At 44.8% G+C, this 69,681-nt stretch overlaps 5 protein-coding genes and 1 non-coding gene across 9 annotated transcripts; 5 read left to right on the forward strand and 1 right to left on the reverse strand.

The window, feature by feature from the left end:
• The first annotated feature begins 26,726 nt into the window (after positions 1–26,726).
• Positions 26,727–32,008, forward strand: SPRR4 (small proline rich protein 4). Of its 3 annotated transcripts, none has more exons than XM_036343540.1 (2): positions 26,727–26,866; positions 31,322–32,008. In XM_036343540.1, the coding sequence occupies exon 2, from the start codon at positions 31,342–31,344 to the stop codon at positions 31,573–31,575; it is 234 nt and encodes a 77-aa protein (XP_036199433.1). In that variant the 5' UTR covers positions 26,727–26,866; positions 31,322–31,341; the 3' UTR covers positions 31,576–32,008. The 3 variants fall into 3 exon arrangements, with proteins under 3 accessions (XP_036199433.1, XP_036199432.1, XP_036199431.1); XM_036343539.1 differs by having other exon boundaries at positions 26,757–26,847; XM_036343538.1 differs by lacking the exon at positions 26,727–26,866 and adding an exon at positions 29,885–30,037.
• Positions 32,009–38,563: 6,555 nt separating this feature from the next.
• Positions 38,564–40,443, forward strand: SPRR1A (small proline rich protein 1A). The gene is made up of 2 exons (XM_036344638.1): positions 38,564–38,720; positions 39,755–40,443. Exon 2 carries the CDS (start codon positions 39,774–39,776, stop codon positions 40,182–40,184), a length of 411 nt encoding a protein of 136 aa, XP_036200531.1. The 5' UTR covers positions 38,564–38,720; positions 39,755–39,773; the 3' UTR covers positions 40,185–40,443.
• A 3,928-nt stretch (positions 40,444–44,371) lies between these two features.
• On the forward strand, positions 44,372–47,334 carry SPRR3 (small proline rich protein 3). 2 transcript variants are annotated; one of them, XM_036342220.1, is made up of 2 exons: positions 44,372–44,554; positions 46,453–47,334. In XM_036342220.1, exon 2 carries the CDS (start codon positions 46,472–46,474, stop codon positions 47,003–47,005), a length of 534 nt encoding a protein of 177 aa, XP_036198113.1. In that variant the 5' UTR covers positions 44,372–44,554; positions 46,453–46,471; the 3' UTR covers positions 47,006–47,334. The 2 variants fall into 2 exon arrangements, with proteins under 2 accessions (XP_036198113.1, XP_036198112.1); XM_036342219.1 differs by lacking the exon at positions 44,372–44,554 and adding an exon at positions 44,786–45,454.
• A 6,519-nt stretch (positions 47,335–53,853) lies between these two features.
• On the forward strand, positions 53,854–56,117 carry LOC118673615 (cornifin alpha-like). Its single transcript, XM_036344649.1, has 2 exons — positions 53,854–54,010; positions 55,063–56,117. Exon 2 carries the CDS (start codon positions 55,082–55,084, stop codon positions 55,826–55,828), a length of 747 nt encoding a protein of 248 aa, XP_036200542.1. The 5' UTR covers positions 53,854–54,010; positions 55,063–55,081; the 3' UTR covers positions 55,829–56,117.
• A 3,922-nt stretch (positions 56,118–60,039) lies between these two features.
• LOC118673684 (small proline-rich protein 2H) lies at positions 60,040–61,623 on the reverse strand. Its single transcript, XM_036344833.1, has 2 exons — positions 61,570–61,623; positions 60,040–60,849 (listed from the first exon to the last, which is right to left on the reverse strand). The coding sequence occupies exon 2, from the start codon at positions 60,828–60,830 to the stop codon at positions 60,453–60,455; it is 378 nt and encodes a 125-aa protein (XP_036200726.1). The 5' UTR covers positions 60,831–60,849; positions 61,570–61,623; the 3' UTR covers positions 60,040–60,452.
• Positions 61,624–67,075: 5,452 nt separating this feature from the next.
• On the forward strand, positions 67,076–67,266 carry LOC118673848. Its single transcript, XR_004973514.1, has one exon. It is a non-coding gene; the product is annotated as a U2 spliceosomal RNA (small nuclear RNA).
• Positions 67,267–69,681: the final 2,415 nt, after the last annotated feature.

A 69,681-nucleotide genomic window follows, 5' to 3' on the forward strand; every position in this document is an offset into this window, starting at 1 on the left:
TAAAAGATCAACGTTTCTTCAAGTTAACCAAATGTATAATTAGAAGACAGTCTATGCAACATTGCTTAACCAATACCCACATATATACCAACAATATTTGACCAAAATCACAGTTCCCTTTTTTCTTCAGTTGGGGATTCTCCTGGCCTATTTACCCACTACCAGCCTTTTTATTTTCATTTCCTACATTTATGGGGGACTGAAGTAGCCAGATAATTCATACACGCAAGTAATCCAAACTTCTTGTTTCTTATGGCTTCTACAACCCCCCAACTCACCTCACCCCTCTTAAAAAATAGTCAAACCTTTCTCTTAAAAAATAGTCTACAAATTAGGGCATCTGAACCTCCTCTCCTACACTTGTCTCCCCTTTCATGGCTCCCCTGGAGCTACTGAGAAGCAGCAGAAGAACCCAAAAGGAGCCAGCAGGGAAAATAACAAACAAAATGACTGGTTTATCCCCAACATATATTACAGGCCCTGGAGAATGTAGCATTAGCTAAAAACCAACGCTTTTTATCATTACTTCCCTGGCTGACTAGGTTCTTCTTCCTCCGCCAGACCTTCTTCAATGCCTTTGAGTTAGGCTCCATCCATCCATCCATCCATCCATCTGTCTACCCATCCATCCATCCATCTATCCATCCACCCATTCACCCATCCACCCATCCACCCATCCACCCATCCACCCATCCATCCATTAATGAGTCCATCTATTCTATCCATCAACACATCAGTGCACCCTTCGTAGCACCTTCCCCTCCCATTTGCTCAGAATATGGTAGGTGCTATGGATGGACCCAGAGGGTAGTATGCCAAGTGAAATGTTAGAGGAAAACAAATACTGTATGATTTTACTTAGATGTGGAATCTAAAGAAGAAAACAAATGAACAAGGAAAACAAAACAGACTCATAGATACAGAGAACAAACCAATGGGTGCTAGAGCAGAGGTATTGGAAGGATGGGTAAAAAAGAGGAAAGGGATTAAGAAGCACAGAAACACAGCACAAGGCTCTGAGCCTCTTGGTTTAAGCATACCCATAAGAAGATTTAACTGAGACTCCCAAGATAAGAATTAGACAAGGTGGCATCCAATTGAGGGATGACTGGGCAGGACGGGTCCCTCGTTCCTGCTCTCAGAGTTCAAAGGAGACAGAGAGGGAACAATGAGGGCTGTTGAGGGGAGGAAGGAGAACTTGGCCATCTCTGTCATCATGACATCAACTACAGGGCTCCCAGAAATATCTTTCCATAGGAATGCCTGGAGAAGGTGGGATTTAGAATAGAATGACAATGGGATTTGCCAGTCAGGGAGGAGTGCATTCCACAACGGGGCACAGCATGAGCCACTGCCTTGAGTGCCCAGTGTGCCCAGGAGAGCCAGCCCTGCAGTATCTAAGTCCTGGTCCTTGGTGGTTAGAGGGTGTGGCCACTGTAGCCACCTACACCAGCTGGATACCACAGAAGATGGCTCCAATCTTGTGACCTATGGCTCATAATCATGTCCCCCGGAGTGTGACATTCAACAGAAAGTCAAGTATGACATATAAAACGCATTGACAAGTTATGTAAACCTTACCTGAACTCCCTGAAAATGAGAAGTTTTAAACTTCCCCACTTTTAGACATCACCTTCAGCACACTATCCAAATGTCTTTCTTCTTGCCCCCACCCCCCTTATATAAACTTTCCTTTCTCATTTGGATTCTCACTCCCTTTTTCCTTACCCTCCCTCACTCAGCAGCTAAACATCAGGTTTAATTTTGCCTCTCTGGGCTTCATTTTGTTTTCTCTTCTACCATATGTGCACAAGTGCTTGTGTGTGGACCATCTGTTGATCTTTCTCTTATGTCCATTATGCTGGATCTGGATCCCAGAACCACCTCCCTTGTGCTGTGTGACCTGAGATGAGTTACATAACTTCTTAGGTCTTACTTTTCTCATCTGTATTGAGGGGAGAAGAACATCTCTTGGGTTTAAAGGGGAGGGGTGCATTTCAATGAGACATGTAAATAAATAACAAGCATAGCATGATCCATAATAAGTGTTTGACCAATGTTAGCAATTGTCTTGACTGGTATTCTCCAAGTCCTGTAGGCAGCAAGCCCACAGGCAGCACCCTCTGTTTATTCCCACCAGCCTGAGGACAGGAGCTCTAGACCTTTAGTGACACAAAGGTATGAGGAACAGAGCCCATATTAGGGGCAAGGGCAAGAACCAGTTAAGGAAAACAAAGGGTCTGAGTGGGTGTCACAGAGAGAAACAAGGTCCCATGTGCAAGTCCCAGCCGGGTTATTATGTATCTTCTTTAATAAGGACAAAAACAATCACAGTTAATAGAGTATGATTAGTATTTCTTCAATTATATTTGGTCCCCAATATTCTATTTCTGTCCCTATCACACTCATAATTTTTGCCCAGCTCAGGGATACACACTCATATATGTTCACACATTCACAAAAATCACACATATAGGGTTGTTAGTCAAAGTAAAATCTACAGCTTTGGAGACTGGCATTGGGCATGAGAGCAGAAGCTGGAACAGCATTCCAGAGGCCCCTGCTGTGATAGGCACTGCTCCCAGTTTCCTGAGGGCATTGGAGAATGAGCTGGTCATCCAGGGTGGTGGCAGGACCACTGGTGGGCAGGGGAGTGGGTATAGTGGCTATTTGCCATCTGTTGCTGAGGCAAATCAATTGTAATTCAGAAGTAGTTTTCATGGTTGAAGCATGCATTCAGCAACACCTGTGCATACCTTTGCGAACCTGCTGAATGTCAGCCCTGTGCACACTCACTCTTGCACACCCATGCATGCACCCACTCTCACATTCATATTCCCACACATATACATTCATGAACTCTCACATGAGGTCACAACTCACCACACACTACACATAATCACATACACTCAATCATATTCAAACACATGTTCACACACACTCAGACACCTGAACACATAAACACAGACACTGTCATTGTCCCTGAAGTGCATGGCCCCTGAGCAGAGTCCAGCCCCTGTTCTCAAGTTCAGTGGCCTGGCCTGTCACCTTTCCCCAGGTGCCAGATTTCAGTGGGGATATCTAATCATCAACCTTGAGTGTATTTCCACAGGACAAAGTTCCAAGGTTGAAGGGTGTGGTGCTAAGGGCTTGGAAGGAGGGGTGCCTTCCTCCAAGAAGAATAGAGCTACAGGACATATGTAATACTTTCAAAAATGAAGAAATGTTTATAAAAAGAATAGAGCTATATATTCTGAGTAAAGAAAGACCGTGGAAGGGTGTGTGTGTAGGAAAAGAATACCCACTCGTCTTGGAGCCTCGCAGACCTGGGTTCAATCCCCTCTTCCTTATCTTAATTGAGTAACCTTGGCCAACTTAGCTTCTCTAAGCTGTAAAATATGAATAATCAAGCTTCACAATCAGAATTAGAAGCTCAAGGAGGCAGACAGTGGTGGTCTGCCCATCCCTCGTCTCCTCCTTCACAAGTCCCCTGGGAAAGTGAAGGCATCTCTGTCACTGGTGGGGGCACCCACCCTGTTCTGCCTCAGGGGGATCCCCAGCTGGTGATGACTTTCACAGAGAGGCCCCAGCTCTAGCCACCAGGAATCCGGTGGATGGGGCCTGGCCTGTTGATGTTAATGAATAATTGTCTAGCTCATAGGATACTCTTCTTAGGGGTGCCTATACAGCAATCTCTTTGGTTTTATACTATTAGTTCCATGTTCCCAGATGGGCTTTCTTTGCTCTACTAAATCGGGCCCTGTTTTCCAAAGTTACCCACCAGCCAGCTAACCCAGTGTGGCCCAGTTTTCTTGGTTTGTTTTAAATGTGGCATGGCTGCCTGATGCTCCTGGCGGGGGACGGGGGGATCATGGACACATGCCTGGCGCTGAGACAGCCGCCTTGGCCTGTGCCCAGGTCTCCTCCCGACTCACAGTGGTGCCACCTGTGTCCCTTTGTGCATGTGAGGACTGCTGTTGTTGGGGGTTCTCTCCAGAGCAGAGAACAGTCATTATTGACAGCGACTCCTGGCTCCTTGGAATTTATCATAGTCCCCTGTCTTCTGGAATGTTCACCCCAGCTATTAGGTATTAGACTATGGCTACTTCCACCTCACTCTTGAATGAAAGCAAAAGAAAACCATTCTCTCTGTCCTCAGCTCTCCAGGCAGCCCTTTGGCTGGAGTCTCCTTGGTCTCCAAGGGCTGAAGGAACAAGGTCACCTTTAATGGGTTAGAAGGCATTATAGCCCTGAATAAAGTCCACTAGACAGAGAGGTTCTGCCTCCCTCGTGATCCTTTCCCTGGGTTCCATCTCCTGACCTGCAGGAGACAATGTGGCGCCTGATGGTTCTTTATCAGCTTCCTTCATCTCCTGTACCAGTCTGAGGTGGCTCACTGCAATCTTTATTGAATCTCTTCTGCAAACAAGTCACAGTCATGCAAAAACCCTTAAAGAGATAAGGATACAATGGGGACAACCTGGTCCCAGACATTTTGTATGGCTTCCTTGAAAAGGCCAGAGGAAGCCTAGCTAAAATCAACATCTGTATTTTAATATTCTTCAGTCTTAGCACTAACTTGCTTCCCTACACAGAACCCAAACACACACATAGTCTACAGCTAGAGTTATTTATAAATAAATAACTAAATAAATATACAAACAAATATTTACACACATATACTAGGTGTACTGGTTAATAATGCGGATTTTTTTCAATAGATGGAGTTACACATATGTTGATATATATGCAATTTGATATGTATGCTATATTGTTTTATTGACAACAAGCTTTAAAACTTCATATGTCAAATTTTCTAAAAGTGTTAACATCATAAATATTTTTATGCTTAAAAAATGTCGATTTTCGTGCCAAAAAAGACCATTTGCGGGAAGTTTTATTTCATTACTTTATTTTGAAGAAAAGTGCTGTTGAACACTTCAGGAAGCTTATGGTGAACACGCTCCATCTCAAGATACTTGTGAATGCTGGTTTAAATGCTTTAAAAATGATGATTTCGATGTGAAAGACAAAGAACGTCCAGGTGACCCAAAAAAGCTTGAAGACCAACAATTACAAGCATTATTGGATGAAAATGCATGTCAAACTCAAAAACAACTTGCAGAAAGATTAAACGTTGTTCAGCAAACAATTTCCGATCATTTACAAGCAATGGGAAAGATTTTAAAGGAAGGAAAATGGATGTCACTACAACTGAACGAAAGACAAATGGAAAACCGAAAAGTCATCAGTAAAATGTTGCTTCAACGGCACGAAAGAAAGTCTTTTTTGCATCGAATTGTGACTGGTGATGAAAAGTGGATTTATTTTGACAATCCCAAACACGCAAAATCATGGGTTAATCCAGGTCGACCATCAACATCTACTGCAAGGCCAAATCACTTTGGAAAGAAGACAATGCTCTGCGTTTGGTGGGATCAGGAAGGTGTGGTGTACAGTGGGGCCTTGACTTATGAGTTTCCCGTCTAACGAGTTTTTTGAGATACCAGCTGTCTCTGGGCTGATTTTTTGCATTGAGTTGGTAGAGTAATTTGAGTTAACGAGCTCCTTAACGAGCTCCTCAAGGCCCCACTGTATTATGAGCTTCTAAAACCAGATGAAACCGTTAATAGTAATTGCTACTGACAACAAGTTATCAATTTGAACCACACTTTGATCATAAAACGACCAGAATGGGCCAGAAGACACAGCAAAGTAATTTTGCTTCATGATGACACACCATCACACACTTCAAAAACAGTTAAAGACATGTTAAAAGATCTTGCCTGGGACGTGTTAACCCACCCACTGTATTCACCAGACCTTGCTCCTTCAGATGACCACTTGTTCTGGTCGATGGCACACGCACTTTCTGAGCAGCACTTTAAAATGTACAAAGAAGTGGAAAATTGGGTCTCTGAATGGTCTGCCTAAAACAAGAAAAGTTCTATTGGGACGGTATCCACAAATTACCTGAAAGATGGGGGAATGTGTCGCTAGCGATGGACATTACTTTGAACAAAGCACTTTTGATGTTTCTCCTGAAATTACCGTGTTTTCTTTTATTACAAAATCCACATTATTATCCAACTGGTTAATAGTGCAGATTAACTACCAACTGGTTAAAAGTGGATTGACTATTAACCGGTTAATAATTTGGATTAACTATCAACCTGTTAAAAGTGAGAATTTTGTAATCAAAGAAAACATGGTAATTTCAAGAGAAACATCAAAATGCTTTATTCAAAGTAATGCCCATCACTAGCAACCCAGGCATATGCTCTGACCAGGAATCAAACAGTGATCTCCTGGTTCTTAAGTCAATGCTCAACCACCGAGCCACACCAGTTGGGCTAGAATAGTGATTCTTCAAGGGAAGAGAGGCAGGGGCCTAGCTTCGGGGGTCCAGAAGCTTTTTGTGAACCCCCAGGGGAGATTTCAATGTCCTGTGGTTCCTTAGTGGTTACACTCAGCTGCCTGGACATGACCACCTGGTCACTTGTTTTATACCCCATTCACTGCCAGTTTGTTTAGCAGACACAGGGCTTGGCCCAGGTGGGTCCTCCATAGCTATATTGCAGAAGGACCTGCATGTTCAGACTCCCCTGGGCTCTGAGGAAGTGGTTTCATACTCCCTTGCTGCAGACAGTCTCCAGCAGAGGCCTGCTCCCTGAAGACACCCTTTGTCTGCTCAGCAATCCCTCATCTTGCAGTCTGCTGACTTGCTGAAAGAATCTCGTTCTGTAGCCCTTATGTCTGAGCCCTGCGTGTGCACATGCCCCAGGGGTGGGCAAACTTTTTGACTCAAGGGCCACAATGGGTTCTTAAACTGGACCGGAGGGCCGGAACAAAAGCATGGATGGAGTGTTTGTGTGAACTAATATAAATTCAAAGTAAACATCATTAACATAAAAGGGTATGGTCTTTTTATTTTTTATTTTTATTCATTTATCCGGCCTGCGGCCTTAGTTTGCCCAAGGCTGAGTCATGTCCAGTGCTGGCAGGATGCAGTGAGCACAGGAAGCATGCAGTTTGTTTAGAGGCCACAGGAGGCAGCACAGAGTTCTGTCTTAGAACCCAGCTGATGGGGGCTTGAATTCTGGCCCAACCACTTACCAACTATAGGACTTTGGCCAGGCACTTAACCTCTCTGGGTTTCTGTTTCCTCATTTGCTTAAACGGAGGTGGTGCTCCCCCTCCTGGAGGGATGAGGGCCACAACGCAAAGGACTGGTAAGGCCCTGAGTAGGAGTAACAACCCCAGGAAAATAAGGAAGAAAAGCATAGAATGCAAAAAAAAGCACACAGAGGCCCTGTGTGACTGGGGCCAACAGAGACCAAGGACATGCACCAGGAAGGGGGCATTACTGTGGAGGCACTATGCTGGCCTCCGGCAGAGGGTGTGGGTGCCCCTGATGCCACACATTGGGAGATGTCCCACATTGACCACATGCTGGGTTTGTCTGCACTGGCACCCATTGCATATCTGTGACACACTAGCGTCAGAGTATTGGTCTTCATATTGTTCTAACAGTTCTTTTTTTATTTGCTTGTAAAGAAGTGGTTTAAATAAATAATGTCCATAAAATAAGCTATAAAACAATGATTAAAAACCATATCATAATTGTTTTTTTACACACATGAACACACAGATAACACTACCTTCTTTGATAGTAGTTATCTCCCCGTGGTAAGAGTCACAGTCCATTCCTTCCTTCACGTAACATTTGTAGAGCACTGGGTCCATGCTGTGGTTATGATGGGTTCTGGGGATATGTTTGAACACACTCCAGGCAAAGCAACCCCTACCTTATAAAGATTATTTTCCAATTGTAGAGAGAGGAAATGGACAAGTGACCAAATACAAACAAAGGCCCTCAATTGTTATTGCTGATATGAAGTGAGCCAGAAGATAACCCTATAGATGGGATAGTCTGTGCCAGTGGTTCTCAACCTTGGCTGCACATTAGAATCACCTGGGAATCTTTTTAAAATCCTGATTTCTGGGCCTCGTCCTCCGGAAATTCTGTTTCTTTGTTACTATTGTTGTGGCCCCACCCCATAACAAAGAAAGAGAATTTCCGGAGGACGAGGCCCAGAAATCAGGATTTTAAAAAGATTCCCAGGTGATTGTAATGTGCAGCCAAGGTTGAGAACCACTGGTCTGTGCCTTCATGCTGATGTTGAGGCACAAAGATCCAGGGGCCCAGGAGTGGCAAGCCCCAAGATGGGGAGCACTGGACTTCTCCTGGGAACTGACACCCCTTAGCAGGGGTCTCTGACACCAGGGCAGTGAGTTTGGACTTTATTCTGGATGTGCTGAGTCACCACCAAAATTGGGGAGGGACCTGCTGCGATACCTAAACTGTAACATGACTTAAGCTCTTTTGAGAGAATCATGTGGAGAAAGTAATAGATGATTTGTTTTCGCTTCATGCCTTTATGCATTTCCACAAAAATTCTAGAAAGTGGTTGATTTAGCATCATAAAAAAACAGTCTTCATTTGATATATTGTGTATTGAATGCCTGTTTTCTTGCCTTAAGTGGCCCATCTTCTGGAGTTTCTATGAGTTTTTACTCTTGGGAGGTTCTGAACTATAGTCTTGGACATGGGGCCTGGAGAGCTAAGGCACGTAGCAGGAAACCCCTAGAAGAATTCCATTTGTCCCTGTTGGCCTAAAGTCCTCTCCTCTGAAGACGGGGTTTATTTCCTGACAGCACAGAGCTGGAGCTAGGTCCTGAGTGTAGATAGGTCGTGGCCTAATGGCCAAGAGAACCCCCAGGAACCCCATCTCTTCATAAGAAGTGATTCTCCTCATCTTTACACCACATACCCTGTCTGGATATTCCAGAGGAAAACATAACTTTCCATTTCTTGTCCTTAGAAATGAATCTCAGTCTAATATGAGGATAAACCCAGTCTACAGGTGGAGAAATTGAGATTCAGAGATGCTTGGCTGAGGACACAAAACAATAGGAAAAGGGGACCTGGTTGCTGAGCTGCCTCCCTCACCTCCCTGTGCCCAGGTCATGAGTGGGGCAATGGTGCCTGAGCCCTCAGAGCCCTCTGGTCAGGCAGGAGCTATCTATGTCTGTCTGTGAATAGGGGCCATGAAGGTTTGCTTTTTTACTTCAGGTGCCTGTGATAAGTCAGGGAGCGGCTGGAGGACTTTGACCAACTTCAGTGGTGGAATGAGTCCATCACCTTCAACCTAGGAAGTCAGCTAGTCTGGGACTGGTATAAAGGGTGCCCTTGCCCCTGCTCAGCTCAACATTCCACTAGAAGCCTGTCCAGCCATCCTTCCTGTGGGCCTGGTAAGTGTGAGCCAACCAGGGTTGGAACTGGGGGCCTCTAACAGGCAGAGCATGATGGAGGGACAGCCAGGCTGGGTGCAGGTATCTCTCATAGGCTGGATTCAGCTGCAGTGTGCTTCTAGAAAGGCTCCAGTCACAGTGCTGAGGGACAGGTGTCATGGGGTGGAGACAGAACAGACCCCTTGCACTGCCATGCTTCAGAAGTTCTGGTGAACTGGGGTAAGTCTGGCAAAATAGCGCTGCTCCTCATAGCCTTGCTCCAAAGGCTCCAAACTCTGACTGGGAGCTGAGGCTGGAGCTCTGGGTAATTCAGCATCACTCTTCTTTGTATCCTTTGGGACCAATCTGGCTCAGATTGAAAGTCGGGTGAGGGGTGTGGGAAGGTGGGCTGAGATGGGGAGGGGGTCTGCTCAGAGGCCTGAGTCCTGAGATTCCTGCTGGTGTGCTGTGAGTGTTGAATATTCCCAGATTCAAGACAGACTCAGTAGAAGGAGAAGGGGGCACCAGCTATGGGGGCAGAGGAACTTTCAGAACTGCCCTTTAAGGGAGAGGTGAATTCTGGGAGGGAGGATAGCAGGCTGCCTCAGGGAGTGGAAGTATAGAGGCCCTAGGAGGACAGAGCAGCAGGGACAAGAGGTTGTGGCACAGTGATGAGGTCCCACTCCTGGAATCAAGGATCACTGTTTCCACCTGCCCCACAGGTGCTGTGTGCCTAGAGATCAATTACTTCCCTCTCTGACATTGGCTTTCCTCACTGTAATTAAGATTGGAAAAGTTAATTTCATCTCTAGATGCCTATCCTATATAATATGCAAATCAACTGAATGGTGAAACCATCCATCTCTATGATGCACACTAACCACCAGGGGACAGACACTCAATGCAGAAGCTTTCCCCTGGTGGTCAGTGCATGCCCACAGGGGGAGTGCCACTCAGCCAGAAACCAGGCTCACAGGTAGTGAGCGAAGTGGCAGAGGTGGGAGCCTCTTCTGCCTCCTGTCAGTCAGACATCCCCCAAGGATTCCTGGACTGTGAGAGGGCACAGGCCAGGCTGAGGGACCCCCCACTTCCCTGAGTGCATGAATTTTGTGCATCAGGCCTCTAGTTTTCTATAAATTCTCTTAGAGTGTAGTTAAAATGTTCCTTGCCATTCTTTTTGAATTTTTAGAAATTTGTTTAATAAATCGGAATACTTACACAGTGCTTATCATGAGCTAGTTACCATGTGTGAACAAATCCATATAAACCTGCATACATTTACATATGTATGTATGCACCTTCATATGTATGTATCTTTATATAGTTGTTAACCCTTCCAATAGCCCTGAGAGAAGTGAGTGCAGAAAGTGAAGTAACTTGCTCAGTCACAAGGCTAGTTAATGGTTTACCAGGACTCCTATTCCAGGTGACCCTGGTCCAGAGTTCAAAGTTTTTGCCATAACAGTGTATTACTTTAGTTCTCTTTCTCCCCGTCCTGTCTTACCTCTACTGGTGTATTTTTTGTTTGCTTCCCCTTCTTTCCCCTTCCTTCCTTCCTTCCTTCCTTCCTTCCTTCCTTCCTTCCTTCCTTCCTTCCTTCCTTCCTTCCTTCCTTTCTTCTATTCTTTACTTGTCTCAGAAAGAGCTAAAATGCTTTACAAACATTTAGCTACAAATTATACACACACACACACACACACACACACACACACACACATGCACCTTAAATTAGGAAGGTGATCAGGGGGCAAAGGAAAAGCAGAGCAGGACATGAACTTAGCAGGAGGTTTACCTGGACCAGGAGGGTTTTAGGGGTCCTCATTTTTGTGTCTTTCTTCTTCCAGTTGGAATTCCAGCTCAGAATGTCTCAGCAGAAGCAGTGCTGCCCCCCACCCCAGCAGTGCTACCCCGTACCCATGCAGTGCTGCCCCCCACCCCAGCAGTGCTATCCCGCACCCATGCAGTGCTGCCCCCCACCCCAGCAGTGCTATCCGGCACCCATGCAGTGCTGCCCCCCACCCCAGCAGTGCTATCCGGCACCCATGCAGTGCTGCCCCCCTCCCCTGCAGTGCTATCTTGTACCCCAGCAGTGCTACTCTGCACCCATGCAGTGCTACACCCCACCCCAGAAAAACTGAGGTTGGACATGTGACCAGAAGCCAAGCTCCCAGGAAAAGCAGAGAAGAAGAAATCAACCACCTCCCTCCAACAGCCAGATGTCATCTGCACTCACCTACAACCAAGCTCTGAAAAAGGCAGCACCAGGCTGACAGCTTCCTCGATTTCTACCACTTCTTAACTGGCAGCTGCAATTTCCATCCCAGACAAGGATCTTGTCCTCACCTGTCGAATCGTCTTTGCTGACATGTACCTACATCGCCCTGTCGGCCTTTGGAAACCTGGCTAGCCTGCCCGGACACCCTACCCTCTCACTGTTCCCTTCTGCTCCTGTTTTCCAAACAATTAAATGTAATTCCTCTGGCACTGATGTCTGATTATTTTGCCGTTTGACAATTTTACATTCCTGCCAATGTGGTATTTTGCTCCTCAAACCTGAATCTCCAGCCAAGGGCTACATAGAGGAGGAGAAAGACTGAAGCAAATCATTGTAATTAGAGAACACACTTCAAGGGCTTATGAGTCAAAAGGAATTGAGCATAGGGGCTTAAACATTCACCCACAAGTAAAAGATCAATGTTTCTTCAAGTTAACCAAATGTATAATTAGAAGACAGTCTATGTAACATTGCTTAACCAATACCCACATATATACCAACAATATTTGACCAAAATCACAGTTCCCATTTTTCTTCAGTTGGGGATTCTCCTGGCCTATTTACCCACTACCAGCCTTTTTATTTTCATTTCCTACATTTATGGGGGACTGAAGTAGCCAGATAATTCATACACGCAAGTAATCCAAACTTCTTGTTTCTTATGGCTTCTACAACCCCCCAACTCACCTCACCCCTCTTAAAAAATAGTCAAACCTTTCTCTTAAAAAATAGTCTACAAATTAGGGCATCTGAACCTCCTCTCCTACACTTGTCTCCCCTTTCATGGCTCCCCTGGAGCTACTGAGAAGCAGCAGAAGAACCCAAAAGGAGCCAGCAGGGAAAATAACAAACAAAATGACTGGTTTATCCCCAACATATATTACAGGCCCTGGAGAATGTAGCATTAGCTAAAAACCAACGCTTTTTATCATTACTTCCCTGGCTGACTAGGTTCTTCTTCCTCCGCCAGACCTTCTTCAATGCCTTTGAGTTAGGCTCCATCCATCCATCCATCCATCTGTCTACCCATCCATCCATCCATCCATCCATCCACCCATTCACCCATCCACCCATCCACCCATCCATCCATTAATGAGTCCATCTATTCTATCCATCAACACATCAGTGCACCCTTCGTAGCACCTTCCCCTCCCATTTGCTCAGAATATGGTAGGTGCTATGGATGGACCCAGAGGGTAGTATGCCAAGTGAAATGTTAGAGGAAAACAAATACTGTATGATTTTACTTAGATGTGGAATCTAAAGAAGAAAACAAATGAACAAGGAAAACAAAACAGACTCATAGATACAGAGAACAAACCAATGGGTGCTAGAGCAGAGGTATTGGAAGGATGGGTGAAAAAGAGGAAAGGGATTAAGAAGCACAGAAACACAGCACAAGGCCCCTAGCCTCTTGGTTTAAGCATACCCATAAGAAGATTTAACTGAGACTCCCAAGATAAGAATTAGACAAGGTGGCATCCAATTGAGGGATGACTGGGCAGGACGGGTCCCTCGTTCCTGCTCTCAGAGTTCAAAGGAGACAGAGAGGGAACAATGAGGGCTGTTGAGGGGAGGAAGGAGAACTTGGCCATCTCTGTCATCATGACATCAACTACAGGGCTCCCAGAAATATCTTTCCGTAGGAATGCCTGGAGAAGGTGGGATTTAGAATAGAATGACAATGGGATTTGCCAGTCAGGGAGGAGTGCATTCCACAACGGGGCACAGCATGAGCCACTGCCATGAGTGCCCTGTGTGCTCAGGAGAGCCAGACCTCCAGCATCTAAGCCCTGGTCCATGGTGGTTAGAGAGTGTGGCCTCTGTAGTCACCTACACCAGCTGGATACCCAGAAGATGGCTCCAATCTTGTGACCTATGGCTCATAATCATGTCCCCCGGAGTGTGACATTCAACAGAAACTCAAGTAAAACATATAAAACGCATTGACAAGTTATGTAAACCTTACCTGAACTCCCTGAAAATGATAAGAAGTTCTAAACTTCCCCACTTTTAGACATCACCTACAGCACACTATCCAAATGTCTTTCTTCTTGCCCCCACCCCCCTTACATAAACTTTCCTTTCTCATTTGGATTCTCACTCCCTTTTTCCTTCCCCTCCCTCACTCAGCAGCTAAACATCAGGTTTAATTTTGCCTCTCTGGGCTTCATTTTATTTTCTCCTCTACCATATGTGCACAGGTGCTTGTGTGTGGACCATCCTGTTGATTTTTCTCTTATGTCCATTATACTGGGTCTGGGTCCCAGAACCACCCATCTTGTGCTGTGTGACCTGAGATGAGTTACATAACTTCTTAGGTCTTACTTTTCTCATCTGTATTGAGGGGAGAAGAACATCTCTTGGGGTTAAAGGGGAGGGGTGCATTTCAATGAGACACATAAATAAATAACAAGCATAGCATGATCCATAATAAGTGTTTGATCAATGTTAGCTATTGTCTTGATTAGTATTCTCCATGTCCTTTAGGCAGCAAGCCCACAGGCAGCACCTTCTGTTTATTCCCACCAGCCTGAGGACAGGAGCTCTAGACCTTTAGTGACACAAAGGTATGAGGAACAGGGCCCATTTTAGGGGCAAAGGCAAGAACTAGTTAAGGAAAACAAAGGGTCTGAGTGGGTGTCACAGAGAGAAACAAGGTCCCATGTGCAAGTCCCAGCCGGGTTATTATGTATCTTCTTTAATAAGGACAAAAACAATCATAGTTAATAGAGTATGATTAGTATTTCTTCAATTATATTTGGTCCCCAATATTCTATTTCTGCCCCTATCACACTCATAATTTTTGCCCAGCTCAGGGATACACACTCATATATGTTCACACATTCACAAAAATCACACATATAGGGTTGTTAGTCAAAGTAAAATCTACAGCTTTGGAGACTGGCATTGGGCATGAGAGCAGAAGCTGGAACAGCATTCCAGAGGCCCCTGCTGTGATAGGCACTGCTCCCAGTTTCCTGAGGGCATTGGAGAATGAGCTGGTCATCCAGGGTGGTGGCAGGACCACTGGTGGGCAGGGGAGTGGGTATAGTGGCTATTTGCCATCTGTTGCTGAGGCAAATCAATTGTAATTCAGAAGTAGTTTTCATGGTTGAAGCATGCATTCAGCAACACCTGTGCATACCTTTGCGAACCTGCTGAATGTCAGCCCTGTGCACACTCACTCTTGCACACCCATGCATGCACCCACTCTCACATTCATATTCCCACACATATACATTCATGAACTCTCACATGAGGTCACAACTCACCACACACTACACATAATCACATACACTCAATCATATTCAAACACATGTTCACACACACTCAGACACCTGAACACATAAACACAGACACTGTCATTGTCCCTGAAGTGCATGGCCCCTGAGCAGAGTCCAGCCCCTGTTCTCAAGTTCAGTGGCCTGGCCTGTCACCTTTCCCCAGGTGCCAGATTTCAGTGGGGATATCTAATCATCAACCTTGAGTGTATTTCCACAGGACAAAGTTCCAAGGTTGAAGGGTGTGGTGCTAAGGGCTTGGAAGGAGGGGTGCCTTCCTCCAAGAAGAATAGAGCTACAGGACATATGTAATACTTTCAAAAATGAAGAAATGTTTATAAAAAGAATAGAGCTATATATTCTGAGTAAAGAAAGACCGTGGAAGGGTGTGTGTGTAGGAAAAGAATACCCACCCGTCTTGGAGCCTCGCAGACCTGGGTTCAATCCCCTCTTCCTTATCTTAATTGAGTAACCTTGGCCAACTTAGCTTCTCTAAGCTGTAAAATATGAATAATCAAGCTTCACAATCAGAATTAGAAGCTCAGGGAGGCAGACAGTGGTGGTCTGCCCATCCCTCGTCTGCTCCTTCACAAGTCCCCTGGGAAAGTGAGGACACCTCTGTCACTGGGTGGGCCACCTACCCTGCTCTGCCTCAGGGGGGATTCCCAAATGGTGATGGCTTTCACAGGGAGGCCCCAGCTCTAGCCACCAGGAATCCGGTGGATGGGGCCTGGCCTGTTGATGTTAATGAATAATTGTCTAGCTCATAGGATACTCTTCTTAGGGGTGCCTATACAGCAATCTCTTTGGTTTTATACTATTAGTTCCATGTTCCCAGATGGGCTTTCTTTGCTCTACTAAATCAGGCCCTGCTTTCCAAAGTTACCCACCAGCCAGCTAACCCAGTGTGGCCCAGTTTTCTTGGCTTGTTTTAAATGTGGCATGGCTGCCTGATGCTCCTGGCGGGGGGCGGGGGGATCATGGACAGATGCCTGGCGCTGAGACAGCCGCCTTGGCCTGTGCCCAGGTCTCCTCCCGACTCACAGTGGTGCCACCTGTGTCCCTTTGTGCATGTCAGGGCTGCTGTTGTTGGGGGTTCTCTCCAGGGCAGAGAACAGTCATTATTGACAGCAACTCCTGGCTCCTTGGAATTTATCATAGTCCCCTGTCTTCTGGAATGTTCACCCCAGCTATTAGGTATTAGACTATGGCTACTTCCACCTCACTCTTGAATGAAAACAAAAGGAAACCATTCTCTCTGTCCTCAGCTCTCCAGGTAGCCCTTTGGCTGGAGTCTCCTTAGTCCCCAAGGGCTGAGGGAACAAGGTCACCTTCAATGGGCTAGAAGGCATCATAGCTCCGAATAAAGTGCACTAGACAGAGAGGTTCTGCCTCCCTCGTGATCCTTTCCCTGGGTTCCATCTCCTGACCTGCAGGAGATAATGTGGCGCCTGCTGGTTCTTTATCAGCTTCCTTCATCTCCTGTCTCAGTCTGAGGTGACTCACTGTGATCTTTATTTAATCTCTTCTTCAAACTAGTTACAGTCATGCAAAAGCCTTAAAGAGGTAAGGCTGGAATGGGGACTCTCAGGTACCAGACATTTTGTATGGCTTCCTTGAAAAGGCACAGAGCAAGCGTAGCTAAAATAAACATCTATATTTTAATATTCCTCAATCTTAGCACTAACCTGCTTCCCTACACAGAACCCAAACACACACATAGTCTACAGCTAGTGTTATTTATAAGTAAATAACTAAATAAATATACAAACAAATATTTACACACATATACTAGGTGTACTGGTTAATAATGCGGATTTTTTTCAATAGATGGAGTTACACATATGTTGATATATATGCAATTTGATATGTATGCTATATTGTTTTATTGACAACAAGCTTTAAAACTTCATATGTCAAATTTTCTAAAAGTGTTAACATCATAAATATTTTTATGCTTAAAAAATGTCGATTTTCGTGCCAAAAAAGACCATTTGCGGGAAGTTTTATTTCATTACTTTATTTTGAAGAAAAGTGCTGTTGAACACTTCAGGAAGCTTATGGTGAACACGCTCCATCTCAAGATACTTGTGAATGCTGGTTTAAATGCTTTAAAAATGATGATTTCGATGTGAAAGACAAAGAACGTCCAGGTGACCCAAAAAAGCTTGAAGACCAACAATTACAAGCATTATTGGATGAAAATGCATGTCAAACTCAAAAACAACTTGCAGAAAGATTAAACGTTGTTCAGCAAACAATTTCCGATCATTTACAAGCAATGGGAAAGATTTTAAAGGAAGGAAAATGGATGTCACTACAACTGAACGAAAGACAAATGGAAAACCGAAAAGTCATCAGTAAAATGTTGCTTCAACGGCACGAAAGAAAGTCTTTTTTGCATCGAATTGTGACTGGTGATGAAAAGTGGATTTATTTTGACAATCCCAAACACGCAAAATCATGGGTTAATCCAGGTCGACCATCAACATCTACTGCAAGGCCAAATCACTTTGGAAAGAAGACAATGCTCTGCGTTTGGTGGGATCAGGAAGGTGTGGTGTACAGTGGGGCCTTGACTTATGAGTTTCCCGTCTAACGAGTTTTTTGAGATACCAGCTGTCTCTGGGCTGATTTTTTGCATTGAGTTGGTAGAGTAATTTGAGTTAACGAGCTCCTTAACGAGCTCCTCAAGGCCCCACTGTATTATGAGCTTCTAAAACCAGATGAAACCGTTAATAGTAATTGCTACTGACAACAAGTTATCAATTTGAACCACACTTTGATCATAAAACGACCAGAATGGGCCAGAAGACACAGCAAAGTAATTTTGCTTCATGATGACACACCATCACACACTTCAAAAACAGTTAAAGACATGTTAAAAGATCTTGCCTGGGACGTGTTAACCCACCCACTGTATTCACCAGACCTTGCTCCTTCAGATGACCACTTGTTCTGGTCGATGGCACACGCACTTTCTGAGCAGCACTTTAAAATGTACAAAGAAGTGGAAAATTGGGTCTCTGAATGGTCTGCCTAAAACAAGAAAAGTTCTATTGGGACGGTATCCACAAATTACCTGAAAGATGGGGGAATGTGTCGCTAGCGATGGACATTACTTTGAACAAAGCACTTTTGATGTTTCTCCTGAAATTACCGTGTTTTCTTTTATTACAAAATCCACATTATTATCCAACTGGTTAATAGTGCAGATTAACTACCAACTGGTTAAAAGTGGATTGACTATTAACCGGTTAATAATTTGGATTAACTATCAACCTGTTAAAAGTGAGAATTTTGTAATCAAAGAAAACATGGTAATTTCAAGAGAAACATCAAAATGCTTTATTCAAAGTAATGCCCATCACTAGCAACCCAGGCATATGCTCTGACCAGGAATCAAACAGTGATCTCCTGGTTCTTAAGTCAATGCTAAACCACCGAGCCACACCAGTTGGGCTAGAATAGTGATTCTTCAAGGGAAGAGAGGCAGGGGCCTAGCTTCGGGGGTCCAGAAGCTTTTTGTGAACCCCCAGGGGAGATTTCAATGTCCTGTGGTTCCTTAGTGGTTACACTCAGCTGCCTGGACATGACCACCTGGTCACTTGTTTTATGCCCCATTCACTGCCAGTTTGTTTAGCAGACACAGGGCTTGGCCCAGGTGGGTCCTCCATAGCTATATTGCAGAAGGACCTGCATGTTCAGACTCCCCTGGGCTCTGAGGAAGTGGTTTCATACTCCCTTGCTGAAGACAGTCTCCAGCAGAGGCCTGCTCCCTGAAGACACCCTTTGTCTGCTCAGCAATCCCTCATCTTGCAGTCTGCTGACTTGCTGAAAGAATCTCGTTCTGTAGCCCTTATGTCTGAGCCCTGCGTGTGCACATGCCCCAGGGGTGGGCAAACTTTTTGACTCAAGGGCCACAATGGGTTCTTAAACTGGACCGGAGGGCCGGAACAAAAGCATGGATGGAGTGTTTGTGTGAACTAATATAAATTCAAAGTAAACATCATTAACATAAAAGGGTATGGTCTTTTTTTTTTTTTTTTTTTTTTATTCATTTATCCGGCCTGCGGCCTTAGTTTGCCCAAGGCTGAGTCATGTCCAGTGCTGGCAGGATGCAGTGAGCACAGAAAGCATGCAGTTTGTTTAGAGGCCACAGGAGGCAGCACAGAGTTCTGTCTTAGAACCCAGCTGATGGGGGCTTGAATTCTGGCCCAACCACTTACCAACTACAGGACTTTGGACAGGGCACTTAACCTCTCTGGGTTTCAGTTTCCCCATTTGCTAAATGGAGGTGGTGCTCCCCCTCCTGCAGGGATGGGGGCAACAATGCAGAGACTTGCATTTTATGTCTTAGCTATTCAGTAAATGGAGGCCATGCAGCGAGAGCTTCTACTGCTCCCAGTCCAGGTCGGCTCGCCTGAATGCCACTGTGTCCTTTCCCACTGCCCACCCTATGTATGCACTGACTCAAACCACTGAATCTACATGGAACCCTATTGCCAAGTATTACTGTCAAGGGGACCTTGGGAAGGCACTGGCTCCAATAGAGAAGCAGCGGGTCCCTCCCTCCAGGTTAGGTGTCGTCCAGCTCGAGATGCCATCGGAATGAGAACAGTACGGGCTGAGGCCCTTAAATCCTCTGCCTGTGAAGTGAGGTGAGGGATCACTGGGGTGTCCTGTGGCCTTGGGTTGGTACCAGCCTCTGAGGCAGGGACTCTGCTGCAATTGAAAACTGCTGCACTAGCTTGGCAGGCCCAGCAGGTGGCACTCTGCCCCAACTACCCAGGGGCTGTTGTGGGTTGTGGTTTGGCTCAAGGTCCAGTGGCCAGAGTGAAAACAAGAGATGGTTTATTTAGCTTCCCAACCACAGACAGAACGTCATTTGTAGGAAAATATCGGTTGCCTGCAAACAGATGGTCCTTGTTGGGTGCTGGGTAGGCCCTCATTGCCTTCTCCATTTCCCTTCCCCTCCCCTCCTCCTATATCCTACCTCTGGGTATAGGCACACACACCCGCACAAGCCCATACACAGGGGCACGTACACACACCTGAGTCACTCTCTTGGCTACCAGTTAATAGACAAGAGACTTAAGCAGTTCTTTCCCCTTTGGCCAGAATCAAGCAGAACTAAGAGTGGAATCTTTTTGGGAGAAGGAAGTCGGGGGCGGGAGGCGGGGGGAGGGGGGCTAAGTTATGCCTCAGTAACCAGTAAGTCCCACATCTCAGTGACATCAAACAATAAAGGTTTGTTTCCTGCTTCCCTTACCTGTACCAAGGGTCAGCTGCAGTCCTGCTGCACGTTAATTTAAATTCAGGACGCTGGGTGTCAGTGCAGCCCAACCTGGAACAGGGCCCGTCTCATGGCAGAGAGGAAAAAGAGCATGCTGAACCAGGGCTCTTCACATTTACATTTTATGGGCAAAGCACGTCATAGGCCAGGGCTGCCATCATCAACGGGGCAGGGAAGGGTACTCTCTGGGGGAGAGGGTCACAGGCAGCAAAGGCTTTATGAACGTCGCACAATCTGCCTCACCCGCCTAAGAGAGTCTTGGAAAGCCACCCCCTGGAATTATTGATCCCAGTGTTGTCTTCTTTTGAACTGTGAGTCTCATCCCAGAAAACCCAACCAAGCTTTACCAAGTTCTATATGCGAAGGACCGCTAAGGCCCGCCGTAGGAGGAACAACCACAGGAAGAACGGGCTGCAAACAAAGCACACAGAGGCCCTATTTGACTGAGGCCAACAGAGAGCAAGGAAACCCACCAGGAAGGGGGAGCCCAGTGATGTGGAGGCACCTGGGCTCAGCTTCAGCAGAGGATGTGAGTGCCCCTGACTGCCACACATTGGGAGATGCCCTGCACTGACCATATGCTTGGTTTGTCTGCTCTCGCACTCATTGCATAGCTGTGATGGACAAGGTACAACACTACTACATACAGGCATCAAGGAAAGGCAGGGGATGCCCTGCCCTCAAGGAGCTCCCGGTTAACAGAGGGACAGACGGTGGATATCTAGCTCGCATCAGCAGATTCAGTCCTAGGACAGGGGTTTCCTACGCAGGCATGAATGCTGCCTCGTGACACCAAATGAGGGCTGTTCAGAAAAGAAATGAGCTAGTTCCCAAAGTTCTAAGACTTGTCAGGCACAGCTGAGGGGCAGATCACTTCTCAGAGGGAGTAGCTTGTTGGCAGGAGAATGAGAAAAACAGCCCATTATTTTAAAAAACAAACACTGTGAATAGTCATCATGGCTTATGGTTGGAGCAGTACAGGATGGTGGGATTACTGGGAAGAGACTAGAAGCTTTCTCAGAGAGGGGCAGAGTGTGGAGGGCCTTTAAAACCCTGTCAGCAATCTTGGACTTGATCCGGAGGCCTGTGGAGAATCACAGAAGGGTTTGGACATGGAATGGCTTGGTTACGATGGATACAAGGCATTGTCTGGCCCCTTCTCATCCAACTCAGGCGATGGCTGTGGCCGGGTGATGTATTTGTATGTCAGTCTGTTGAGAGTAGATAGAGGCCAATCACAGCACTGAGCCCTAGGAGCCTTGGTCCAACGTGGGGGTCTCAGTCATCACCTGCATAGTCTGAGGCTGGGTCTCACAGCCCTTGCCTGCAGCCTCTGCAGCCACTTCCCCAAGGAAGATCTTCATGGTCAGAGAACAGAGCATTGACTGAACAAACTGGACCAACTAGTGGTATCTGCTAATTTATCTGTTTGCTTTAGTTCCCTATCTCAGCCACCATCACAGAGGCCCCTTTCTCTGACCTGAGGGACAGCTATGAGTCCCAGTTCACCATCCCTAGGGCCCAAGGTCCAGTGAACAACCAAGCTCCCCAGTGGGTAGTGACATAAGTGAAATGTTCTCTTTCCCCAACCATCTTCTTCTAGGAAGAGAGCTACTGTTTCACCGTGGCTATCTCTGGCTGGACTTTGCTTGAGGTTACCTCTACTGAGCTCAGTAAACCAGGAATGGTGATCACAGAGGACTCCTAGAAGAAGAAAGAAAGTTAGTGAATACTTGTCCAGCTCAAAGATACTCTTCTTAGGGGTGCTTATACAGAGCAATCTCTGGTTTCATACCATGAGTCCTAGGTCCCCAATTGGGCTTTCTTTGCTCTACTAAACCAGATCCTGCTTCCCAAAATCAGCCAGCCAGCTAACCAGTCAGTCAGTCAGTTGGTCAACCACTAAACTAGTCAGTCAGTCATTTAGAACACTAGCCAATCAGTCAGCTTGTTTGTTAGCTCATTTCTTATTTATACACTCACTTACTCCTTCCTTCTTTCACTCACTCTCTGACTCACTCACTCAGCAACATCCTTTAGTAATTGGACCACCCACTCACTGATTAGCTAGTCTATCAGCTGGCCAAACACCAATTTTTACCAGAGTGTAAGTTATATCCTGAACATCCTTCCTGCCCTTAGGAATCTAGCAGTTTGGGTACAAAGACACATACACACATTCACACACCCAGGTACCAAGGCCTCCTCTATGGGTAATGGTTGATTTCAACACATGTCTTCAAGTTTGAGAGATATAAAGACAGTGGGTGTGGTTGGGATAAACTGGAAGAGCTAATTGGAGAGGGCAAGCATCAACCTGAACTTGAAAAGATGGATTAGCCCAGAAAAAATCTTGGTACTTCATTGGTTCTGATTGTAAAGCCAAAATGTCTAACAATAGGTTTACCATTCAATTCAACTCATTCATTTATAAATCATTTACCATTTGTTTTGTTTGTTTGTTTTTACTTTTTTATTGTTTAAAGTATTACATATGTCTCCTTTTTCCCCAGTTGACACCCCCCCCAACCAACCACCACTCTCAACCCCCAGGACAAGCCCCCACCGCCCCAGTGTCTGTGTCTAATGGTTATGCTAATATGGATGCATATAAGTCCTTTGGTTGATTTCTAACTGCCCCCCCTCCACCTCCCCTGCCTCTCTCCCAGGTTGGACAGTCTGTTCAGTGTTACCTGGTCTCTGGATCTATTTTTGTTCATCAGTTTATGTTGTTCATTATATCCCACATATGAGTGAGATCATGTGATATTTATCTTTCTCAGACTGGCTTATTTCGCTTAGCATAATGCTCTCCAGTCCCATCCATGCTGCTGCAAATGGTAAAAGTTCCTTCTTTTTTATAGCGGCATAGCATTCCATTGTATAGATGTACCACAGTTTTTTTAATTCACTCATCTGCTGACGGGCACTTAGGCTGTTTCCAAATCTTAGCTATTATAAATTGTGCTGCCATGAACATAAGCTAGGGTGCATATATCCTTTCTGATAGGTGTTTTTGGTTTCTTGGGATATAGTCCTAGAAGTGGGATTACTGGGTCAAATGGGAGTTCCATTTTTAACTTTTTGAGGAAACTCCGTACTGTTTTCCACAGTGGCTGCACCAGTCTGCATTTCCACTAACAGTGCACAAGGGTTCCTTTTTCTCCACATCCTCCTCAGCAATTGTCATTTGTTGATTTGTTGATGATAGCCTTTCTGACAGGTGTGAGATGGTACTTCATTGTTGTTTTGATTTGCATCTCTTGGATGATTACTGACTTTGAACATGTTTTCATATGTCTCTTAGCCTTCTGTATGTCCTCTTTGGAAAAGTGTCTATTTAGGTCCTTTGCCCATTTTTTGATTGGATTGTTTATCTTCCTTTTGTTAAGTTGTATGAGTTCCCTGTAGATTTTGGAGATTAAACCCCTATCTGAGATAGCATTGGCAAATATGTTCTTCCATGCAGTGGGCTTTCTTGTTGTTTTGTTGATGGTTTCTTTTGCTGTGCAGAAGATTTTTATTTTGATGTAATCCCATTTGTTTATTTTCTCCTTAGTTTCCATTGCTCTAGGACAGCGGTTCTCAACCTGTGGGTAGCGACCCCTTTGGGGGTCGAACGACCCTTTCACAAGGGTCGCCTAAGACTATCGGAAAACACATATATAATTACATATTGTTTTTGTTATTAATCACTATGCTTTAATTATGTTCAATTTGTAACAATGAAAATACATCCTGCATATCAGATATTTACATTATGATTCATAACAGTAGCAAAATTACAGTTACGAAGTAGCAACAAAAATAATTTTATGGTTGGGGGTCACCACAACATGAGGAACTGTATTAAAGGGTCGCGGCATTAGGAAGGTTGAGAACCACTGCTCTAGGAGCTATATCAGTAAAGATATTGCTAAGACATATGTCTGATATTTTGCTGCCTATGGAGTCTTCTAAGATTTTTATGGTTTCCCATCTTACATTTAAGTCCTTTAACCACTTTGAGTTTATTTTTCTGTATGGTGTAAGTTGGTGATCTAGTTTCATTTTTTTTGCATGTATCTGACCAGTTTTCCCATCAACATTTATTGAAGAGACTGTCTTGACTTCCTTGTATGCTCTTGCCTCCTTTGTGAAATATTAATTGAGCATAATGGCTTGGGTCTATTTCTGAGTTCTCTTTTCTGTTCCATTGGTCTATATGTCTGTTCTTGTGCCAGTACCAGACAGTCTTGAGAACCATGGCTTTGTAATATAGCTTGATATCTGGTATTGTGATCCCTCCAACTTTGTTTCACCCATTTGTTTTTGCATTCATTTGTTCATATTGAATGAATACAATATATCTTTGGCTACAATGGCTGGATAAATGGTAAGCACATGAATATATATAATGAAGGTTTAACAGCTCCTACCATCATGAAACTTACATTTAATGCTAAAATAAATAAGTAAATAGATATTTTATTATTTATATGTATATCAAGTCAAAAAATTATATGAAAAGTTCTTTAAATAGGTATAAATAAAAAACTGTGGGTGTTCTGCAGAAGAGAACAGTCTATTGGGAAAGACCAACAAAAGAGATCATGGAGAAAGTAACATTTAAAATGATTCCTAAAGATTACTTTGAGCCTTGGCTGTTGTTGTTCAGTGGGTAGAGGGTAGGCCCTTGCACTAAAGAATTGTAGGTTCCATTCCTGATCATGGGAAAGTACCTGGGTTACAGGTTCAATTCCCAGTCTTGGTCAGGGAATCGAACACACACAGCACATGTTGCGGAGGCAAATAATTGATGTGTTTCTCTTCTCTTCTCTTCTCTTCTCTTCTCTTCTCTTCTCTTCTCTTCTCTTCTCTTCTCTTCTCTTCTCTTCTCTCTCTCTCCCCTATTCCACTCTTTCTTAAAAAAATCAATGGAAAAAATATCCTTGGGTGAGGATTAATGACAACAAAAAATATTACCTTGCATTTCACTGGGAAATTTGGGAGTAGAGGGCCATCATTGATGGAATGATTTGAGGAAAGAAAGCACGAGGTGAGTTTTGGAAACAGTTTATACTCTCTGTACTTCTTCAAGTGCTTCATCATTATTCTCACACGAAACCCCAGCACATCACTCCCTGCTTTAGGCTAAACCAGAGAAGGTGACTATCTACACACCTTTGGCCACGCAGCCCTCCCATCGCAGATGTCTCTAATCTATTATAGTGCTCTCTCTGATTGAGCTTGAACTCAACCTCAGTGCTCTCAGCTCACTGTGAATACCACTCAAACAAAACTCGGCTGCCTTTCAAGACCTAATCATACATTTACAGAATGTTAGCGCTTAATGGGACCTTACAGAAAATTTTAGCCAATCTCCTCATATCAGAGAAGAGGAATATTGAGGCCCAGAAAAGTTAAGGGTTGTGCTCAAGATCTGACAGCCAGTGAGGGCCGAGTATCAGGCGAGCTATTTCTTTATGCCCCTGGCTCCTTCCCTATGTCTCTAACTGTACTTGTCATGTAGAGGGAAGGGTGACTATGCTTCAATGCCTCTTGGCTTCCAAGAGGATGACCTTGGCTATCTTCCCAGAAAGGGATGCTTTGCCCACACACCCCCTCTCCTTCCATAGCCAGTTTTCAACTTCCACTGGTGACAATCTATGGATGTCCTGTTGGAGCTAGCCTCTCACCAGGTTCAGGACTTTATCTCCCCCTTTATAAAACTCCTAGGACTGTTGAGCGTCTTCTAAAAACATATCACAGAGGGACAGGGGGTGAAGAAGGGGATAAATTAATCACATATTTCTGGAGACTCATCATCTCACTCCTCTCTCCATGGGTCTGCTTTTAATGCCATTATACAAACTACCTAACATTAGCATCTGAACATCTTGTTTACAAACAGCTAAATTACAGGGTGAAGTGATTCATGTTGCAAATGGATTTCCCAAACTAAGAAAAGGTCACAAGTTCTCTTTAATGTAGCGTCCTCTGAAATGTTTGCTGATAGAATAAGTAATTGGTGAAGGGAGAAACTCGAAACTAAAATGTACTAAGTCATGTCTGCTGGTTATGCTCAACCAGAAATGAAGCAAAGCTGACATGATTGTGATTTTTAAAACGAGATGTAATTTGGCCAGATTTAAATTTTTTATTTTACTGGGTGAGCAGCTCAAATACAGGAATTTTGGCAGGCCCGACCCTCCGTAGTTCTCTTTGCTATGCACCATCCTCCCATCCTAAAAGCCTCTCACGAGTAACTCAGAGCTCTCCTTTTTGTCTTTTCTTGTATCATTCTTGAAAATAGCATCATGAACATGTTCCATGTGTCTCCAGATGGAGCCATCAACAACCCTTTTCCCCTACCCTCAAAGCCCAGAGAAAAGGTGCTCTGGTGGGGATGTGTCCAGATGGGGAGATAGATGATTCTTCCCATTGTCTCTGGCAGGGTCCCCTCCCAATGTCAGGTCTCTGTTGCCCAGTCACCCCATTGTTTGTATGTAGGGTGGGGCTGGGATTTCTCAAGCTTTGATTCACCCTCAGAAATGAGTCTTGCCTGTTCCCTCCCTTCCCTGATGGAGTCACAGGAACACACCTGTTCTCAGGTGTCTGCTTCCTAGGGAGGGACGATGCAGAGCCTGGCCTTCTGGTTTTAATACACCATGGCCCTTTGAGGATGAGAGAGCAGATGCAAGACTCAAGATGGCCAGGTGACAGTCCCGAGGCCAGGCTAGGTGGTGGGGGTGGGAGCAGGGACTAGAGTCACCATTCCATACCCGCAGGAGTTGTTTACGTGTCGTGATTGATTCCAGGAGTGCCAGGAAGTCTCCCCTCCTTCATCCTTCTTTTAAAGAATAGTCCACTCTGTCTGGAAATCAATCATTACAGATTTAAGAGACTTGGATCCGCCTTCTCTTCTGGATTCTGGACCCAGCCATCACCAGAGCCAGTTTTTTCTTCCATAAAACATATGGAAGAAACAATTAGCTTTCTTCATAAAGTATTGTGAAAACTGTATATGGAGGTGTTTATGAGGTTTAATGACTAATAAAAATGCACCTGTGCCTGGCAGTGTGAGGACCAGGGATCCGTTCGGGGCTCTCAGAGCAGGGAGGGAAGACAGGCTTGGTAGGAAAGAGAGCACCTTAGTGCCAGGGAGGAGGGAAGGAGGGAGACTTGTACCAGAGATGGGAACCACCAGAACCAACTCCTTAATTTTGTCATTAACTTAACCTCTGCTAAGAGGCAGTCCAGTGGTTCAGTCACTTCAGCTAACTGAAAATAGCTGTGAAGTCAGGAGACCAATGAGCCAACCCTGGCTTTGACATTAGCCTCTCTGTGACCTTGAGCAGAGCGTATCTCCATTCCACGTCTCAGTTTCCCCTCTATAAAATGGGGATAATGTGGCCAACAGGAAAGCTGAGTGACAGCTTTAAAAAGTTGAATGTATTGGATGCAGACCAACTTGATGTTGTCTTAGATATTTATGACCTAGAGGACACTGGCCCTTCAAGGCCAGCCATGTTTAGGTCTCTATCCCAGCCACCCCTGGAGTATCCTCTGAGATAATGTGTTATAAGCCAAGTTGTATCACTAGCTAGAATTCTTAAAATTAGACAGGGGTTGTTTACTGATCAAGCAAGAGGTCAATGAGCAGATTGGGAAGAATAAAGATTCGAGTGTATTCCAGAGAAGCTATGAGGTGACTGAGATATGAGGGGACGGCACCATCTATTCACTCATACCCAGCACATCTACACTCACGCATTCTAGAGGCCAGGCACATGAAAATGCCTTGATTTATGTCCACACCAGATCTGTCTTGCTTCATATTTCCCTTTGGAGAGTCTGCATCAGGATGAACATAATGGTGTGGGAGCATGGAAGCAAGGGGCACAGGCAGAGAGGGTGTTCATCTCCAAGACTGAATGGAGAGCCTGGAATCTGAAACCATTCTTAAACTGTAAAATCTAATTTAAGCTACCTAACAGAACTGCCATGAAAATTAAATAAGGGATTTGGAAATGGTTTAAAAATTACTTTTAGGTATTTCTATCATTTCTCGGGCAGCCTTCCACTCAACAATGATGGAAAAGAGCACATTGACCTCTCATCAAGCAGGATCCTGAGGTTCTGGGCAGTGGTCCAAAGGGGATCAGCCTCCAAGAGCACAGGGACTAGGAGGTCAACTGGAGGATCAGAGCCCTTTCCTCCCAAAGGCCTGGGAGTAGGTAGAAGAGGAGGCATGGCCTGGAAGGGGAATGAAGGCTTAACGTTAAAGGTTTAACTGACCCTGAAAAATGAGCAATATCCGGTCTGTATATGACAGAAAGCACAGGCAAGATCATTAGTCACGGTCCCCACCCAGTGACAGTCTCTTGTCCACCAAGGAGATGCTAGCCACTGTGATACTGTGGAAACAATCTTTGGGCAAAGGTCCCCACCCAACTTCACCCCACTGGTTACAAGTTGTTGAGCAGCCAGTTAACTTTCCTGGGTCTACTTTTTTCAACTGTAAAATCTAATTTAAGCTACCTAACAGAACTGCCATGAACATTAAATAAGGGATTTGGAAATGGTTTAAAAATTACTTTTACATTGACCTCTCGTCGAGCAGGATCCTGAGGTTCTGGGCAGTGGTCCAAAGGGGATCAGCCTCCTAGAGCACAGGGACTAGGAGGTCAACTGGAGGTACAGAGCGCTTTCCTTCCATCTGAACACGGTTGCCAGATTTAGCAGGTAAAAATACAATCTGCCCTGTTACAGTTGAATTTCAGATAAACAAGTGCTTTTGTCATATATTTCATGCAATATTTGGGACATACTTACACTAAAAAAATCTGTTGTTTATCTGAAATTGAACTTGGGTACTCTGTATTTTATCTGGCAGCCCTAACATAAAGGTCAAACTCTATCCCACCTTCCTTGACCAACACTAATAATACCCATCATTGCGGGCACATCCCCAGTAAGAGATGTGCAAGAGGCAGCTGATCGATGTTTCTCTCTCATCGATGTTTCTAACTCTCTATCTCTCTCCCTTCCTCTCTGTAAAAAATCAATAAAAATATATTTTTTTAAAAAATAATACCCATCAGTCCCTGACTCCTGGTGGGCAGGTCGGGGACACAGCACCACGATGATGAAGTTTAGGGGCACCACTCACATTCTTCTGCTTGTGCTCAATGAGAAGATGAATAGAATCCTGTGTAAAAGGTCCTTGATAGATTGGGAAACCCACAACATTGTGTAGTGGGGCAGGGCTGGGGGACTTCTCCCTCTATAATGTTTAAAACTATAGGTTCTTTGAATCCTTCCCATCTGAGTTCAAATCCCACCTCTGCTGCTTACCACCTAAGGCATCCTTCCCAGCCTCACTTTTCTCATCTGTAAAATGGGAACAATGGCATTTGCCTTATAAGGGCTATAAAGAGAAACTGAAGCAATGGCATGAGGGGTGATCTCAGCACTAGGAGCCAGTGAATGCTCAATAAATGGCAGCAAAGACGATGTTCATATTTTAGTTGAAAGTGCCCCAAGGCCATACTCCTCTTCTTTCTCCTTCCTTAATGTTTCTTATAAATCCTCACATTTGTTCTATTTTCAAAAGATCTTGAGTCCTTGAGTTTGAGCAAAGGCCTTTGGGTGACGTCAGCTCTGGTAGACAGGGACCCATAATGCTAAAATATCTGGTGGGTGTTTTCCGTCAAAACAGTCTAGTCTAGTAAAGCAAGTCCCTAGAGGAAGTGCAGGTGGGAGAAGTGGGTGAAGAATTGCCTGAGAGGTGGTGATCAGGGCCACACCAAGTGCCTGGGGCAGGTTGGGGGCCTTTATAAGGTTGCCAGGAGTGGCTGGCCATGAACCTCAGCCTCCTCTCCCAGGATCCAGCTTGCAGCTCCGGTAAGTGGGAACGCATTTATCCTCCCTGGATCTTCAGGGTCCTTTCCTCCTTCTTGAACTATCTTGAGCCGTTAGGCCACTCTCCTCTTCTTTCTCAGGTAGTCAGAGAAGTGGAATAAGCCTTGTGACAGCTACGGAAATGTCACTCTAATTAGGAAATTCAGTCTCCATTCTCCATTCTATGCCACTGCTAGGTGCGACTAATTTCCTGATTCTGGGTTTTAATTCCCTGGCAAGAGGATTTTTCTTACTGAGGGGATATATTTAGAGCTATAGCATTTTGTGCCAATTCTGGTTCTTCTTCGAAGCTTTCTCATGCCCTTTTGGCATTATCAAACTTTGATTTTGCCTTTACAGAAATCACATTTTATATATCATATTTTATACTATGCAGCTCCCATGTCTCACTATCATGATTGCCCCCTGGGACCTATAGTTCCCATTTCTCACTAATCTCAAATTCAGAAGGTGAGGAATGCTGTCTACAGAGGAAACCAGAGATGCATGTCAGCACCAGGAAAGCCTCAGAGGCCTTTCTGGTCAGCATCCTCCAGGTAAATTCATCGGGTCCAGGTTGCCCAGAGGTGTACCTGGCCAATGAGGAGCCAGTGTTCTTTTCCTCTGAACCAGCTGCCTCTTGGTGAAACATCTTCCTTTTAAGTCTCTTATCTCCAGTGATCTATTTGGCCTTAAATAACCACGTTCTCCATGTAGGGCTAGAACCACTATCCCACAGCCAAGTTAAGTGGGGAGGGAGGGATGGAGCTAGGATTAGAACTCAGTCCTCTGAGTACCTGGAACAGGGTTTGTCCAGACCATCATTTACACACACTTCCCTCTGAGACCAAGGCTACCTTTTCTTTATGCCCATCTGTCTTGCTCACATTCATTGCACTACCCAAGGCAACCAGCTGACATTACCGACACATCAGCTAAGAGTTCATGCCTTGAGCTTATAAAATGTCTAGGCTACCTTTTAATCATCAATTCAGCACCCCAACATATTTTCTGGTAAGACTTAGAAATATACTATGTATTCCGTTAAGTCAAGAACCCATGGGGAGATGAAGGAAGATAAGATATCAGAACAACATAGAAGAGAAAGAAAAGGAAAGGGGTCGATGGCAACAATGGGTGCATAGGAATCAATCCATTAACCAATTTGAGGCCATTAATCACTTATCACATTCTTGGCTGGTGGAGAAAACACTCTTCTCAGTGTCAGAAGGGAGAAGAGATGGAGGGAGTTCTTCTCATGGCACCCCCTTCCTGGCTTTCTTTCAGGCTCACCTCTTCCTGCAGCAATGTCTTCCCAGCAGCAGCAACAGCAGCAGCAGCTGCCCCAGAAGACCCAGCAGCACCAGGTGAAACAGCCCTGTCAGCCACCGCCTGTCAAATGTCAAGAGACATGTGCTCCCCAAACCAAGGATCCATGTGCTCCACAGGCCAAGAAGCAATGCCCACCTAAGGGCACAGCCATCCCTGCCCAGCAGAAGTGCCCCATGGCTCAGCAAGTCCCCCAGAGTAAACAGAAGTAAGGATCATCTGGAATATCACCTGCTTGACATCTAGGCTACCAGAAAGAGCCTTTCTTCTTCCTGCTCCTCCCCCCAGTTCCAGGATTTCCCCTTCTCTCCCACTTCCTCCTACCCAGGGTCAAATGAAGCACTGTTGGAAGTTCTTCCCACTGAGACCTACACACATCTCATCGTTGCCTCCAAGTCTTCTACCTTCCACCCTGATATTCTCTCAGGTGGATATGAGGAGGCCTCAGTCTCTCCAACCTCCGGCTTGACCACAGCTATGGTGCATCCATGGGCCAAAGCAAAGAATGTATCTGGGTTTCTTCCAGGCTTCCACCCTGATTAGTGGGGAGACAAGGGGCTGATGCACAGCTCCCCAGCTCTCCTTCCCTCAGCTTCTTTCTTATTTTCTTCCCTAATAAAACTGTGCTTCATGTCATTATCTGTTTCCTGGCTCCAGTCTGTGATCTTTCATTGATTCAGAAGGGATAAATTTGGGGGAAGTGAGTGTGTGAGCACACAGGTGCCTGGGAATGCATCTTCATGGACAGAGTTGCTCTCCAATGACTAATGACAGGAAGGTCATATCTTGATGCAGTTCAGGTAAAGGAGTGAGGGAGAAAGCCCAGAGACTAGCTGACAAGAGTCTGGGACACTTGCCCTTGGCTGAGTAGCTCAGTTGGTTAGAGCAGCATCCTGATATGCCACATATAAGTGAGATCATGTGATACTTGTTTTTCTCTGACTGGCTTATTTTGCTTAGCATAATAATGTGATAAGGGAGTAATTTCCAAAAAATATAAAGAATTCATACAACTCAACAAAAAGTAGACAAACAATTCAATAAAGAATGGGCAAAGGACCTGAATAGACACTTCTCCAACAAGGACATATAAATGGCCAATAGACATAAAAAATGCTCAATGTCACTAATCATCAGAGAGATGCAAATTAAAATCTCAGGGAGATATCACCTCACACCTACCAGAATGACTATCATCAATAAATCAACAAACAAGTGCTGGCAAGGATGTGGAGATAAGGGAACCCTAGTACATTGCTGGTTGGAATGCAGACTGGTGCAGCCACTATAGAAAACAGTATGAAGATTCCTCAAAAAATTAAAAATGGAACTGCTGTTTGATCTAGCAATCCCACTTCTGAAAATATATCCTAAGAATCCTGTAACGCCAATCAGGAAGAATATATGTTCATAGCAGCATTATTTACAATAGCTAAGATCTGGAAACAGTAAGTGGATTTTAAAAAGCTGTGGTGTATTTATACAATGCAGCCGTAGTTTTAACCACATCTCAATTGGCTCTTATGCTTCGGTCAGGGAAACACTCCTCACCAATCGGTATTGGGTCTCAGAAACTCACCAAATGCTGCCTATTTCTCTGCCAGACTTCAAGCTTGATATTTGGTTGTCACTCAGCAACATGTGTTAGACAAATGACTACTTCACAAACCAAGAAAACTGTGAAATGTTCTGAGTCACTGGAGATGAGTTTCTAATAATTCATATGTTTCTGATCCTGACATCTTGTATCCACAGAGTATGCTCTTGTCACTGCAGTAGTTACTTCGCATATGTAATCCCATTTAATAACAATCTGGAAGCCAATATTATCATTTCTAATGTATGGGCAAGATAAATTGAGATTCATAAAGGCCTTGGGGGTCACAATACTGGATTTGCATCTTGAACGTGCCACCTATTTGCCACATAAACTTGAGCAGGTGTCTTATTTGTGCTTCAACTTCCACATCTGTAGAATGAGTTTAATGATCTATTCCTAGCACTGCTGTTATGACAATTAGCATCAAGTGTTCAGAACAAAGTATAACATCTTGTGGGTGCCAATCAAATGGGCGCTATTGTTATTAAGAAACTTTCCCAATGTCATACACACATAGCTAGGAAGGACCAGGGGCAGAAATTGAACCCAGGACTTTCTGTTTCCACACCCGTGACCTATAGAGGCCACTCTGTACTCTGGAGGTGCTGGCTCTCAGAGGTGGATCAGGGGAGCTGGCACAGCAGAACAAACAAAGGTGAGACCAACACCTACAAAGAGTAGTCACCGCCAGTGGGGTTCTGAACTCTCTGTGGAAAATGCTTAGCTGTGTGCTTGTCACTGTGCCCTTTCAACAGTCCAAGAGGCAATGAGTGATTGGAGGGGGAGCACACCTAGTATATAGTCTAAACCATCCCAAATTCCATTTCAAACTCAATATCCTCCACTAAAAATACTTGTCTACCTGTGTCTTTCGATCATCCATACCCAGGGAAACTTTATGTCAAATTGATAATAGATAAGCAATTGATCACTTCAGCTGTGTGGGAACATCAGTACCCAGTCAGTGTCTCTTCTGAGAGTAGTTCCTCAGCTTATGGAATGGCTTATAGAAATGCTTTACTAGTATTGAGAAGCAATGTGGCAGAGTTGCTAAGGGACTGTATCCTGGCTCATTCTATCTTTGTAACCTCTTGGGAGAGTTACTTAACCTTTTTCTGCCTCTGTTTCTTTATCTAGGGCATATTCAGGCCATTGTATAATCACCAGGAACTTTAGCCACCCTCTGTGCTCTCACTCATATAATGGACTTTGCAGTCATTGCCACTATCCAATAACTCATGGTAAAATCTTGCCAATATGTATTCCTGAAAGTTTAGTGGAAAAAGAGAAGGTAGTTAAAAAGCGCTCTCTCTCTCTCTCTCTCTCTCTCTCTCTCTCTCTCTCTCTCTCACACACACACACACACACACACACACACACACACACAGCTGAAAAAGGAAAACACACAGACAATAGGAATAATAGGAAGAAGTTTCATCTGATTCAAGTGAAAGAAGAGGAAAAAATGAGACAAATTAGCAAGAATCATTACATACAACATCTTTAGCCCATTCATCCTAAAAATGTCTGAAGCATCATTTCATTTAATCTTTACAATCACCTTGCAGAGCATAGTTTGAAGTTCTCATTTTAAAGACGAGGACATTAAAGTGCAGAAAGGTTAGGCAACTTGCTCAAGGTCACCCAACTAACAAGGGCAGAACAAGGCTTTGAAACAACTGGGCCAGACAGTAACCTAGATTCTTTCTTTTTTACCTGCCTCAAGCAAAGAAGATATTTAAATGTTTCTCCATCCCTTAGGGATTGGAAAGATGAAAAAGGGAGATAGTGGCATGGAGATAGTATCCCAGGTCTAATTCTGCTGCTAAGCAAGCTGAGAAGCCTGGACCAAGTCCCTTCCCTACCCTACAAGTCCCTTCCTCGCTGTAGGACAGTGTTGCAGAGGCCCTCAGTGCTCTCTTCACCTCTGCATCCATGCTTGCAACCTTCGATTCCCCTGTGTGCGGGCCAAAGTGCTCAGGAGGCTTCCACATCCCGGGAGCCTGGTGTTGCTTCCTCCTTCCCCTCCTCATTCTCAGATGGGGAGCCTGTGCCTTACAGAGACTTTTCTCTTTCATTATCGTGATCTGCACCAAGCAGCCAGTCCGCTGCTCTTCTCAGTGATCATGGTGAGGATGAAAGTAAAATTCTCTTAATACTGCTTGTTTCTCGAGGTTGCCATATTTCAAATATGGGCTACCACAGTAAAATGACTGGAACTGAACATCTGCGTGACATTCTCTGCCTGCTCTGAGCCTCGGGAAGTAAAGGAGGAGGGAGCCACCTAAGTCAGGAAGGGCCTGATCACTGTCAGGCTCAGGGCCAGGCTGCCCTGCTCTGTAAGTGGGTGGTGAGCCAGAGGCAGCTCTGAGCTATGGAAGATCCCACAGCTGGTCCAAAGGGGAGCCAGGCTCGCACTTGGGAAGAGCAGCAGCCCCCTATGAACGTAGGAGGGGCTTCTGCCACAGGCTGAGCAACCCTGGGAGGTGGCCTTCCCGTTAGAGGCCATTGCCTTCCTCCTTTTTTTAATGTGGGGAGTTTGTAGGACCAGATTCACCAGTTAGGCCAACCCTGATAGTGAATCAAAGCTTATCTGAAGGGGAGAATGGACTTAACACCAGCCACTGAGTGAGCGTCAGGCAAACAAATGGGGGGTCAAGGGAAAGTTCCAAAGTCAGAGCCAGAGCAGTGTGGGGTGGAGAGAAGGAAACCCAGGTGGGGACAGGAGAGCCTGGCCAGTGCGGGTACTGGGTGACAGGGAAACTCTTTTATCCAGAGCCAAGGCCAGGGGTGGGCACAGGGAACCCAGCTTCAGAGCTGGTTCAGATCCTCAGGGCTGAGACAGCTGGGTGGGGAGGGCAGAGGAGCAGAAAGCAGCTTCCTTGGGGCTGAGAATTATGCCAGGCTTTTCCGGGTGCTCCCTCTGTCAGGGGCTCCTGGGAGGGCGTTGGGTGAAGAGAGGGACTTGGCTCAAGCCCAGAGGGGAGCTAACGTGAGGGAAGAGGCTTAGAGCTCTGTGTGGCCACGGTGCTGGTGGAAGCCCAGAGAGAGGCGGATTGTTAAACAGTGAAGCAGATGTGTGGGGAAAGCAGTGGAAGGGCTGTCCTTGTCTGAGACGCCTTTTCTCAGCTCATCCCTGAAGATGAGAGACTTTCCAGCAGTCTCTGGGCCTCTCCTTACAAACAATGCCATCCATTAATTTATTCATTCAATCCTTCATTCATTCAGTCAGTCATTCTGTAATCACAAGCTCACTGAGCAGCTACTGCCCACCAGGCACCACATGTAAGGATGGACGTGGACCAATGGTTGTGGGGACACAGTGGGAGGCTGACCCACGACTAAAGTTAACAAGAGGTGACTCAGCTGGGGAGCCAGCAGGTGCTCCCCAAATATTTAAGTGTCATAGTGGAGAGGAATGAGGAGGAGGAACTGTCCACACACCTGGGTTATAAGGTGATTTGGATTTTCCTAAGGCCACACCTAGGAATAGATTGTGTTTTGAAGGCAGCTCTGAACTTCAGTTTTATTTTGTGTTGATCAAAGGAAATTGCTGGTGTAAGTTCTCAAGGAATAACTGTTCTTCTGGCCCCAGAAAAGAGACCACAGCAAAGAATCTTCCGGCCCGGCCCAGAGTGGAGGGAAGGTGCACCTGGTCAGGTGCTCAGAGGCTGCCCACCTTCTGCCATCCTCAGTGTCATTGAGGTCAGGGTACCTGTCCCTGTCACTGTGCCACCCTGGGACCTCCTACAGAGAGAAAGCAACTCTGGTTCAAAACAGGCATTTTAGCCTTTTCGTTCCTCTCAGACCCTGGCCCATGAGGGGTGAGGAACTTAATTAGTGCCTTATTTCCACCTCTGTTCATTCATGTCCCCTCCCATTTTTAGCAGAGCTGGAAATGCCTCTGTTTATCCCCACAGCCACTTCAAACATTAAGCAGATTTATGACTACTTAAGCGGATTTGTCCTGGCAACCATTAAGGGCTCACTCAAATTCGAGAAGCCTCTTAATGTCTTTTCACATTGCCACACACGCAAAGCTTTCCCAGGACGCTGAGCGGACCCAGCTTCAAGCCGGGAAGCCTGGGCTCCCCCTGTCCACCTTTAATCATGTTCCTGCTTCATTTCCTCTGTAGGCACTAGGAGGGGTTAAGACTAAGGAGAACATAGGATTTCTGTGTAAAAGTCCTTTTCTCATGGGGTTGTTTGACTTTGGGGGAGTTACTTCACTTCCTGTGATCTCAACTCCCCATCACCAGGTGACGAGTGTGGCCTGAGGCTCCCTGAAATCCATTACACTAGAGCAGCGGTTCTCAACCTGTGGGTCGCGACCCCTTTGGGGTCGAAGGACCCTTTCACAGGGGTCGCCTAAGACCATCGGAAAACACATATATAATTACATATTGCTTTTGTGATTAATCACTATGCTTTAATTATGTTCAATTTGTAACAATGAAATTGGGGGTCACCAAAACATGAGGAACTGTATTAAAGGGTCAGGGCATTAGGAAGGTTGAGAATCACTGCTCTAGAGGCTGTGTCTCTCGCCCCAGGGAGTTCCTGATCTGATGAGGAAACGGGATCTTCCTATAGGAGCTCCTAGAATGAGCCATGCCTGGTGTATAGAAAGGATTCTGAATGAATGAGTATTTATTGAATTACCATCCTTTTGAGCAGGCACAGCTCCAACACTCAGAAAGCCCCCAGGACATACAGAGCCAGAGGGGGCGAGGGAAGCATTGCAGCCAGCAAGAGCTCCAGGAGTTGAGGCTGGAGTTGGAAGTGAGCAAGAGTTAGGGAGAAGGGTGGTGTTCATCGCTGAGGGCTCCATGGATGGGCTTGTGGTGCAGGCAGTTAGAAAGGGCTTCCAGGATTTCAGGTCGGGGGTGGTGTATAGTTGGGTAAGGAAGGAGGAAAGGGCCATGGCCAGAAGCCTGGGTGGAGTAGAGGGGAAGTTACCCCAGAAGATGAATTATCCCTTGAAAATCTCTTAAATAGGAAAGGGGTGAAGGTGTGGTTGGTGAAAGCAAAGCAGGTTTCCCCAGATTAGCAACCAGTCTGGGAGGGGTGGGGTTGGGGGAGCTAATAATTAAGTAATTCTGAATGGGTGTGGTTCAGTGGAGTGAGGAGAAAGATGGGAGAAAGGGATGTACTGGTCTTAAATCCCGCAGACAAGGAGTCTACCTTCAGTCAATTCCATGATCTCTAGCATCCATCTACCTTTACTGATATAAGGCAGGCAACCGGTGCCCGCCCACCTCCGCTCCTCCGCTCCCCTTCCCTTTCCCACTCATTCATGTGCCCAAATGTATTCTATCCCACAGAACATGAGGAGAGCAGCCATCTCAAGGAAAAAGAGCTGAAAGGTGGCAAGATCACAGAAGCACTCAGATTTCCCTCCAGGGTTAACTTATAAAACTCCCCAGGAAACCTATGGCTCACCCCACCCCAACACAAGTCCTATACTTGGGTACACGGGGGAGGCTGGCCATGGGAATTAGGCCCAGGTGACATCGCTGGCAGGCAGCCAGTGCCAAAAACTACCAAGTGGGTGGCTTTCATCACCAAAGGTGAGCCAACTGGTAATTGAGGGGAGTGGGGTGAATCATCTTTGACAGGTAAGGAATGAAAACAGAGGGGCCTGGGATGATCCAATTTTCCAAAGGCAGGGCTCAGTCATCTTATAAAAAGCCAGCTGGCCATTGATTTTACACCAGATCAGAGGGACCAGGAAACCTGTTCTTCACTGCGTACCAGGTGAGTCTCTGATTGGAACCAGATTGTTTATTTTTTTCATAAGAAACTGGGCAGAGGCAAAAGTGTAAGAGGGCTGGTGCAGGGTATTGAACGGAGAGTGAGACTATTGGGATATTTTTTATTTTAAATTAAAGCATAGTTTGGGTTTGAAGAGAACTTAATAGGTGATTACGTCAGCCACCTCAGTGGGCAGCTTTGAAACTGGGCTCAGGGAAGGGGACAGATCTGTGGAAGATCCCACCCTAGTTAAAAGCAGGCTTACAACTAGAACTCAGGCCCAGAGACTCTCAGAAACACCATTGTACTCTCTGTTCATGAAACTTATTATAACATTTTAATTCATACGATAGACCTCTACCGAGCCTTTATTATATTTAAGCACTTTGGGTAACACACACCCATAGGAAATTACTCAACAAACTCACAGTCTAGCAGGGAAGATAATGCATGTACATACTAGTATATACTAGTAGGAGTAGACAGTGATTGGTATGAGGAAAGGACTGTGGCAGTTGGGAAGCCCCACTCATGAAGAGCTCCAAGCGATGGCACATGATATGAGCTACAGCGGAGGAGTGTTTGGACAGCAAAGGTGGGAAGGAAAGAATTCCAGAGGGGGCTGTGTAAGCAAAGGCCAGAGTCAGTTTGCAGGAGCTTGAATTCCTATGAGCCATCCTCTAAGTCACAGTGCCGTCCGTGTAGTACTAGGAGTGGGTATACTGTAGTCATTTCTAAGATATCATTTTCCAAAAGACCCACTATGTGTACTTGTCAGTAGGGATGTGACATATCTGGGGAAGAAAGGGAGCTGAGCAATGAATTCCACTGAAATGGAACCAACAAGCTGCCTTTAAGCTTCTCCCCCTGAGAGGGCCTACAAATGACCAAAGCATATTTTACTCTCAAATGTCAGGGGTCTGCCAGGGGAGAGATGAGGCTCACTCTCATAAAAGGCCTGAAATTAAACCTACTTGGCATTGAACGAGGCTTCTTCCCTAGCTAATCCCTGTTTAAACCATCTGTTCTGGCTCTAGGTCCAGCCTCTTGTGAACCATGAGCTCCCACCAGCAGAAGCAGCCCTGCACCACGCCCCCCCAGCTTCAGCAGCAGCAGGTCAAACAGCCCTGCCAGCCTCCACCCCAGGAACCATGTGCTCCCCAAACCAAGGAGCCCTGCCACCCTAAGGCTCCTGAGCCATGCCACCCCAAGGTTCCTGAGCCCTGCCACACCAAGGTTCCTGAGCCCTGCCACCCCAAGGTTCCTGAGCCCTGCCACACCAAGCTGCCAGAGCCCTGCCACACCAAGGTTCCTGAGCCCTGCCACACCAAGGTTCCTGAGCCCTGCCACACCAAGGTTCCTGAGCCCTGCCACACCAAGCTGCCAGAGCCATGCCACACCAAGGTTCCTGAGCCCTGCCACACCAAGGTCATCCCAGCACCAGTTCAGCAGACCAAGCAGAAGTAATGTGGTCCATGTCCTTGAAGAACCAACCACTGAATGCTGAATCCCCTCTTCCATTCTGCTTATTTGTCCCACTTACCATTAGCATGCTGTCACCCTGAGTCATAATCCCTCCCTCTTTGCACCCTCCAGAAAGATGTCCCTCACACTCAGTTTGGGGGGCTCCTGAGCCCAGGGCTCATCTGAAGAGTGATTTTTTGGAGGGAGGAGAAATCAAGTGACTCTTTCCTGTTCTGCCCCCATTAAATCATTTGTAACAATATAACTGGCTACGTGTGTCATTGGCTGACTCAGCTTTTTGCACTGGTCTCTCAACATGAAGTCGGAACTGCACACAGCAGGGCTGGTTAGGAGGGCTGATGTCAGAAGGGGCCTCATGCAGGCACTGAGAACATGCAGATGTGTACGTGTGACTGTTGTATTCACCAGGTGTTCCTGGGCTGCCAATGGGAGAGCGGTCAAGGCCACCCAGATCCTGTTACTTTGGGCAGCCTCAGCCAGAGCAGGGCTTTCTTTTTGCCCCTGAGTGTAACATATCTGAATATAGATGGTCCCTGCTTCAAGCCATCTCTGCCTCTGAGTCCTTGTTCTCAAATAGCCCTCATTCATTTATTCTATTATTTATTATTATTCCAAAGAAATAGTGCTTGTACATATTCCAACGTGATTATCTGTTTCTCATTCATCCTCCCTTCCTGATGCCACAACACATGGAAGGCAAGCACTGAAACACTCACTCTCAGATACAAATACACACACACACACACACACACACTATACAACACACAAATCCCAAAAATCACACAACACACACACATGCATGCTGATTTTCTTTCACTGAATGCATAATAAGAAGACCTCAATGGTGCAGGAGAGCAGACTCCGCAGTGCCTGCCCTAGGAGAAGACTAAGAGGGGTGATCTTTACCCCTTTTCCTATGTAAACTTACACTAACACAACTCTCTCTCTCTCTCTCTCTCTCTCTCTCTCTCTCTCTCTCTCTCTCTCTCTCTCTCTCCATCCACACACACATCCAGGTACCTCACAGAGTAGAACATAAAAGCAAATGCATCATAGGAAAAAAGAAAAGAAGCATTTAGGAAGGTTTCAGAGGAAAAGAGGTTAATACAGATTAACAAAAAGTCATCATAAAGTTGAGGGAGACCAGGTCATTACGATGTAAAATGAAAGGCTCAAAGAGCACCCATCACAGCTCATTTATATTCCAAATCAACAAACGGATATCCAGGGGTCAACGTTAGTCCCTGCATGATGTACAGCACTCAGGTAGGTTTGGGACGAAGTCCAGATTTGGAGATGATAAGACAAAAAGCGTGCACAAAGCTTTGCAGATCCAGGAGTCATGATCAGACCTGCAGGAGAGAATGCCATCATCTGGGTTTGTGAAGTTTGCACATGTTCAGGTGATTTCAAACTACTACACACTGACATGATGGAAAATGTCACTACTATCTGCAGGAGCAGTCAGCTTTAAAGGGGCTGACCACAGTCAGGGACACTGGTGATACACAGTTGGAAGGGTATAAAGTCAAGGAGCCATCACAGGAGGAGTTGAGCAAAATGAATCAAAATCCTTAAACATTTGCATACCCTCTGTATTCCACTGGGAAATATGCATTGATGGGCACGAAGACTTATTTATAAGGAGAATCATTTCAACATTATAAAATAATAAAAATAAAGGAAAAGAAAAGGATGGAAGGGAAACAAAATAAATTCCCCCAAAGAGAAAATTAATTGAACAAGTTATTGTGTATCTATGTCATGGAATATACTAAGGTCATACAATAATATTTCATCATGTGGAAAAATGTTCAGAAAATGTCAAGGTCATGTAAAATATTATGGCATGTAATACATAATTACATAGTTATACCTTTGTTAAAATGTATGTCTACATGCATAAATCTTTTAAAACCTGCCAGTATAAATACAGCAAAATATAAACAGTGGCATGTTTGGCTGGACAGTAAAATGAATTATTTATTTTATTCTTTGAACATCCCTATATTTTAATCATTTTCAATACCATAAATTGAAAATATTTTTATTGATAACACTTGTTTTACATATTTAAAAAATTAGAGCACTCCAAGATGTTGATGAGGTAGAGGAAACATTTATTCCAGAACTTTCATTCCGGAAACTTCCTGAGTCCTGCGGCAAGTTTCCAGGCTAGAGGTCCCAAAGCGTGGGGAGAGGATCACAGTGAAGTCTTTTAAAAAATGATATCCCATATAAACCCCAATACAATTCCAAATCTTTTTGTGAAAAATCCCCCAGAACACCACTCCCTCCACCCCACACACAACCAAGGACTCCAGTCTTGCCCATTGCCTTAGAACCTGTGACCTCAAGGTTATCTGGCAGAGGTAGAGTTCTCCGACCGGTCTGAGCTCCTCCTCTTGCCTCGGCTCCTTTCTCTCTATTTGTAGAATGCCATTCACCTAGCCAATAGCAGAGGGTAGGATAGCGTGTCTGTGTGAGGAATTTGAGGCACAAACTACACACAGGAGATAAACTGCATGTTGCTGGCTTGGATGCAGGCGTCCCCTGTGCAGATAAAGAAATGCACATTTGGCCCTAACCGGTTTGGCTCAGTGGATAGAGCATCGGCCTTCGGACTCATGGGTCCCGGGTTCGATTCCGGTCAAGGGCATGTACCTTGGCTGCCGGCACATCCCCAGTAAGGAGTGTGCAGGAGGCAGCTGATCGATGTTTCTCTCTCATTGATGTTTCTTACTCTCTATCCCTCTCCCTTCCTCTCTGTAAAAAATCAATAAAATATATTTTTTTTAAAAAAAGAAATGCACATTTGGTTCTCTGCATGGGTGTGTCTTGGTTTCCTCGGCCCCAGCAGCATCTTGAGTCTCCATGTGTGCTGAAGAAAACAGAAGACAGTATCTGGTCTAGATGAGAACTGTTCAGTAAGGGAGTTCCCACTGGGCTGCAGGTTGTTACCATGCTGGAACCTAGGCTCAAGAAAAGAAAGAGTCCAAGGAATTATGTGGGAACAGTCTATACAGTCATGACAAAAGAGCAAGGCCCAGAAACTTTTAAAGTTACCCAATATTGTCCACATTCAGGTCTCAAGCAAGGCCTAGGCCAGTGATGGCAAATCTATGACACGCGTGTCAGAGGTGACACGCAAACTCATTTTTTTTGGTTGATTTTTCTTTGTTAAATGGCATTGAAATATATAAAATAAATATCAAAAATATAAATCTATGTTTTACTATGGTTGCAAATATCAAAAAATTTCTATATGTGACACGGCACCAGAGTTAAGTTAGAGTTTTTCAAAATGCTGACGCACCGAGCTCAAAAGGTTCGCCATCACTGGCCTAGGCCATTGATATGGGGAAAGAAGCAGCCTCCTAAGGCCAGGAAAGGTCAAGGCACCTCTGGAAGCGAGACTCTTTATCAGTAGTGATGTGATTCACGCTCTGCAATGGCAGTTAGTCTCCTCAGTGCATGCACACTGGTGAACAAACCAAGCTTCTCTGAAGGGCAGAAAGAGCCTTAACAGCCAGACACTGAGTATGTTGTCCAAACAAAAAGGAACAACAGGATTGGGAAAATGAGAAGTCCTAGAGGCTGATGCCAGAGAGGCTTTTATAAGAGTGAACAAGATATCAGGACAGGGCAGTAGAAAGCCCACCCAGGAAAGAAAAATAGGAGATGAGAAAGGCATTTCTTCTAGAACCAAAGTCCAGAATCAAAATAGGACACGAGAAAGACCCAGATTCGTACAGAGGAGTAGGTACCTCAGGAGATAAGAATCCCAGGTGAAACAGCAAAGTCTGGTCAAAGCTCCTTATGCTAGGGGTTCCTGAGAGATGGTTTTGGACCTGGACCCAACCCCAGAGGAGAGCTAATGTGATACCAGGAAGTAGAGTTTAGATATCATGGTGGCACTGGCAGCATCCCTGAGGAAGGTGACTAGTCCAACACTAGCAGAGAGAGAAGATGGGTGGGAAAGGAAGCAGAGGAAGAGGGTGATGAGCCCTCACCCTCTTCTCAGATTATATCATGAGACCTGTCATAAGAAAGTGAGTCATTTTCAAGTAGTGGCTTTATGATTATCAAAGCAATTTATAGACACCTCTCTAAAACAATGATTTTTCTATCCTTCCTTCCTTCCTTCTTTCCTTCCTTCCTTCCTTCCTTCCTTCCTTCCTTCCTTCCTTCCCTCCTTCCTTCCACTAAACTACACATCCATCAGGGAAAATGACAATTGCCCATCGACTGAACATCTACCGGACTGGCGTGAGGATAAAGTGCAAATAGACCTTTGGGATCTGATGGAAGGACTTCATAGCATTGGCTCTGCCTAAGGGTTCAGGTTCATGGTAGGTATCACAGGGGTAAAGAAGTGGGAAGGGAGGATCCATTCACATACTTGAGTTTTAAGGATGTTTGGATTTCTCCAGGGGCACACCTAGCAAAAGATTGCATGTTGAGGTCAACTCAGGGTTAGTGACCTCTGTTTCATCTTACCATGATCTGAGGACATGACTGGTGTATGATAAAAGAGAACCCATGAGAGGCAAGGTCTTCAGGGCTGTGCATCATGTTGAACAGACCCAGTTAGTCCTGGATCTCCATCCCCAATGACATCTACTGTCCTTGGGCAACATGGCATCTTAAGTCTCTCACCAGAGTAAAAACAGTTCATTTCTAAAGCAGGCATTTCAGCCTTTCCTTTCCTCTCAAAGGGCTGGATCTGCTAAGAAATGGAACAGCATATTGTTCACTTATTGTCACGTACTGAATAGTCACTTAAGTAAAGATCAGATGATTCACCTACTATTCTTCAGAGCCTCCCAGAAGAACCAGTAGTGCCTATTGTTCATCTCCACATCCGTTTAGAAAATTAAAGTACTCAATAGAATTAATCTGAGCTAAAGACCAGGTTTCTATCCAAGAAACACACTTGTTCCTGGTCCCAGAACCCAGAACTTCCCCCTGACATAACTCATCACCGCCCAGGAATCCTGTTATCCATACCAACCTCATCACAAAGGGTAGACAGTGGGACCAAGCCCAAGGTGATATTTTTGTCAAAGAGTAAGTGCCAAAAAATGTTAAGCCAGAGATTTTCATTACAAAAGCTGGAATAAAGAGAGAGCATTCCAAAAAAACTTCCACTTCCTTAAGGCAGGGCTCATATTCTGTATAAAATGCTAGCTGGCCAGAGACTCCCCACCAGACCCAAGAGGCCAGACAGCTTGAACTTTTCTCTGCACCAGGTAAGTCTCTCTACTTGTAATTTCTTAATATGTGCCCATTGTATTTTATTTGTTTGGAGTCTATTTGTCATGCTAAAAATATATTTACTTTAAATGCAATGGTAATTGTGTTTAAGGTGACATTCAGGTCTGTGGACTTCCCACTCAGATTGTAACTATGAAACTTGGGATAAACAAAAGGAATGGTTTCTGTAATGATGATTTGTTCAGTTACAGAATAGAGACTACACCATGACCAGGGTACTTTTAGTGACTTTTAATACGCCTTCTAATCATTACTGAGTATTTGAAATATTATGGCACTGATGATTTGGATGTTCAAAAGAAGCTTTTTCTTTAATCCATTAACTTACCATCTATCAAAGAACACAGAACATGGGCATAATTTACAAACATACTTCAAGAAAAGTAATTAACGGAGAGGACAAGGCTGGTATTGTGCTGTGGCAAATAAGGAAGGTGACTTGGATTTGACAAAGAGTGTCTGGGAGGATGGGTGAACATGTGTGGAAATAGCAACAGGATGGAAAGCCTTCCATAAAGCATGTACAGAGGAGAGGATGTGGACAGAGGGTCAGAGGTGGAATCATGTGGCTCAGGGCAGGTTGGTGTGCAGTTCTCTTAGGAGAGCTATGTGGTGGACTCGAGAAGGTAGATCTTAGACTTTTGACTTTATCATCCTCCCAAATTATTAAAATCCTGGGGACCTGATCAATCCTGGGAGCCAATGTTGTGTTTTGCTTCCAATGTAGGTTTTCAGAATCACCAGGAAGAGACGAAGGATAGGCCAGGGGTCCACTCATATGGAGCAGAATAAGCACCTTTAAGCTTTTCTCCTTGAAAGGGCACAGGGATCAACGAAGTTTCCATTGATTCAGGGGAGAGAGAAAGAGGAGAGGCTCTCACATCTGAAGGGACACACTAGCAGATATATTGAACATTAAATTTGTCTTTTTCCTTGTTTCGCCAAATCATTGGGTCAACTTTTCTGTCTCTAGGTCCAACCTCCTTTGAACCATGAGTTCCCACCAGCAGAAGCAGCCCACCAACCCACCTCCCCAGCTTCAGCAGCAGCAGGTGAAACAGCCCTCCCAGCCTCCACCTCAAGAACCATCTGTTCCTATAATCAAGGCGATATGCCCCCCCAAGGTTCCACAACCTGGCCAAACCAACGTTCAACAACCTGGCCCCACCAAGTTTCCACAACCTGGCCAAACCAACGTTCCACAACCTGGCCAAACCAACGTTCCACAACCTGGCCCCACCAAGGTTCCAGAGCCATACTACCCCCAGCATCCTCAACCAGGCCAAACCAAAGTTCCAGAGCCATACAACCCCCAGCATCCTCAACCAGGCCAAAAAGATATTTCAGAGCCATACTACCCTCAGCATCTTCAACCAGGCAATCCTGTGTTTCCTGAGAAGGGTCACACCAAGCTTCCTGAGCCAGTCCACCCTAAAGTCCCTCAGCCTGGCCAGCCTCAGGTCCCTGAGCCATTTCCTTCAAAGGTTACTCCTGGCCCAGCCCAGCAGAAGACCAAGCAGAAGTAATGTGGACCACAGTCATGCCCTTGAGGAGTTGATCACCGGATGCTGAATACCTTCTTCCCTTCTGCTTCTGTGTCTTGATTATCTGTAGACCTTGTAATCAGTATGTTCTCACCATCAGTCAGAATCTTTCTCTTATTTGCATCCTAAAAAAATATTTGCTATGAGACTTTTCCTTGCACACTCTGAAGAGTCCTCTGAGCCTCTGAATTATGCAGAAGGCCCGAGTGGCTCTGCTGGTCCTATGTTGCTCAGGACTCACCTGAAGAGTCAGTCTGGATGAGAACAATGCCTGTTTCCTGCTCTGTCCCTATTAAAGCACTTTAATTCCACTTTTGGCTGCTTGTCTTAGTGAGTAAATCTGCCCCTTCCTGTTCTAGGACCTGCAATTAGAGAGGAGTTGGTGTAGACATCATCTACCTGTCCTGTTACTGTGTGCTTCCATGAGTGTGTGTGTGTGTGTGTGTGTGTGTGTGTGTGTGTGTGTGTGTGTGTGATTACATTTAAGGGGCATCTCAAGAATGGAAATAGCTATTGTGTAATGGAACACAGAGCCTGTCACTTTGGGCAGCCACACCTGGAGCCGGGCTCTCCTTTGACACTAGACTGAGTCATGCCTTAGTCCCATGGTGCCTGCTCCAAGCCATCTCTGATTCTGAGGACTTTGCCCCCAAGGGTCCTGCTTATTCTCCAAAACATCACTGCTTGAACCTAATATTTCTGGTTTTCTTCATTTATTTTACCTTCCAGACATCCAACACATACAGACACACACTCACAAAGAGGCACATTTATTCAAGTAGCCACATACACCTAATTATCCATACAGCTCGGTCCTCAGCTCAGACAATGTTATCTTTTGCTGGGCACCCATCATGTGCAGGGAGGCCTGATACTATCTCTACCAGGAAGAGGGAGAGGAGGATACACAGTGCCTCCCCTCAGAGAATCTGTAGTCTTCTCTGGGAGATACAATATTCAGGTCCTCATATAAACATATATACAACCGCACGCTCCCACTTCAGATGGTGTTCCTCCCAAAATAAACCACGGACGGCTATCTATCAAGAGATTAGAAAAAGGAGCTGAGTTTGAAGAAGAGATTATGTGGAGGAGTAAGTGATCCAAGTGAGGTGGATAACTAGCCAGGAACTGGTGGAAACAGGTCATTAAGCTATAAAATGTCAGGAGTGAAAGGAGAGTTAAATAGCACCTAGTACAGCCCCTGAATTTCCAGATAAAGAGACTGATATCTAGAAAGGAGAAGAAGATCGAGACCAATGAGAAATTGTTTCTGAATCACACCTAGAACCTAGATCTCTATATATCTAGACCCTAACTTTCTCCTGCAGCCACTTTTGATCTCAAGGGTGATCAATAGGTTTGCAGGTTTTTGTTGAATGGGTCTGAGATTTTAGGGAGATTTTTTCCAAAACCAGTAAAGCCAACATAAAATTTCAGAATGGCTGCAGTGGTCACTGGAAAGTGAAGCCCATTTCTTGACAAGGTTGATGGTCCATAACACCTAGCAGGTGTGAGGCAGGTGACAGTATCTGAGTGACGTGATGCACAAGCACTCCAAACAGAGTTGGCAAGAACTCGGAAATCTTTGGAAACTGCAAGACAGAAACCGTCCAACAAGTTATTACAATGTGCTGAGTAGTTGTCACACTGGCAGAAGGGAATGACGTGTCTTGGGTCTGCCTGGTATGCACATTTGAAATGGCTTCATGTTTCTGCTGATTTCAATAGTGGAAGAGTCTAGCGATAACTCTGGGCCACTCACGATTAAATAGGCTGATTCTTAATGGGGAAATGGACTCTGTAATACACAGATTTTATAAATATAGTTTAAACGTCATAAAGAAGAGTTTGGCAGGAAAGAATCAAAAGGTTTAACGATCTACCTGACTCTTGAATGATCATTTGATTCCAGAATTTTATTTTTAGGAAATATTCATGCATGTACACAAATATTTTATACATGAGGATATTTGTTTCAGCATTGTATCTAATACAAAAAAAGTTGATAACACTGAAATGCATATCAATAGATAATGCAACAACAGATGAGATGTCTGTGCTGGGATTATACTACAGGCATTAAAAAGATTGTTGTAGGAAAATGATTAGTCTTATTGGGAAAAGTTCTGATTATATTATTACAAAAGCAGATACTAAACAATATAAGCAAAAACATCTTTTTAATAATGGATGCATGTGTCTGGGTTTACAGGGGAAAAAATGTATCCTGAATAAAACAACACTGAATAAAGCAAAATATAACTATGGCTATTTCTGGCTGCTTATATGTTAGTGTTCATTTTTTAATAGCTCTGTTTTGCCACTTTATGCATTATACAATGTTATTTGATTTTTGTAGAGCTTCTAATCCTGATATTAGAAAATAAAAAAGTCAATGAAGATGTTGCTAGAATAAATGTATGTTCTGCCCATCAAGAACATTCCTGAGGCTCTGCAGCAGGTCCCAGATCAGCAGCCCAAGGGTGGGATGCCACATCCTGGTTGGGGTAGCCCCTATGTCTCATCCCTCCACACAGCTCCATCCCAATTTTGATCTTCTGGTAGGTACACTGGAGCCAACAACCCACTCAGACTCACCGGCCAAGGACCTCAAATCCTGCCCAGTAACTGACAGCTGAAGCCACCAAGGTTTAAATGAGGTTCCTCCGCCTAACTCCACCAAGGTACAAGATCTGAATCACCCTAAGGTTCCAGGTTACTATGGGCCCATCCCAGCAGAAGATCAAGCAGAAGTCATGTGGTCCACTGCCATGCCCTTGAGGAGCTGACCACAGGATACTGAACACCTTCCCTTCCGTTTCTGTGTCTTAACTGTATGCAGATCTTATAATCAGTATGTTCTCATCATGAGTCACCATGTCTTTCTTACATCTAAAAATATGTGCTATGAAACCTTCCTTACACTCATTTTAGAAGTCCCATGGGCCTCTAAGTTAAGCAGGGGTCTTAGTGGTTTTGTTGGCCTCAGCTGCTTAGGGTTCATCTGAAGAGGGAATCTGAATGGGAAGAAATGCATGTTTCCTGCTCTCCCTCCATTAAATCACTTTTGAGTGCACTCATGACTGTATGTGTCATTGGGTGACTCTGCCCCATTTACTGCCACGCTATCATGATAGAACCTGTCATCAGAGAGGAGTTGGTGTAGACATCATCTATCTGTCCTGATACTGTGTGTTTCCATGTGTGTGATTACATTTAGGGGGCATCTCAAGAATGGCAATGGCTATTGTGTAATGGAATTCAGAGCCTGTCACTTTGGACAGCCACACCTGGAGCAGGACTCTCCTCTGGCACTGGACTGAGTCAGGCCTCGGTTCCATGACATGGCGCCTGCTCCAAGCCACCTCTGATCCTGAGGACCCTGCCCCCAAGGCTCCTGCTTATCCCTCAAAACATCACTGCTACTTACTTGAACCTAATCATTCTGGTTTTTAGATTTAACCAGTGACTTAAAACCGCAGGGGAGTTTTTGGCAGGGATTAGGGATACATGATCCAGGGGAGGTGAACAATCAGCCACAGTGTTGGGAAAGAGCTGGTCATTAAGATTTAAAATGCCAGGAATGAAAGAAGATGTCAGAGCATCTGGTACAACCATTCTATTTTTCAAGGAAAAAAATGATATCAAAACGTTAATTAGAGTAACCCAGAATTCATCTTTTTTTACATCACACATGACACACGAAAGCCTGCTAAGAGAGCTTTTCTGTCTTCAAAAGCCTCTTATATGTGACTTTAATCCACCCTTATACCTTCCTGTGTAGAGTGGACATTTTCAAGAAAGTCCACGAAATGTAAGTGGCATTTGGGCGCCTGAAGAAGCACTCCTTGATGCATCTTATTCTGAGCTGATTGTTGTTGCTGACTGAAGAGGCGCCCTGGAAGAAGAAAGATTCATCCTTGTCCTAATGACAGCTGACAGCAGAAAGTAAAAGCAGAGGATAACTTATTTTCCTTCGGCTCTTGCCTCTCTTCCACTTTCTCTCTCCAGTCCAGCCACAGTGTCCCTGGAACATGCCAGGCAAGCTCTGGCCTTAGAGCATTTACATCGAATATCCTCTTGACCTGGAACTGTTTCCACAGAGAGCCTAATAGCTAACTTTTCAACCCTCAAATCTGTTCAAACATCACATTCTCAATGAGGGCGCACGCGCGCTGGCGCACACACACCACCACCACCACCACCACCACCACCACCACCTCTTTGGTGCTCTCAATTGCTTACATGGGTATTCCTTTTGTTCATAGCATTTAAATAATTTGCATATTCATCATGTTTCTTTATTGTTTATTTTCACCCTCCCCTATAGTATGTGAACTCCACAAGGTCAGAGATCTTTGTTATTGTTCATTGATATACCCCCAAGGGTCTAGAACTCTGCCTGACTTATTGTAGCCACTCAAGAATCAGGTGAATGAATGAATGAGAGGAGGTCCTTTGAGCGATAGTTGAGAATCCTCAAAAATTTCCATTGTCACCAGCATCTGTTGAAACTACAAGATGAGCCAGGCCTCCAGTGCTGAGCACATATTCCAGTGGGGAGACTCCAGGGTATGTCATCACCTGACACGCTCTGACTTGTCCTTTTAGGTGACTTGAGAAGTAACTAATCCTGCTCAATCTTAGGAAGGCCGCGATCTCCCATGTAGCTGAGCCTGAGTTCTTGAGATTCATGTCTATTTTGAAGCGATCAGATTGTGGTTCGCATTTGAAAAAATATTTTTGTGTGTGTGCTTTTTCTCGTGTGGTGAGAAGATGTAGAACTCTTTGTCTGGAGATGAAGGCAGAAGTATTTGTCCATAACCTCCTATCACTCCCGTTCACAACGACCAGTTGTCCAGTCTGACTCCAGGTGCATTAACTCTCCCTGGATTATGCACTCAACAGTGCATTGTTCTATGGGTGCCCTGCACTTTAGTATCATAGAAGACTTAGATCAGGAAGGGACAGGAGGATCTTGCACAAATCCCATTTGAGCCTACATTCAAAGGCCACATGGCAGTGTGTGGATACAAAGTGGGGCAGAGAGAATTTGTAGAGATGCCCAAAAGGTGTCTAGTACAGTTAACCAGTGAGACTAAGAAAGATCAGGCTTTGGAATAAGAACATTAGCAGCATCCAGACAAAGGCATTAGTGTGAAAGTCACTGGGGAGATGCTAGCTGCAATCAGAAGCCATGTGGTTGCCAGAAAATTCATTGGCTAATTCAGCACTGCTGGTGAAGAAATTGAGCTTCCATGTATAATATGAAAAGGTGTGGTATCCAACTATTCGCTGTACGTTAGACAAAAGTGCAGTGGGGTAAAGAAGAAATTCGGGTGCTAGAAAGGAAAAGGTGTTGTCTGGGGGAAAGGACACACAAGTCAGATAGGTGTATCAGGTCACTGACTCTTGCTGAACCGTTACTCCTATTCTCAGCTCATACCATGTGGCTTGTGACAAGGGAGTCTTTCTTTTATAAGAAATGTCCTAGTGCCCTGGCTGGTGAGACTTAGTTGTTTGAGCAATGTCCCATGCACCAGAAAGTCGCTGGTTCAATTTCTCATCAGGGCGCACGCCCAGGGTGCAAGTTCCATCCCCAGTAGGGGGTTGCAGAAAGCATCCAATTGATGTTTCTCTTCCTCTCCCTTCCTCTTAGGCTCTCAAATCAATAAAAATATATTTTTTAAAAAAGAAAAGAAACTTTCTAGCTGTTCTCAAAGCAGCCTCTGTGTATCTCATAAAAGTAATGACATTCATTCATCCACCTATTCTATTATTGTCAATCTATCAAGTACCTTGTGGGAATGAAGAATAGAATAATCACTAGGGGATGAGTGGGAAGCGCTCCTGGTGATGGCTGGCTGGTCCTGGGCTCCAGTTCAGGGGAGGTGACACAGCTGTGGAGCCAGCAGCTACTCCACAAAATATAGGTGAGCCAAGGTAAGGAAGAAGGGACCTCACAAGTACCTGGGTTTGAAGGATGATTTGGATTTTCCAAATACCCCAGTTTGTTACAGATTGTATATGAAAGGCAGGCTGGATTAGTGACCTCACTTTCATTTTATCTTAAGCAGAGTGGACTCTGATATAAAGGGTCAAGGAATCACAGGTCCCATGTTCCTGTGTTGCTCCCAGGAAGGGGTCCTCATGGGAGGCAGCATCTTCAGGGTCCACTGGCACATTAGACAGAACAAGTGGATGGGTAAAAGGACCAGGTTTCTCTGGGGCTGCTGAACCTGACTGCTTCTCCAGGTTTTCACCAATCAGCATCCCCATCACTGGTCGGGGTCCCCATACCCCTGTCTGCTATTGACGCTGCGGTCTCTCTTGGAGTGAAGGAATTTTAGGGCCAAAAGAATCATTTGAGCCTTGCCTTTCCCCTCGCAGACCTGGTTACACTTAGGAATGGGTAAAGAGAATTATTACTTTTTTCCACCTGAGGAAATTCATGGTACCATGCCCTTGGCCTCCCAGGAGAACCAGGAACAACTGCTTATCTCCACATCCACTTCCAATACTAAGCAGTTCAATAAGCCTGGACTGTACCAGGGATTAGGGCCTCCAGGAAACAGGGATGTTTCTGGATCCAGCAGCCCTAGAACTTCTCCCTCTTCTTGCCTTTCAGCCCACACCACCCCCACTGTAAACATTCCACTTGGGTGTAAAGGACCCTCCATGGGGACAAGGCCCAGGTGACATCATTGCCAGACAGCAAGTGCCAAAAAAATGTCAAGTGGATGGTTTCATCACAAAGACTGAACCAACAGGTAGATGAGGGGACTGGGGTGAATCATGTTTGACAGGCAAAGGATTAAGACATAGCAGTCCAAAAAAAAAAATCCCATTTCCTTGAGACAGGTTTCCATCTATAAAAAGCCAGTTGGCTGGGGACACTACACCAGGCCCGAGTGACCACGCAGCCTGCTCTTCTCTGCGCACCAGGTGGCTCTCCTTCCTCCGAACGCTTACCAATTGCTCAAGGTATTTTATTTTATTTTTATTGGAACCTCCTTGGCACTATTGAAGTTCTGTTATCAGAGTTATAGCCTCTAGGAATAGCTTTGTTGTAAATGCAATCATAGTTTTCGCTTGAAGGGACTTACTAGTAAGATGTTATCAATGCTGCCCCATCAGCTCTTGCTGTGACAGAGAGAAGAGGATTGGCTTGCGTGAGACCCTCCATGAGCAGGATAAACCCTGCTAACTTAGAGTTGGTAGAACTTATAGTGACATTATACCTCTTTCTTTATTCCTAACCTTAATGCGGAGAATTTTATTCTTTCACCAAAGTGTTTTATGTTGGTACTTTGCTAAAAAAAACCAATTTAGACAACAGAGAATTTATTCCATGAAACTACGGCATATACAGGAAAATAAGACATGGGCAGCAGAAAGTCAATGTAGAAAGTCACCCGCATAAAGCAGTAAGGACAAGCAAAGTGCTGTGCAGTTTGGGAAAGAGAAGGCTTGCTCTAGGAATGCCTCCCAAGGTATCAGATGAGGATCACAGAGGCCGCCTGTGACCCATGGTGTTCAGGTAGTACTTGAACAAGCAGATTGAAGGAAGCGTGTGAGAAAGAGTAGGGTGTGAGTGGGCTAGAGGGGGATCAAGTGGGTTCTGGAGAAGTCAGTAATTAGCTTATAGGTGACAAACCATTCTGTTTCCAGAAATGTTAGGCTGAAGTTACTGGGTTGTGGGGGGTTTTTGTGTTTTTTTTTCTTTCAAACCATATCACATTTCCATGTGATCCAATATTGTGCTCTCATATTTCTGCCAGGAGCCTGCGGCTGTGTTGCGTTGCTAATTGGGTTTTAAGTTGTGCCAGGAAGAAACAGAGCACTGGGAGAGGCCCTGAGTGGAGCTGAACAAATTACCTTTCGGTTCCCCCTGTTCAAAGGTTCAGAAATCACCAGGGTGTTCTTAGTCATAAACGGAGGAGGGGGAACATTTGCTTCTTAGGAGACCTGAACTGGTATTGAATGTGGCTCCTTCCCCAGCTAATCCCTGTTTAAACCATCTGTTCTGGCTCTAGGTCCAGCCTCCTTTGAACCATGAGTTCCTACCAGCAGAAGCAGCCCTGCACCACACCTCCCCAGCTTCAGCAGCAGCAGGTGAAACAGCCCTGCCAGCCTCCACCCCAGGAACAATGTGTTCCCCAAACCAAGGAGCCCTGCCACCCTAAGGCTCCTGAGCCATGCCACCCCAAGGTTCCTGAGCCCTGCCACCCCAAGGTTCCTGAGCCCTGCCACCCCAAGGTTCCTGAGCCCTGCCACCCCAAGGTTCCTGAGCCATGCCAAACCAAGGATCCTGAGCCCTGCCACCCCAAGGTTCCTGAGCCCTGCCACACCAAGGTTCCTGAGCCATGCCAAACCAAGGTTCCTGAGCCCTGCCACCCCAAGGCTCCTGAGCCATGCCAAACCAAGGATCCTGAGCCATGCCACCCCAAGGTTCCTGAGCCATGCCACACCAAGGTTCCTGAGCCCTGCCACACCAAGGTTCCTGAGCCATGCCAAACCAAGGTTCCTGAGCCATGCCACCCCAAGATTCCTGAGCCATGCCAAACCAAGGATCCTGAGCCATGCCACCCCAAGGTTCCTGAGCCCTGCCACACCAAGGTTCCTGAGCCATGCCAAACCAAGGTTCCCGAGCCCTGCCACCCCAAGGTTCCTGAGCCATGCCAAACCAAGGATCCTGAGCCATGCCACCCCAAGGTTCCTGAGCCATGCCAAACCAAGGTTCCTGAGCCATGTCCCTCAACGGTCATCCCAGCACCAATTCAGCAGACCAAGCAGAAGTAATGTGGTCCTTGATGCTGAATCCCCTCTCCCATTCTGCTTGAGTGCCATTTTCCTTGTAATTAGCATGCTGTTACCCTGAGTTACAATCCTCCCTCAGTTGCCCCCTAAAAATATGTGCTATGAAGCCTTCCTTCCCAAACACTCCGGGCCTCTGAGCTTCTGAATGAGGCTGAGGGTCTTGATACCTTAGAACCCTAGTTTCAGCTCAGGATTCATCTGAAGAGGGACTTAAGGTGCAAATATGTGGATCAGCTCTGTTCCGCCCCCATTAAATGCACTTTCCATTTCACTCCTGACTGTGTGTGTCGTGATCTGACTCATTGTCTTTCTTCCTTTCCCTTGTGAAATAGGACCTGTTCCCAGACAGGTTGGTGAGGAAGGGCATCTTTCTGAGTCTTTGGGCCCTGGTAGTAGGTGGGTGGTGAGTCCCCCCTCCCCCTTACCCCACCGCTGACTTTTCTTGGGCTGGCATTGGGAGGTTGTGTAATGCCACCCACAGGCTGTTCCTTGGGCATCCAGGGCTGGAGCAGAGCTCTCCTCCTGCGACTTAGTGAGTCATGCTGGAGTCTAGTTAGTGCCTGTCCGCGCTGACTCTGACTCTCTAACCCTGAGTGCCCTGCCCCTACACCTGGCTTTCAGATTGCTCACTCATCTAGCCAACTCCTGTTTATTTCAAAGGATATTGTTCCTACATATGTGAATCTGCTCCTCCTTGCTCATTTCTTTCTGATACCTGTGACTCTGTTTCTCAAACATCCACAAGGACTCGCACCCTCCACATTTATCTCAATCAATCCTCTCCCATTCGCTGAGTGCCACTCTGCCAGGAAGGGAATGAGGAACTTTAGGGCATTTCCAGTCGTCTAGAGGGATGTACTTCTCTCCCCACTCAACCCCTCACACAAACATACATACACACCCATGCAAGCTAGATTGGAGGTTTCCCAGAGTAACACACCAAAGCTGATCTACTGCATCCTCAGGATGCAAACTGTTTACTTCACACATAGTGTGGCAGGAACCACAGGCAGTGAGGACTGGAAAGCCCACCACTCCATCTTCCTAGAATATAAAAATGTTTACAGAGACATGAAGCATGATAGAATTGTCAGCCATCCATTCATATATATGTGTCCATATTCATATTTGTATCAAAAATATGTTTCTTTTTATATTCCTGGGATGGAAAACACAGCAAATTTTCCTGCAGAAGTATAGTGCAGTCACTATGGAGAACAGTGTGGAGTTTCCTCAAAAAACTAAAAATGGAGCTCCCATTTGACCCAGTGATCCCACTTCTAGGAATATATTCCAAAAAACTAGAAACACCAATTAGAAAGGATATATGCACCCCTATGTTCAAAGCAGCTCAATTCACCATAGCTAAGATTTGGAAACAGCCTAGGTGTCCATCAGTAGATGAGTGAATTAAAAAACTGTGGTACATCTACACAATGGAATACTACGCTGCAGTAAAAAAGGAGTTCTTACCATTTGCAACAGCATGGATGGAACTGGAGAGCATTATGCTAAGTGAAATAAGCCAGTCAGAGAAAGATAAATATCACATGATCTCACTCATTTATGGAATATAATGAACAACATAAACTGATGAACAAAAACAGATCCAGAGACAAAGAAATATCAATCAGACCGTCAAACCTCAGAGGGAAGGTAGAGGAGGGTGGGGGTAAGGGGGAGAGATCTACCAAAGGACTTGTATGCATGGATATAGGCCTAACCAATGGACACAGACAACAGGGGTGTGAGGGCATGAGTGGGGGTGGGGGGTGGGGGGTAATGTGGGGATAAGAACACATATGTAAAAAGTTAATCAATAAAAAAATTTTAAAAGAGATATATTTTTCCTTAGGTTGTAAAATGAAAGAATGAAAAAAACATGAAAATTTGGTATAACACAAACAATTGTGCTGGTTTTGATCACCATGTTTTTACCTGACCACATTCTTTAAAAACTATTTGAAAAACGTTCATCCTAAAAGTTTTATTAATCTGTCTTCTTTTTTAAAATATATATTTTATTGATTTTTTACAGAGAGGAAGGGAGAGGGATAGAGAGTTAGAAACATCAATCAGCTGCCACCTGCACACCCCCTACCAAGGTACATGCCCTTGACCGGAATTGAACCTGGGACCCTTCAGTCCGCAGGCTGACGCTCTACCCACTGAGGCAAACCAGTTAGGGCTAACCTGTCTTCTTGTTTTATCAGCAGGTAAGGTCTACTATCATATCAGAGTAAACAGTGCCACCTAGCATCAAAATAAAGTAGTCAAACAAACAAACAAAAAAGTGTTCTAATCATATAATTTATTAGTCAGCATAGGTTAGCTGCTATAACAAACACCCCCTAAATTGTTGTGGCTCGGTCCAGTAGAAGTAATTTCTTACTTGTGTCCAGGTCTAGCGTGGTTTGGGAAGGTTTTTGCTCCATGCAGTCATAAAGGAATCCAGGCTCCTTTCCTCAAATGATCTCACCATGACTGAGTGCCTTATCTTCCTCTGAATTCATTCAATCCTTTTTATTTCTATAAGATCAGTAATGATGTCTCCTCTCTGCTAATTTCAGTAACTTGAGTCTTTTCTCTTTTTGGTCAGTCTAGCTATAGAATTGTCAGTTTTATTGATCTTTTCAGAGAACCAACTTTTAGTTTATTAATTCCTTATTTTTCTACTCTTTATTATTTCTACTCTAGTCTTTATTATTTCCATCTTTATCTTTACTTGGGGTATAGTTTGACTTAAAGTTCTATAAGATTATTGATTTGAGATTTTTCTTCTTTTGTATTATAGGTGTCTCCAGACTTAAATTTTTCTACGTGCACTGATTTTACTTTGTGTCTTATGAGTTTAGTAGGCTCTGTTTTTATTTTTTTTTCTCCCAAAGCATTTTCTGATTTTCCTTATTATTTCTTCATGACCCATTGGCTATTGAGGAGGGTGTTGTCAAGTCATAGAACTCAGAAGCAGAGAGGAGAATAAATGCTACTGGGCTGAGGGGTGGCAAATATATGGAGATATTGGTCATAGGGTAGAAACGTTCAGTTAAAAGATGGATAAGCTCTGGGGGTATAACGTATAGTATGCAGTATGGTGATTATTCCTAATAATACTGTGTTGTGTACTTGAAATATGCTAAGATGATCAATAGTATGTTCTTAACACATACGCACAGATGGTAACCATGTGAGGCTATAGATATGTTAAAGTGATTATGATGATCATGTCGCTAAGTAAACATGATTATCTTATTTACTTTAAAGTATACAATTTTATTTGTCAATTATACATTGGTCAAGCTGGGGGTTGGGGGAAGATGGAAGAAAATAAGCATCATACAAAAGAGTAGCAAAGTATAAGAATTTCTGTATTCATTCTCCTCTTTGCCTTTATTAGGTTTGCCTTTATTCTCTCTGAGAGAGAATCCTTTATCCATTGTTCTCTGAGGGTCTTGTATATACCTCGTGAAATTATCCTCTTATGTGAGCTGCATTGCCCACACATGAAGTGGGTAGTGTGGAAAGTAAGAAAGGACGGCCAGAAAGTTGTTTGTATTCTTAAAATAGCAAAGTCATTTTAATCTAGGCTCACAGTTTACTTCATCAATACCCTCAAGAACTGCCCTGGCTGGGCCCTGGCTGGGTGGCTTGGTTATTTGGAGCATCATCCTGTAGACCAAAAGGGGAGCAGATTCCACTCCTGGTCAGAGCACATACCTAGGTTGAGGGTTCGATTGCCAGTTGGGGCATGTTCAGAAGGCAATCAACCAATGTTTCTCACATTGATGTTTCTCTCTCTCTCGCTCTCCCCTGTTTTCTCTCTCTCTCTCTAAAATTATAAAAACATGTCCTTGGACAAGGATTAAAAAATATATTTAAAGTCAAAAAGCTACCCTATCTGGGTAGTTCAGTTGGTTGGAACATGGTAGCAGGTTTCATCTCCAGTCAGGGCTCATACAGGAAGCAACCAGTGATTGCATGGATAGGTGGAACAGTGGAGCAATCTCTCTCTCTCTCTCTCTCTCTCTCTCTCTCTCTCTCTCTCTCTCTCTCTCTCTCTCTTTCTCTCTCTCCTTCTCAGGGCATCTCTCAAAGTAGGTATCAAAATGACATACTTCGATCTCTTTTCTGTGCTATTATAGTAAACGGAAAGTGAATTTAAAGTTTAAAAGAAGAAAGAAAATATAATTCCATCACAAACAAAATAGTGCTTTATTCAGGAAATGGAAGAATAGGTACAGTTGTTCAGGTGGTAGGAGCCCTCTGCCCAGATCACAGACACAGAAGCCATCAAGGGAACCCTTTGCTGCCCCCCACCGCCCCACTGCCCCTCCGGGAAGACAGCTGCTGCTCTTCCTTCTGAAGCTGGGGAACGGAACGCTGGTGCAGCGGAGAACTGCCCTTTCTCAGCTTCCTTTCCTTCCAGAATAGACTCAGGAAGGAAATCATTCGCTGTCAGGAATCATCACAAGCATATCAGGCTGAAGGGTGGAGGAGCTTCTTCTGCATCCATGATGGGCTCTGAAGAGAAGATGGAGGAGGGGCTGGGGAACGAGGTGAGCCAGTTGTTCTTATTCTTCCTTGTCCCTGATGAATGCTGAAGCTGTTACTTGCTCTTGGGTGGGCACTTCTGCTGGCATGGTGGAGGAGGTTGCACAGGTGGGCATTGTTGCTGGCACAGCTGAGGTGGGCATGGCTCTGGGCACTTTGGTGGTGGGCATGGCTCAGGGCACTTTGGGGGTGGGCATGGCTCAGGGCACTTTGGAGGTGGGCATGGCTCAGGGCACTTTGGAGGTGGGCATGGCTCAGGGCACTTTGGGGGTGGGCATGGCTCAGGGCACTTTGGGGGTGGGCATGGCTCAGGGCACTTTGGGGGTGGGCATGGCTCAGGGCACTTTGGAGGTGGGCATGGCTCTGGGCACTTAGGTGGGCACACGGGAGGTGGCTGGCAGGGCTGCTTGCACTGCTGCTGCTGGTAAGACATCTTTCTGGAGTCTTAAAACCTGAATGAAAGTACATGACAGTGATCATAAGAAGGCATTCCTAGAGAGAGAGAACCCAGCACTTAGATAACACCATGAGATTTATCTCTCCAATCTCCAAGAATGTGCTTTTATCTCTTAAGTTCACTTGAAGACTCTCTGGCTTTTCCCTTCATCTTTATAAAATTGTTTCATCAGCCCTGAGAAAGACTTGTCTTTCCGCTTACCATATTTTCCAAAGAAAATATTGCTGAAAGAATAAAGTGATATGTTTTGTATGCAAATAACATCATCATGAAAGCCCATCACAAGTTCTAATATCATGGGCAACTTCACAAGCAATTTCTATCATCATTATCTCTTGTGAGGTCCCAATACGCTGATGCAGGCACATAACAAAGGGCTGTTCGGGAACAAAGCAAAGAGCCTTTGAATTCACACCAGAATGGAAGGGACACCAAAATATACATATTAAAAAACAACAACAACAACAGCAAATATTATTGTCTTTGCTCTCCTTTCCATCAAAGCTTTCCTATTAATTTGTTTTTCGTAGAGGAAATCAAACTGCCTAAAAAGAAGTGAAAACAGTCTATCAATGCACCCCAATTTTAAGGTTTCATCAAATAAGTAGCATCAAACCCATGATCATGATTTCAGACATGCCAAACTTTCTGTCTTTAGGTAAATTCAACAGTTGAAAGCACCAGAAAAACAGTTGAACTCTAGAAATAGACTCACCACGTTCTCAGCGTAGATCAGAACTTGCGGCTGGGAGGATGGCAGTGGCACGGCAGGCAGCCTCTTTATAGGGCCTGTGCTCGCTCCACCCAGGGGGAAGTGGAGCCCTAAACTGACCTGGTCCATGAATTTCCCACCCAAAATGCAAATCCATCCATGCAGGCTTGACAGGGACGCTGACAACAGAACGCATCATCTCCAGGCTCTTCTCACTGGGCTCCGTGCTCATGACTCACAGAGGCCCTGGCTTGGCTCTCAGCCAGTGACTTAGGGCTGTGGGAGAACTTGGGGGATTCTCTAACTGGTGCTCAAAGGCTCTCTTTCTTGATTGGGGGAGATGACCTTTTCCCATATTTCACCTGCCTTGAGTCATAAAACCTTCTGCCCTGTTCCACTTCAGCTGGTTGTCATTTTGTTGTACCTGCTGGGTTGAAAAAAGCCTTTCTCTTTACCCAAAATGTCCTTAAATGCATTTGTCTTTGATCCTATGGCCTGCTGATCTAAGTCCTCTTTTCTTCTTCTAAAACGGGCTGAGGTAAGGCTGCAGATCATCTCGGTAGATTCCCCGTAATGACACTAGGAACATTCAGTAAAATGTGACCTCCATGGTCCTATTGGCACTGTTTTGGTTCTGCAAGTAGAGGACACAGAGCTAATTCCTTTGTTCTTGATAAGTCTGTACCACCTTGGCCACATGGAATCTCCCGGGACCACACTTTATTGCAGTTCAAATACTCTGGCAGATTTCAGAGTGGGAATCAGTCTCTCAGCACTTTTCCTCCTAGCTTCCCTCACGGTTGTACATTTGAGCTCTTTTATTTTTTTTTAAAGGAACTCTTAATCACCATTTAATAAAATGCAGAGAAGCGAACAAAAATCACAAACATTCATTAAAGTCTATTTGCTGAACCACACCCATGTGGTTCCCTCAAATGTTGCCTACGGTAGAGAACAAGATGTAGTCCTTCCTTGTTCAAAGGTTAATGGGCAACACAGATCGGCATACCAGCTATCAGGGTGCACTGTTCTGGTGCCCACCCAGTGGGGGGTAGTTGAATCTCGTGAGAAATGTGCCCTCAGCTTTTCCCCGTCCATCAGGAAGTGCATGAGGTACCAGCCAAGGTCTTTTCAGGGTCACACACTCCCTGTCCTGAGGTCTTCTGTGCCTCAAATGAGAGGTGACCACACAAAGAGGCACTAATGTTATTTATAAAAAGCTTTTTGAAAATGTTTCATCTGCCAACCTCAATTCCTAACAGCATCTCCAAAAGCAGGAATACTTCTTGTGTTATGGGAGATGGCCTCAGATGGGAACAGAGTAACTCAAACATTGGCTGTATGTCTACTAGTATGTTAATTCTGCATTAAATACATAATTTGAATATTTCATCTGCCATTTCATGGACATAATTTCCTATGATCAATAAAATCAGAAATTCAACAAGTTGGTATATAAAGTGATTTTAAATGTAAAAATATTAAGAATGTTATATGATACATGTGATGTATAATATACTGGGCCTTATGGGAGTAATTAGAGTTTGGGAAACAATGTCCTAGTATGTTCTCCAATCTTGGATACAGGCTTGATTTCTGCTTTTTCAGAGTAAGCTCTCAAAAGTTCTCCCAGTTTCTCTATTGGATCTTGGACCTGAACTATCCTCTTTTCCTTGCTGCCCCATCAGGTACTGAAACATTTAGTTTTGAACTATGGCTGATGAGAAGGCCCAATCTAAGATAGGAATCAAGTTACAGCACTGACCTGATGTTACTGTGTAATGGGGGAACACACTTGTTATGGGATCAGCATCTCCCCAACCCATCTGACCCAACACAGCCCTAGCCTGCTGGTACTGCAAGAAATTCTTGCAATTTTCTTCTCAGAAAATAAAGCCTTTTTATTTCATAAATAAATTATCAGTTTTTAAATTGCAAGAAGCAAATATAAATAAAAATACCATTTAACACTCACTCCATCACATGTAATGATTGAGAGGACATTAAGGAAGGGAGTTAGGTCTGAACACTAAAAGTCTGAAATCGAGGTGAAACTATGAACATAAGCTGATCATATGCATCTGCTTTCTCTTACTCTACAAACAGGCTTTAGGTCTTTAAAGACAGTCATTTTTAAAATATGTTTTCTGCTTGTCTGTCCTCCTTAAGGCCTCCAGACCCTCAACCTGCCGCATTATCTTCTCTTATCTGTCCATTTTGTCTCAATTAGTCACTGAAGACCTGATGGCCGTGCAATTTGTGATTACTCCTTCCGTATCTTTACGAAATCTACCTGCAGTCAGTAGGGCAGACTCACTCTTGTGTATTAACATTATAAAGCAATGTTGCTGCAGCTTCCGTGTCTTGGTCAATAATCAGGAAGCTTTCCAAGAACTTGGTTTCATCATTGCAAAAGAAGGAAGAAGAGAAAGAAGAAGGAGAGAAAGAGGAAGATGAGGCATAGAAAGTCAAGGATCACTGAATCAACTCAGCAGCACACCCCCTCAGTTAATAGGCCAGGTTCCCAGAACTGCTCCTGTTCTTGTCAGTCAGGAAGGGCTTTGGGCCAAGATTACCATTAACCATTACCATACACGCACAGAGCTATCATTTCAGCACCTTGAGGCCAGGTGTCTACATTGTCATCACCGAATGGTTCCTAGATGGAACCACACTTACGTGGTTCCCTCAGATGTTTATTGTAATATTTGCTTTATTGTGGTCTGGAACCAAACCCACAATATATCTGAGGTTTGTCTATATTCCCTAACTAGTATCAGAATATTTAAGGGAGTGATTTCAAGAGCTAATAAAAAATATGAATTTACCAGTAGAGTATGTACTAGTGAGATTGAGGATGTCAGGCAAGAAATTGAATGAATCAGACACTTCTCCTCATAAGAGTCTTCCTGAGATAGGAAATGTACATGGGCTATTAGGTTCTGCCACAAAAAATCATAAAAGAAAACAAAGAAACCTGGGTAAAAATTGTGAAAAATTCTAAGGAGAAAAATCTCCTTGGACTTCCTAGGGCAGTGATGGCAAACCTTTTGAGCTCGGCATGTCAGCATTTTGAAAAATCCTAACTTAACTCTGGTGCCATCTCACATATAGAAATTTTTTGATATTTGCAACCATAGTAAAACAAAGACTTATATTTTTGATATTTATTTTATCTATTTAAATGCCATTTAACAAAGAAAAATCAATCAAAAAAATGAGTTTGCGTGTCACCTCTGACACGCGTGTCATAGGTTCGCCATCACTGTCCTAGGGGGAAGTAGATGACTGTTGCCTGGGCAGAGAGGGCTGACAGACTTCTAAGAGGATAAGTTAGAGAAAAATTTAATGACATATAAAAATTCCTCAAAATAGCTAGCTTATCAAAACTGACTCAAGGCCTTGCAGAGCTAAATTCTACCATAAGATCTAATAATAACACCCCTGGAAATTTACCCATCTGGTTTCAAAATACGTCCACACAAAAACCTGCATGCAAATCTGTATAGCAGTTTTGTTCACAAGATGTCCTTCAGTGGATGATTGGATAAGCTGTAGACTTAATCATGGACAAGCAATAAGGACCAACCCATCCCTCTTTCAGTGCCCAGTTGAAATGTACATCCCCCGCCTTTCATTTCTACTCCTCAGACCTAAGATGGCCCTATTTGAACTTACCTGATCTAGTGAGATCATCGAAAATCTTTCCTAGAATGTAATTTTCCAAAGAGAGAAGAATGAATCAAAGAAAGAACGCCTATCTACCCATGCTCTCCAGGTAAGGTCAAGGCAAGACAGAAACACTGAAACATCTATGCTTCTAACTCAGGGGGGCAGATACCTAACACCTGACAGGAAACAGGCAGTTTTATAAGTACCGCGCGCTAACCGATTGCGCCGCTGGAGCTCCGAAACAGGCAGTTTTGTGTGAAATCGGCAATAGTCATGACTGCCAGGAATACAGCTGCCACCCTCAAAAGCTTAAGAACAAGGTATCTAAAAATTGTGTCATCACCACTGAGTCCATGGTAGTTGGGACACAGACTCGAGCACGCCAAGGGACTTCCCCTAACACAAAATGACTCCTTGTGTCCTCATAACACACCCAAAACACGATTACTTAAAGGAAGACTTGACTTCCGTAACCCAGGATATGTGAATCGCCTGCCTAAATCTGATGTCACGGTAACAGGGACATCGGTTTCTGAGGACACACCTCCTAAAAGGTAGCTGCTGTCCATGACAATGAAGACACTGTTTCTTTAGGTTTGGTGCCCCAGACCCCTCAAAGCAAAAAGCCTGATGCATTCTTGGTCCCTTGGGAATCTATGGGTTCTCCTTAAACAATGAGTCAGCCACAGGAACAGCTGCTATCGAGTGACGAGCCCTCAGATGGCTGCTTCACCCACCCAGTCAGTCTTGACCCCTGAGACCTACTCTTCATCAGCACCTCCTCCTTGGTTAACAGGGAGCCTTTGTGACCAGATGATGCGGGAGGGAGATCCCATGTTGATTCAGTAAATGGGTGAGAGCCAAAAATGAACATCTCCATCCCAACAGTCCTACCCTAGGTCGGGCCTAAAATACAGAGATGAGGGGAAACTCTCCTAGCAGAGAGGAAGAAACAAAGAGCAAGGAAATCTAGACATAGATCATTGTAAATAAATGCAATAATCTATATAATAAAGAGGTAATATGCAAATTAACCCTCATGCCGGCACACCATCACAAGATGGCTGCGCCCACAGTGGAGGCGGGGTTCTCGTAAGGAGCCATCAGCAGGTACCTGATGCTGTGCCCCCCGACCCGGCGGGGCTTGACGGGGGACCTCAAAGCATGCCTCCCACCCTGGCCCAGGCCAGGAGACCTCAGGCCATGCCCCCTACCACAGCACCAGGCTGGGGGACCTGAGGCTGTGTCCCCCACCCAGCAGGGCTTGACGGGGGACTGAAGCTGTGCCCCCCCACCTGGCGCCGGGCCAGGGGACCTGAGGCTGTGCCCCCTGCCTGGTGGGGCTGAACGGGGGTGGGGCTGGCCGGGTCTGGATTTCACCCAATGGGGGTGGGGCCGGCCAGGTCTGGGTCTCGCACAATTTCTAGGCGCACGTGGGTGGGCAGGGACCTGACTCTGGGTCCCGCGGCGTGCGCCAGATTCTGACGGGAGGAAGATTTTCATATACATTTTACTAATTTTCTTTCATCTCTGACATTTGTATTGCAGAGAAAGGACAAATAGCAATATTAAAATATTTCCTCTAATTAATTCCCTTTTAATGTGTACAAATTTCATGCACTGGACCACTAGTGTTAATAATAATGATATGTGAGATTTAAAATTTATGTATATGACAATAGTAACACAAGAGCCTGGGATTAAGTTAGTGAAATTAAGGCACTGTATGGTTCCTAGGGATTTCTGAGGAAGAATTTAAGTACTATTGTTTATCAGATTATAGGAAGTCAAATATGTTTATTGTGATATCTACGGTGTCCTCTAAAAAAAAACACACATCACTTCTCGGCCTTTTGGCTAAGATCAGTTGTAGCACCTGTCCTTCTCAGTTTAATGTCTGATACTTCCTCTATCTGAGGACCTTATAGTAAATGTAATTTTGGAATAGGGAGATGGAATATGAGCTTGCTCCGTCCACTCCACGCATTGGCCCAGTATTGCAGTACCACCAGGAATGGTGCAAAAACAAACAAACAACAACAACAACAAAAGAAACAGCAAATAAATATGTATCCCTAAAAAACTAATGGGGAGGGATGAAAAATAAAACATTTATTTATCAATCTAAAAGGGGCAACATATGGTGGGAATGACTGGGGGGCGGGGTCAACTGTGGAAAAAAAGGAGACATATGTAAAACTTTAGACAATAAAAAAATAAAACGGGGCAAGAGAAGAGACATAAAGAGATATTAAAGCAATGGGGGGAAGCTCCAGTTCCACTGAGGATGTAGAAAGCCAGAGAGCTGCACTCTCACCTTAAAAAGAGTAAAAGTCACATAAACGACAAAAGCATAACTTTTCTCAAGCCCTTAAAAGCAGCAGTTTCAAAATAATCAAAGGCTTCAAACAACCAAGAGGCAGAATGTGAGCACCGGCTCCCCTGTGTGAAACTTCAGGAGAAAGACATGTCAGGAGGCATATATCAAACAAGAAAAACTCGGCTAAGATGCCTAATGAATTTCCAACAACTGAGTATCAGCCAGCATGACAGTATGGGAGCCCAGAGGTCACAGAAACAGGGGACTCTGCACCCACGTGAAGGTCATTCTCCATGCTTCTCCACTTGGTGCTTGTGAGAACTGCTGGGAACAGGGAGGTAGACCCGAGGATGCCTCCCTCATTGGTGCTGACACAGGGGAAGGGAACAGCCATCACTGTAAGGAAGGCTCAAAGCACCACCAATAGCCTCTCCTCTTTGGGAAAAGCAAGTCTTACGCTTCTGGTGAGGGGCAGCAGATTCTATTGCCCCCCAGTGCACAGAGAAAGACCACTGTGGCTGGGGAAAGTGTGGAAGAAAAAAGCCTTCTGCTCCTAAGAAAGACTGAGGAAGAGGGCTTGGGTCCTAAATTCCTGTGCCAATATTATTAGAAGCCAATTCCAGCATGACAGCAGGCTGCATCTGGGAATGGCTGAAGGCCATCTCCCCAAACCTGAATAGAATACATTAAAGTGATTGCTTGGCTGCCAGACAGCTAAAGGGCATCTTAATCTACATGTTATTGCCACCTACTGGCCAAACACCTGAACAGCCATAGGCTAATTCCCCCATTCTGACAATGGACTCTGTATGAAACCCTGACCCTTTGAAGTGTATATCTCCACCTGGTCTCAGGACAAATTGTGTTAATAAAAAGCATGGGGTCCTGAGACGAGGAGAACTTAGAACTTAGATCTTAGTTTCCTTTAAGCTAAGCTCCTCTGACCCCCAAATGCCTTTCAAAATTATGCTTCGTCTCTGGACTCCTATTTCATCTACGCACAGCCTTATCCAGATGGCTGAACCCTTCTAGACGCTGGAACAAGAACCCCGGCATCAGAGGTCTCATATACTAGGAGAAGGCAGAAACTCCCTTCACGAAAGACCTACCAACAATACAAGAAAGAGTTTGGCTGCTACAGGAAGGAGGCACAAGACCCCTGAAGAGTTGCTACCTTGTTTCCTAGGTGCTGACAGTCCCACACTGTGTATGTTTTCACGTGGCTCCATTAATGGCCTTGAACAGGACAGCATCATCCCTCCATTTTCTAGGCCAAAAGGGTCACAGGCTGAACCTGAAACTAATAAAAAAAAAATGTATGTCCATTGTAATTGAAAAATTTAAAAATGATTTAAATTTTTTTAAATGTCACAGGCTGGGGCCTTCCCTAAACTCTACATTTGCATATGTACACACTGACCTTTTCTGTGATCCTCATGCCCACGAGTGACTTGTGATCTATTAGAAACCCAAATTCATCTTCTCTCATTTTCTTCAAATCCGATTCAGGGTCTGGGCCACATCCATTTAGAAGCTTTGCAACTCATGCTCCCAAAATATCATGGGCTACTTCCTCCTACAAAAGTTAATCTAATCGATCCCCTATCAGGCCATCTGCTTTGAAATGGCATTTACTATGATTTTGTTAGTACACTCAAGAAATGAAGCTCCAAAGCCATTAACTCTACCATTCAATTCCTGGATCCATATTCAAAGAAACAAACTTAAAACAATGTGGCAAATACAATCAAAGGTATAAAGGAATGATAAAAGTTAAAAGGTTCCAAGGTACAAATACGATTATGATAACTGATACACATCGTAGATCATTAAGAAATGGTAAAGTTTTTAGAAAAATAACGTTATAGAAGATGATATTCATACACTCTCAAAAAGCAACTCACCAAATGACTAATTGTAGAAAGAAAAAGCTATGTCTTACAATAAACAGATCTGGTAGGCCCCTCCATTGAGCCAGCCACATAACCTGTCCTCTGCAAATAAGACAACATCACCAGGAAGCAAGACGGTGGTCAAGACATTCAATGGATATAAGAAATCATCTGGAAGTATTTCAGTGTAGAATTATGACTCCACTAGTAGTACAGAACCTGGCTACAAAG

The sequence above is a fragment of the Myotis myotis genome, unplaced genomic scaffold (assembly GCF_014108235.1).
Source record: "Myotis myotis isolate mMyoMyo1 unplaced genomic scaffold, mMyoMyo1.p scaffold_m19_p_18, whole genome shotgun sequence".
NCBI classification, from domain to species: Eukaryota; Metazoa; Chordata; class Mammalia; order Chiroptera; family Vespertilionidae; genus Myotis; species Myotis myotis.

Excerpts from the sequence above, each read along its gene's own strand:
- SPRR4 (XM_036343538.1), top strand. The coding sequence starts at position 29,995 with ATGAACCTCAGCCTCCTCTCCCAGGATCCAGCTTGCAGCTCCG. Across the intron at positions 30,038-31,321 it reads GGATCCAGCTTGCAGCTCCG|GCTCACCTCTTCCTGCAGCA; the intron begins GTAAGTGGGAAC and ends GCTTTCTTTCAG.
- SPRR1A (XM_036344638.1), top strand. The coding sequence starts at position 39,774 with ATGAGCTCCCACCAGCAGAAGCAGCCCTGCACCACGCCCCCCCAGCTT.
- LOC118673615 (XM_036344649.1), top strand. The coding sequence starts at position 55,082 with ATGAGTTCCTACCAGCAGAAGCAGCCCTGCACCACACCTCCCCAGCTT.
- LOC118673684 (XM_036344833.1), bottom strand. The coding sequence starts at position 60,830 with ATGTCTTACCAGCAGCAGCAGTGCAAGCAGCCCTGCCAGCCACCTCCC.
- SPRR3 (XM_036342220.1), top strand. The coding sequence starts at position 46,472 with ATGAGTTCCCACCAGCAGAAGCAGCCCACCAACCCACCTCCCCAGCTT.